This window comes from Lynx canadensis, chromosome D2, assembly GCF_007474595.2.
Source record: "Lynx canadensis isolate LIC74 chromosome D2, mLynCan4.pri.v2, whole genome shotgun sequence".
Classification (NCBI taxonomy): domain Eukaryota; kingdom Metazoa; phylum Chordata; class Mammalia; order Carnivora; family Felidae; genus Lynx; species Lynx canadensis.
Window position 1 is genome coordinate 39130643 of NC_044313.2, and position 64962 is coordinate 39195604.

Genomic DNA, 64962 nt, shown 5'->3' on the forward strand with positions numbered 1-64962 from the left:
CGTCTGCTGACGCTCTCTCTCTCTCTCTCTCTCTCTCTCTCTCTCAAAAATAAATAAACATTTAAAAAATTAAGTATAAAAAAAAACAGAGATCATTTTCTTTGATAATGTTCATACGTATCTCTAGAACTGTGCACAACTGATCATGTCTCCAGGAGATTGTGCACCCCATGTCCTCCTCGGAGAGTCTGTGCTGTTTTAATAGCCATTTCAAGAAGCTCTGTCCTGCCTGGGTTCTTTCTACAATAAAATATAGATGGATCCTTCACACTCTTCTTCCTTGCCTTGCAGTTTCGTGCCACCAGGGACTGCTACTGTGTCTTCCACATTCTTAAGATTTATCTCTTCCCATTCAGTGCCCAGTGCATTGCCCAAATAACCATGTCGATGGACTGATTACAATTGGAAGTGTTCTCTCTGCTGCATTACAATAAATCCAGGATTAACCAGAGAATCGTTACCTAGAACTTCCAGTTGTTGGAAATATCTCTCTAGTATACCTTCACTTTTAGAAGTAACCAGCTAAGGAGTGCCTGGGTGGCTCAGCCAGCTAAGCCTCTCACTTTGGCTCAGATCATGCGTTCATGAGTTCGAGCTCGGTATCATTGGGCTCTGTGCTGACAGCTCAGAGCCTAGAGCCTTCTTTGGATTCTGTGTCTCCTTTTTTCTCTGCCCCTCCCCTGCACGCTCACTCTCTCTCTCAAAAACTGAATAAATATTTTTTAAAAACTTTTTAAGTGACCAGCTAAAATAATAACTACCACTCATTCAATGCCTACTATAAACCTGACATAAATCAGCACTTTGGGTATGCTAGAAGCTTTATTAAAGCCGCAGAAGGAAAAAGTAACTTTCTTTCACTGATTGGGAAAACATGCCTTACTTGTGTTAAGTGACTTGCCTGAAGTCATTTAGTGAGTAAATAACAATGGGGATTCAAATTGAGATCCATCTGGTTTTAAACTGCTAACTGAAAGCTGGAATTTTTCTCAATAAAGAAGCTTCCAAGGAATGACCCAAATCAAATGGTTTCTGCCAAATCAGGTATACCTACAAAATTTTAAGCTCCTGGCTAATATTTTAATTCCTGGATAGCTATTAAGTTTCATGCTTGTACTAACTCCTGCCTACTGGAAGTAACTGTCTGCAGTCTTATACTGAGGAAGACTGTGCAACTGAGTTTGCGCTAAGAGACGAAGATTGCAAAGAATGAATCTAATGTTTGTATTAGTCAAGATTGTCCAGAGAAATAGAGCCAGTGGGATGGATAGATTAAGAGAGAAGAGGAGAAAGAAAGAGAAAGAGAGAGGCAGGCGGGGGGTGGCTGGCTGGCAGACAGGAAATTCTAGCAGGAGTTGATGTTGGGGTCTTGAGTGCAAGGCAATTTAAAGGCAGAATTTCTTCCTCCCCAGTGGACCTCAGTCTTTTCTCTTAAGCCCTTCAACTGATTGGATGAGGACCACCCATATTATGAAGGGTACTCTCTTTACCCAAAGTCTACTGATTTAAATCTAAAAACTACCTTCACAACAACATCTAAACACGTGTTTGACCAATCAACTCAGTACCATGGCCTAGGATAGTTGACACATAAAATTAACCATCACACAGTCACAGACCAGGAAGAGCATATTCTGGACAATAATGGATCTCAAATTTTAGCATGTATGGGAATCCCCTGGAAGGCTTACGAAAACACAGGTCTGGAGCCCCAGCCTCTGACTTTCCGATTCAGTAGAGGGGGGTTGTCTTATAATAAGTGCCTTGATGCTGATGATGCTGGCCCAGGGACCACACTGCGAACCCCTGCTGCATAGTGGCTACTTTGCTCTAAGTGATGACATTGAACCATCATGAACCATCATCACAGAAATGTATGCTTCTGATCTGTATTGTATAACAACAATTTCGAGTTTTTCCAACACTGAAAGTTTTCAACAAGAAGGACTTCCTTAACCCCCAGAAAAATGTCCATCCAGCCCTGAGCCCCCTCATACGATTATATAAAGAAAGTTAGGTGACTACTCACGTACCAGTAATCAGTTAATTTATAATTTAATTAACTTAAATTTAATTTATTGCGAAGCAATAGAGACACAACCCTGCGGGTCAGCCTGGACGTGGCTGACGTGCGTTGGAAGGGTACCACGAGTCAGGACACCTGGGTTGGGCAAGATCACGAGGCTCACAGTTCGTACCACTGCTCAAAGCCAGAACTCCCAGTTCCTAGTGCTTCCCTCCCTCAGGCCTCGGTTTTCACATCCATGAAATGAGTGGGTTGGCTCAGGTCTCTCCAGACCTAATTAGTCTTCCACCCAGGTCTTAACACATCTTGATTCAGTTCAATACAGACACTCAGAGAGTTCGTGGTGGCCAAGGAGGATGGGCTGCTCTGTAAGGTAGGTAAGAGGTTCCTGTGAGTGGAGGAATCCAAGAGGGAGGATACTTGGTGGGAACTTCATAGAGAGAATTCAGAGGGCAGACTGGACACGTCTGTCTCCTCTCACACTGTAAAGTTCTACGGATCCCTGAATTCCAGCCCAAATTCCTGGGATGGAGCTTAAAAGGAAGAAACAAACCTTAAAGAAATACAGGAAGGTGCCATTGTTGCTAGAATCATGACGGATGCCCATTATAAAAATATTCACGGTACTCATGCATCTTATGTGCAGAAATCCAAAATCATGTTGTTAAAGCGGTTTCGGGGTTTCAGAAAATAAATAAGTAAATAAATAAGTGTCGGATCTCTACACCTCCAGGAAAACTGTTCCGACTTGGATTAATCTGGAACTGAATGTCACATTTAATCCTGCCAAGGCTTGGCAGGGCCTCGGGCAGGGAATGGTTTGCATTCCATCCGGAAAAGCGGCTTGGGTGCTGAGGAACCAGTCGTCTGGGCAGGGCCCCGTCAGGGTGGCCAGACCACAGTGTTCCTCTGGGCAGACTCATGCAGCACAAGTAAACTGAGGGTCACCCAGTCTGAATCCCGAAGGCAGTTCCCCACCCCCACTCTCAACCTGGCCCCGCTCATCCCTCTGCCAGTGTTACTGCTGGAAACACCACCGTGCAGTAAAAAAGCTACATTTATTCCCGCTGGAAGCTATGATTCCCACCGAACCACACACAATGCTAAGACTCAGCGCCTGCGTTCTAAGACTCAATGGACACAGCCTCAAACTTGGAGCCAGAAGACCTCCAGAACACCAGGCTCCACCCTTCAAGGGCCCTGTGATTTAGACAAGTCAAATCACCCCTCTGAACTTTGGTTTCCTCGTAGGTAACCAGGGGTTATTAAGACGTTTGGCCAGGGGCACCTAGGTGCCTCAGTTGGTTAAGCATGTGACTTTGGCTCATAATCTCATGGTTCAAGGTTTCGAACCCCACGACAGGCTCTGTGCTGAGCTCAGAGCCTGGAGCCTGCTTCAGATTCTGTGTCTCCCTCTCTGTCTGCCCCTCCCCCACTTGTGCGCGCGCTGTCTCTCTCTCAAAAATAAATAAACATTAAAAAATAAAAAATAAAATAAAAAAAGATGTCTGACCAATCAACTCAATACCATGGCTTAAAGTTGACACATAATGCTGGATCTTCCCACCTACATGAGAAAAAGATAAAGTCTGACATCAGAGCCTGTGCTGTGGTCATGTCTGCATGGCGACATGGTCCCATATGGACACCAATGTACGTTTATCTTTGCACATAGATATACACACGCATACATTTCAATTAAGTAGATACAGCCCCATCTTGCTAGAGAGAGTGATTTTTGTCTCTTATAAGCTCCACTCTCCCAGTATGCAGGAACGATCGGTAAATGTCAATCAATGCATAGAATGGCACTGAGAAGAATGGTGGGCTTCTCCTGTGTTCCTGGAGTGTGAGATGAGGGGCTCCTGGATGGCTCAGTCGGTGAAACGGTGGACTTCGGCTCAGGTCATGATCTCACGCTTTGTGAGCTCCAACCCCGCTTCGGGCTCTGTGCTGACAGCTCAGAGCCTGGAGCCTGCTTCAGATTCTGCATCTCCCTCTCTTTCTGTCCCTTCCCTGCTCTCACTCTGTCTCTCTCTCTCTCTCAAAAGTAAATAAAGATTAAAGAAAAAAAATTTAGACTGTGAGATGAAACCAAAAGCCATCATCAGATTAGCTGTTATCTTCACAATGAGGTGGATGAGTTGGGGGAGGGACAGGGACCAGTGTTGCAGAAAACCAGACCTTTTATCCAGCTTTGCAGGCAAGACCTGATCCCACCCCGGTCCTCCGGGTCTGGGCCTCGATGACTGGACTCTGGCCACACCTGCCTCCCCACTCCCCAGGGAATGAAGGTCCTCTCATTACTTGGCCCTATTTTCCATCCCCAAACACACGTACTGATGATGTTCCCACATTCCAGCCCCACGCCAACCCAGTTTGTCTAGAAATTGCCCTTTGGTTTCTTCGTATGACTTGAGGAAGAGCAACAGCAGGAACCAGTGTTCACAAAGACAGTATATCATTACAGTAAGGGGAGGGAGGGAAAGATTTAGGGTGCGAGGGGTTGGAATCCAGCAACACCACTACGGGATGTGAGCGCTTAGAATGCAGAGGAACTCACGGTCCTGAGGACGGGCCAGGTAGGGGAGGACAGAAGCAGTGGCTGACCCACCAGGGCCCTGGCCTGGAAATGGAACCTAAAACTGCACCTGTGGGAAAGGTGGCCCAGCCTTCCCTCCAGGATGGTGCCTGAAAAACATCCATTGTTTGTGGCCAGTCCTTGTCACTCCCTTAAAGTACGGGGATTGTGAAACCAAAGCAGCAGAATCAATTGGGCAGATCTTCGTGCACACATTGGGCTGAACCGTGTACAAAATGTGGGTGAGTATAAAATACAAACAACCCCCACTGTGTCTAGGGAGATGCTGCCCCACCGTGGGCCGCTGGAACAAGCAATACTGTGAGGTCATGGCAAACCCCAGCTCCCCATGGGGACAGCGTGCTGTTTCCTGCTGCTCCCCTCCGTGTCCTGTAACTACCCCCCACGTTGGGGCACAGTGTTCCAGGGCCCAGTCCCAGCTCTTTGCACTGCAGCTCACAGCCATCTGTCAAGTGCAAAGTCTTCCGCTCCAAACTGCCACCCCCAGGGAGCCTGTGACTATGAGGTCCACTGCTCCTCACTCTCGTCCCCGGAGCTGCAGTACTCCTGCATGGCCGAGGGGCCCACAGGACAAGGGTCTCTGGCCAGCAGTGGGAGTGACAGTGCCGTGTGTCACAGGCATATAGAAAGTTGGCACTTCCCAGGATCCCCGCAAAAGGAAGGAAAAGCTAGCAACCGTCTCATTAACCACGGCAAGAGGCAAATCAGAGGAATTGGCCATAACGGCCAATGAAACAAAGTATCATTTGTGAGAGACCATGTTCTATCTGACTAGAGCAAAGCAACTGCATCATTTTCAAGTGTTTATGCGCAGGGCTGGGCCAAGATCTAGAAAATATCTAAATGAAAACAAACCCGTGAACTTGGCAGTTTCCGTTGATCTGATGGCTCATTTGCCTTTGATCCACTGACTCCTATTCAGGGAGATGAACAGAGAATTCCAAGTAACAGGGTCTCTTGTCCTTCAGCGTGGTTATAGGATTTCCAGATGGCATATTGGAAGGTATGACAAATGGAAGCAGGCCTGGAAATGAGATAAAACAAGGGGGCTTGAAGGCCAAAATTAGATGCCGCACAGCACGGTTTGACTTAATAGCAGTGGCGAAAACAAAACAACCCCTTGTGACCGAGCTGGGTTGAGAAAACAGCCAGGTCACAGGACCCATTCCTGCAGGCCCTGGAGCAATGCACAGCTGGGAATGTACTAGAAACCTGGGAGGGGCAGCCCAGTGACATTGAAAGGCCAGCTCGGAGGAGGCGGGGAGGCCCCCCCTCCCCATACCCCGGTCCCCTCGGTGCCCCGTGCTGCCCAGCCAGCGGCAGAGATGGGATGTCCGAAGCGGAGCACCCCTGGGCCTGGCGGAAAGGTCGCCTGGACGCAGCAGCACCACTGTCCGCTGCAAATGTCCCCTTGCCCCAGAAACCCAAGCCCTCAGCCTTTCCCAGGGGCTCCCTGAGCCTCAGGTCCTGGATCCGTAAGCAGAGAGGCCACAGGCAGTGTGGCTGTGACATTGATGAAGGCTCCCAATTCCTCCGAGTCTGACGTCCTCATCTGTGGGGGGAGACAGTGACATCCGCCTTACAGAGGACCCAGAACAACCTAGCGCTCAATAGGCTTGCCTACTTTGTGTCCTCTCCTATCTAGTTGCCTTCAAATCTCCTCTCCTGTCTCAGGAGAGGACAGGTCTGGGGCTCATTCCCTCTGGCTTCCCTTGTGCCCAGCATGGCTGAGATGAGTGTCCTGAGAAAATTTCTTCCTGCCCACACCGAGGCCTCAAATCCCCCACACAAAGCTCCAGAGGCCATTCCCTGCAGCTCAAGAATGTTCCTCCGGAGCCACCTCCTACTCTCTGTTTCAAACCCCTGACGTCAGTCTGGGTTTCCTACATTCTAGACCCATGTCAAATCTCATGTGGCTTCCTTCCTCCCCCCGACCCATCTTTCTTTCTTTATTTCTTTTTTAAATATAATTTATTGTCAAATTGGCTAATACACAGTGTGTAAAGTGTGCTCTTGGTTTCCGGAGTAGATTCCCGTGGTTCATCGCTTACATACGACACCCAGCGTTCATCCCAACAAGTGCCCTCCTCAATGCCCATCACCCATTTTCCTCTCTCCCCCATCCCCCTACCCACCCTCAGTTTGTTTATTGAAGAGTCTCTTATGGTTTGTCTCCCTCCCTCTCTGTAACTATTTTTTCCCCTTCCCTTCCCCCATGGTCTTCTGGGATATGTGGATCCTTCTTTCCTCCTTGTGCATTTATCTTCTTTCCTTCCTTCTTTTCTCCTTTCCCAGTCTCCACCCCCTTCTCTTTCTCCCTCTTCCTTCCTGCTTCCCTATCTCCCCTTGCCTTGCTTCTCCATTGATGACTGCCTTCCTGGCCTTCCAAGCTTTGATTTCATTTCACTCCCAAAGACACTGCCTCTTGTCTCACTCCGTTTCTCCCAAATCCTTCACTCAGGGCCCTGGGAAGTCATGCCCTCAGCTAGGCTCTGCTCCCTTACCTCCCAAACACTATCACACAGTTGACAACTGTAGTGAACATTCAGTTTACAAAAGTAAAGTGCGGGGAGGTGGGTTTATTCTCTCCAACGAGACTCTCAACACCTGTCTGTTCCAGGCCTGGCTTGCCAGCCCTCTCCTCAATCCAGTGGGCAAACTCGCATCCCTCCAATGCATTTTCTTCTAAGCTACTAGCACAGGGCCCTGTTGCTTCCAACCAAAGAACTCTCACTGTGTGAGCGAGAGAGGACGAGGTGCCCAGGACACCAGCTGCAGGGGAACCTTGTCTGAGTCTATTCCAATTGTAGCAGTGAGAATGATTAGCGCCCAAGCTGAGGCAGGAGCAGTGTGTGTGCAGAGAAGGGGGTAGATTAAAGAGCTATTAAGAAGACGAAGACACTGGAATCAGATGTGGAGGATGAGCTCACCTCCAGGCTCCTGGCCAGGGTTTTGGATAGAAGGTAGTGCCCTTGCAAAGGGAGAAGGTAAGGGGTGGGGCGGGGGGTGACATGACCTGCTTCAGACACAGAAGGACTGATCTATCTATAGAGGACCCAAGCAAGAGACCCCCAAGAGGCAATGGATTGTATGGTTCTGAAAATCATCCCAAGAACAGATTATTTGCCAAGGATGTTTAGGAGATGTTCCTGCCTGGGGTCCCAGTGCCAAGCAGGTGCCTAGTGGGGAACTTTGGTGCTAAGGTTGGACAAGGAGCCAGAGTGAGATGGCAGAAATCCTGGAGGAGAAGGGTGAGGGCCCAGCCCCAAGTCAGGCTCTCCACCGCTCTGTGGCCTCAAAGGCAAGCCACTTACTGCTTCCGAGCATCAGTCTGCCCATCTGTAGAGTGGGGAGAAAACAGCCCCCTTGCACTCCCAGCAAGGGGAATGATGAGTGTGGGAGGGCCTCTGGGCTACAGGAATAGAAATGGTCCTGTAGGCAAGTCAGGTCATGGACAAGGACCAACAACTTTAGATCAGGGCTGGGGCTGCAGGGAGGACGAGGAGGAAGCTGAGGGCCCTTAAACACAGAGTGCCATCACACCAATTTATTGAGTGTGGCCTACCTTGAGCAACCCAGCACAGACCACTTCTTCCTCTTCTCAACCAAATGTGAAAGCTCATCAAATTCTTGCCCTGGCCTCCAAGTCCTGGTGGATACACTGTTTTTCTCTCTAGATTTTTAGACTTGAATCCAAGCTGAGGAAAGTCTGGTTAAAGACAGGTTTTCTCTGATTCCTGAGACTGGGGACCAGAAGGGCTCCAGATAGTAGCAAAGTTTCACTGACAGCCGGGGATGTTCCCTTCTGAGACTGGCTGCCTGGGGCTGAAAGACTTCTCTGTGCTGGGGGACCACGCAGTCCCCGGGCCCACGTGTGGCACAAGACACTCTGTGGAAGACACGGAACAACACCCGTTCTTCAGCCACTGGAAGCTGTGGACACTGCAGGTGAATGAAAGGCATGACTGAATGCTGTCACCCTGGAACAGTAGTGTTCCACGTATGGCCTCTGCTTTTCAGAGCTGCAGTAAAGACCGAAGGAAATGGAGGCACATAATTGAGGACCAGCCTGAGTATCCCCCACAGGGACGAGGGGGAGCAGTCCTTGGGTGATTGGGGCCCAGCCTTAGAAAGAGCAGCTGATGTGTTCTAGAATACTGAGTCTGGAAAGGCCCCAAATCGTGTCATCGCTTGGACAATGATTAGTGAGAGGGCCCAAACCAGGGGGAGGGCAGCATTTACTACACTGGGCTGCTGCATAGTTGGAGCCTGTTCACATGGCAGAGGCCCACTCACTTGACCGTTGACCTTAGAGAACTCACTTCACCTTTCCCAGGGTCAGTGTCCTCTCCTTAAGCCTTGGTATCCATAAAGCATTAACAGAGCGCTGACACATGATAAGTCCTCAAAAGACTGCAGTTTTCATTTTCTTTGTTTTCTAACGTTTATTTATTTTTGAGAGAGAGAGACAGACAGAGCACCAGTGGGGGAGGAGCAGAGAGAGAGCGAGACACCGAATCTGAAGCAGGCTCCAGGCACTGAGTTGTCAGCACAGAGCCTGACACGGGGTTCGAACCCACGTACCATGAGATCATGACCCGAGCTCAAGTCAGACGCCCAGCTGACTGAGCCACCCAGGTACCCCAATGGCTTTCATTTCCTTAAGACATTACTCTTCTCTCCTTTGTCTTTCTCTCTAGCAGCAAAAGCCCAGGGAGAGCGGGCTCTTCCCCCACCGGTGACAAGCTAGACTTTCGTCAGTACTTTACCTCTCCAGGTCTAGCTTCTTGTCTGCCAATGAGTGGTGAAAACAGATAATGGATAGGGCCACTTGCTGCAAAAAATGTACAGAACTGTGAGTCCAACATTGTGTGGTTCTCTGGACTACATGCTCATGTACCTGGGGAGTCTCCACCTACCAGGAGTTCCCCTTGTACTTCTGTGGGCAGGGAACAGGAAGGGTTGCATTAGCAGCTTGGGGTCATTACCTACATATCCTGGTGATAAAGTCGGCTTCGGAGTCTAAACTGCAACAGACTCCAGGCTCCACAACTCAGTCTGAGAGACAAAGTTCTAGACGCTCTGGGAAAACATCATTTGTGAAAAAAAAAAAAAAAAAAAAAAAAAAAAAAAAAAACTAGCAAATAGTCCAAATAACATTAATGGATATTTTTAATGAGACAAAAGTTATGAGTGTCTCTCCTTTCCTGTTATTAGTACTTTATTTTTTTTTTTAATTTTTTTTTCAACGTTTATTTATTTTTGGGACAGAGAGAGACAGAGCATGAACGGGGGAGGGGCAGAGAGAGAGGGAGACACAGAATGGGAAACAGACTCCAGGCTCCGAGCCGTCAGCCCAGAGCCTGACGCGGGGCTCGAACTCCCGGACCGCGAGATCGTGACCTGGCTGAAGTCGGACGCTTAACCGACTGCGCCACCCAGGCGCCCCTATTAGTACTTTAAAATATGCAAAATATTAAAAAAAAGCTTGCAAAAACATCCCCAAGTACCACCCCATTGCTACTTAGTCTTGCTCATTGATGACATTTCCATTTCCACTAGAATATTCTTACAAGACGTCTTCACATCATCTTCCTCAACTCCTGCTGCCTGCTTCTCCTCCTTGGCTCTGTGACACATTCTGGAATTCGGCCCTTTTAAGACTCAGCCCTGAGAAGCCTGATAAATAGTATCTGGCAAATCCATGGAGATGTCCGCTTTCATCGCGAGAATGGTTTTAAAACAAGCATGAGTGCCTTTCACACGGCTCAAGGAGGGCTCTCTCATCACTCTTCAGTCTTAACATTGGCAGGTCCCACCCTTTAAAGGGCATCTTAGCATTACGTGCCCACAGAAAACAGAGGAACAGTCAGAGGAGTAGCTAAGGGTCAGCCTGTGGGGTCCTTACTCACGTAACGTACGTTTCAACACCACGTCTCAGATCCTCCACCCTTAGCTGGGGATCCAACAATTTAATTGAGTTCTGACACGAACTACCCAGAGCTAGGGCAGACCCCACAAGTTAAGAGATCGGTCCCACAACGTTGTCCTTGCCTCAGATGCCAGTGGCAAACGGAGTCCCCAGGCCACCTGCACTTCTGCCCTGCCATCTATAAATTCAGGGTTTCCACAACGCCTCTTCAGCCTTGGTAATTTGCTAGAATGATTCCCAAAACTCAGGAAGACTCTAGTTAGAGTTACGGTTTTATTATAAAGGATACAAAGCAACAGCAAAGGAAAGAGACGCACAGGGCAAGATATGTAGATGAGGTGCACGGAGCTCGCCTGCCTTCTTCAGATGTACCACCTTCCCTGCACTTGATGTGTTCACAGACACAGAAGCTCTGTTGGCCTCATTGTTCCAGAGTTTTTAATCCAAGTTGTTTTTTTTTTTTTTTCTTTCATGTAGGCATGATTTGATTACATCGTGGCCATTGGTGATTAAAATCAGTCTGCAGCTCCTCTCTCCTCTCTGGGGTGGGGCTGAAAATTCTAATCCTCCAATTCGCCTGGTTGGTTCCTCTGGCAACCAGCCCCCATCCTGAGGCTTTCTAGAGAACTGCCAAGATTCACCTCATTTAGCTAAACTCAGGTAAGTTCAAAAGCAGGGACTCATTGTGAATAATAAAAGACACTCCTACCACTCAGGAAACAACTCCAAGGATTTTAGGAGTTCCTTGCCAGGAACCAGGGACAAAGATCAAGAATCTAGTTTTTATTGTACCACACAGCTGTGGCTGGGCTTGAATGTCACCTGGCTGACAGGGCAAAGCATCAGGTTCCTGAGTGGTAAATATCCCAAGACAACCTCAAACCTTTCTAACAAGTAGGCCATGTGCATCCAGAAGGACTGTGTGAAAGGAGCCGAACCAGTGCAACAAACAAGTTGAAACTCTCCACAATGAAATGCTACCTCACAACGACTAGTGTTGCTAGAATCAGAACCATCCGGAGCTTGCCTGCACATGGATTGACACACCCACTAAAGAGACGCGTTTGTTAGTTTCTATAAAGTTAACACACACCTATGCTATGATTCAGCAATTCCACTCGTTGGCATTTACCACAAGGAATAAAAACCTGTGTCTACGAAGAGAACTGAACTTGAATGGTCATTATAGCTTTTTTCATAATAGTTGAAAAAACCTAGAAACAGCAGGTGAATGGATAAATGAAAAGTGGTATAACAGAAAGGAATGAACTACTGATAGAAAAGCCCAAATGGATGAATCTTAAAATGTTAAGAAGCTAAGGGTGTCTGGGTGGCTCAGTCGGTTAAGCATCCAACTCTTGATTTCAGTTCAGGTCATGATCTCAGAGATCAAGCCCTGTGTGAGGCTCTGCGCTGACAGCATGGAGCCTGCTTGGAATTCTCGCTCTCTCCTCTCCCCCTTCCCCGCTCATTCTCTCTCTCTCTCTCTTTCAAAGTAAACATTTTTTAAAAATTAAGAATCTAGACATGAAAGGGTACGTACTTCATGATCTGATTTATATTAAATCTAGAATACTGAAAACTAATCTAGAGAAACCAAGGTAAGGACATAGCCATTGGCAGTTGATTGGAAAGGGGTATGAGCTCTCCCTCAATGGAGATTGAAAGTGTTCTATATTTTGTTTTGAGTGGTAGTTACACAGGTATACATGATTATCAAAATTCTCCATACTGAAAGCTTAAATTCTTCCATTTTACTATTAGTTTGTACCTCAGTTAAAAAAAATAAAAAAGTTTAAAACCCTCTCAGTGAAGATCATGGTCTGAAGAACTGTATGGAGGTCTGTCTCTACATGGGAAGAAAGGACCCCGGGCCATACAGGAAAACTCCTGTCTAACCCTACAATCCCAACCCTGAATTCCAGAATTGCATTAGTTGCTGGAGACTTGCTAAGGAAAAGTTCCAGTGTCTACGTGGACCTTGCCTTTCCCTGAATCCTCCGGAGGCACTGTCTATGAAATGTGTTCTCCGAGTCATAATCCTTGCCTGCTTCCCCCAGCCTGAGCCCCCAAACTAGAAACTCCTGGGACACAATGGGGTGTGTCACCCACCTCTGTGTCCCTCATGCCTGGTGGGGGATAGCAGACCATAGGTGCTCTATAAATACTGAATTGCACTAAGTCGCTAAATATCACAGTTGGCTATGGACGACTCCGAAAACTCAATCTTAGATGCCAATATACCTAGTTTGTCAACATGCATTGACTATAGTAACCATGTAAGTATACAAGTTCTTGGTGGGAGCCAGATAGCTTTCTCCTCATGCCACACACCAAAGAGACAGCAAGTACAAACCACTCACTCAGAAATTGTGTTCTAAGGGGAGCAGACAAATGGGGAAGTCTCTCTCTCTCTCTCTCTCTCTCTGTCTCTCTCTTTGCCAGAAATTCCGTAATGTTGCCATGCTGATGAGAACAAGTACATGTGTATTTCATGAAGTGACTTATTAAGGCAAAAACGAAGTCCTTCTCTTTCATCCTTCTCACTTTCTTTTGCACTGAAGTGCAAGGAGGAGACAGAAGGGGGATTTATAACTCCCCTTTAAACCCCTTCACCCCAAGATAGACCCCCCCCAGATAAGTCCCTTAGGTGGGTCAGTTTGAAGTTACCAGCATCACCGTGGAAACGTCTCCACTGCTGGGAAATAATGATAATTGCCAGTATAGAGTGAACGGGATTTGAAAAACAAGGCAGAATTACATAGAGCCCTAAGAGGAGGAATAAAGAGATGATTTGGGTTAAAAAGTGGTCATACATGCACTTGGGTTATGGGGATGTACAGAAGCAACCACTTGCAAATCTAATATTGAAGTTTGACCTCAGCAGTTGGGATTACATAGTAATGACACTCACATGACATCTTTCTACAGGGTATACACACACCGTATTTGGATTATCCAAGTTTAATCCCTCAACTACATGAGAGAGACCCTAAGAGGGACACAGGAACAGCCAATGATGGGGCATGTTTCACAGCAGTGGGAACAAGATCAGTGTGACTGCAGGTCATTTGCAAGAAATAGCTTCTGATCCTAGCAAAGGACTCCTCCAATCTCAGCCCCAGAGGGAAGGAAGGAGAAGCGGGGCTGAGCTTGTGGACCTGAGGAAGTATCTTGTGGATGTATTACATTTATTACAAGAGAACATACCTCGAGAGAAAGACCTTCTTGCAAAAGACAAATGACTAAAGCCATTTTATTAGCATATTAAATAGAAATGAGGTTGATTTTGTAAAGGCCAAGGCTACAAATCATGTAAGGTCCTTTAACAAATGTTCATAGAGTACCTACTATAAATCCGCATTGTGTTAGCCACCGGACCAAGGGGACTAAGGTGTATTCAACACGATTCCTGCCTCCCAGGAGCTCAGAGAACAAGCAGTTGGGGGGGGGGGGGGCACAGACACAGAAACAACTCAGCCTGCCCAGCTCTGTGCTTGGTACCTTGCAAGTACTCACAACTCCTAGTGGCCATGGTGATGATGACGACAATGACATTACAGTGTGATGAAGGCAGCCATTGAGGTACAGATGAGGTTTTCTGGCCACACAGAAAAGGAATGGCCAAGTCTGCCAGGATGGTCAGGGAATGGGTGCTCAAGCTGGTGAGCAGAGGAACAGACTAGATGCAGGGGACCAGAAGAATGTCTGAGCCAACTGCAAAGGGCCTATGACGACTCCTGGGAGCCCAGAGTCCCTTATAGAGAACTGAAGGGATGACCCAAGAACCCAGAATCCTGGCCCAAGAATCAAGCCAGTTCACATTAGAGCTTTGCACTAGCACCATTGCTATGAGCAGGCCTCAGGGAAAACTACATTAGGGTTTTTTTTGCCCTTCCTTGAAAGGGGCTCCTTCCCATTTCAAATCCACATCTTTGAGATGAATATCAGAGACGAAGACTGGCCGACAACGAGGGAAAAATTCTTCTACAGCGATCTGTGCAATGCCAATCATAAATCTCACCGATGCCTGGGACTTCACGTAGTGAAAAGCCACAGAAGGACTTCAAATGGCATTTGATCAGACTCCAGGGGCTTTCCAACACCATCTGCACTTTGTTTTCCATAAATGAAAAGGATGCATGGATTACAGACTGAATATTGAGTATGTGATGCTTTATATCTCAATTCCACAGATAGCTTTCTCCATCCTGACATTTCAGGATGATCTGTCCTTCAGGGTTTCAGACTCTGAAGTATGCCTCTAGCACTTACTTCTGTCTGGATCCAAGTTACAGTACAGCTTTCCCAACTGTGCACAAGCCCCAGAGGAGGACAAGACCAACCAGGGAGAGCTCACTCAGCAGAAGCCAGGAAAAATCCAAGTGCAAGCTGATGAGGTTCAACCCCCAAGCCAATGGCCCTTGGTACAGCCCCAGTCAAGACAGACCGGCTGGGTCACAGGCAGGTGTGTTCTAAAGTTGACTTGTGTTGTCTAGTGAGAGCTAATGGTTAAATCTCCAGGTATTTAAAGGGCTAGTTGTTAAAGCCACCATTTAAAATAAAATTATACTCAAGTAAATATATAATGAAGCGCAACAAATATTCAAAACTGAGTATTAGCACCCCCTGGAGCTGCACAGACAAAATACTGGATAACAGTGTCCTACGGTGCTCCTTCCCAGCTCTAGCATCATGTTGGCAGCTTGAAGCCACCATGGTGGGAGTATTTGCACCACAGAAATGGGCAACTGCTACAAATAAGGGTCCTCCCCCCTCCCCAGATGACTGTTGTTGAGCATTTACTAGCCGGCACATTATTACCCCCCAGCCTGGTGAAGGACCACATACTTGCCCTGCGGAAACTGTTGAGATTTTACACTGGGGACTGACACGGTTCCTTCTGTGTCTCCGAACGACCCCCCTGGCTGTGGGGTGGCATCTGGAATGGCAAGAGGAGGTGTCAGAAGGGCCAGATCAGCTAGCAGCTGATGGCCCGCAGCAGAGGATAAACAGGCAGGCCCCCGGGGTTGGCACAGCCCCAGCGAGATAAGAAGGAGGCACGTGAAAGCGATCCCTGGGAAATGGGAACCACAGGGCTGAAGGAGGGCTAAAAGCAAAACTTGGCTCTGGGGTGTTAAGCCTGAGTGCTCGATAGGTGCTGATATCCTCAGCCAAGTTAGAAGTCTCAGAATGAGGTTTCGACTGAGGACCAGAATTGAGAAAAAATGAGTCCCTTTGAGCTATTTGAAAGCAGAAGTAATGGGTGTCGCCCTATGACCCTGAGCTCAGGTGTTGCCTAAGCAGAGATTGGAGGAAAGATGTCCGTGTCCTTGGCTAAAGATTATCCCCACCCTGCTCAGCAAGTTTTCACCTCGTTTTACAATCTCGGGATGTCAGAGCTGGAAGGATATTTGTGACCCTCAGACCCTGTCACCTCATCATACGGATGAGATCATCACAGCCAGGGGCTTAGGGGAGGTACACAGGCCCCAAGCCCATCACCCTCAGGTTGCCCCAGAACCGTGACATGCCCCCCCACCAGGGGTGGGACCAGGGTCTGTGAGCGGCTCACCTGCCATTCAGCGGGGGGAGGGGGGGTACCTGATTTGCAATCAACCTTGACGGTACCGGCATGCTGTGTTCAGCTGTGCTCAAGACGGGGTGGGAAGCCAAGTCTCTCTGGATGGCCGCCCCAGAGCTCCTGGGGAGGGAAGAGGGCTGCTGCAGGGGGGCTGAGGGCACCCCACAGAGGGAGGTGAAGGCCGCCCCAGCTGTGAGTGTTCCCCGGGGTGGATCAGGTAGGGCAGGCCAGGAGACTAGCAAGAATTCCAGCCAAGAAAATGACCCCAAGGGGGGAAGCCCCGCAGCCATCAAGAGAGTGCTGGTGTTCAGAGTACAGCTCTGTGGAGGCCATTTACGCAGGAGAGGCTTCAGGTTTATGGGGTCCCCACTCGCCCATCCAGGCGGGCTGAGATGATGCGAAGAACAGGGAGCCAGAGTGACAGGGTAGGGCGCATGCTCCCTGCCAGCCCGGGAACCAGCCTCAGGCAACTAGTATCATTTGCTTCTCCATTCACTATCAATGTCTGTCGTGTGCCAAGCACTGCCCCATACTGGGGTGAGCGGGCCCCACGTAGTCCCCGCCCTGAGAAATGCATATCCCCATGGAGGGGAGACGGACAGTAAGCGGGCACGCCAATGAGAACACGTGTGCACATGTCACGTAGAAACGAAAGGAGAATAAGAGACCCTGAGCAAATTCCCTGTGCCCTGTGCCTCTGTTTACCCATCTACAAAATGGGACTGATGTGGCCACTAACCTCCCCCATCAGGTGAAGTGCAAATGGGACCTGCGGACGTCCCCCAGAGGGCCGGGCGAAGGAGCCGAATGCAACCACAGGGGGCTTTCGCCCTCTTTTTTGAGTTTTTATTTATTTATTTATTTAATAGAGAGAGAACACATGCGAGCATGAGTGGGAAAGGGCAGAGAGAGAGGGAGAGAGAGAGAGAATCCCAAGCAGGCTCCAAGCTCTCAGTGCAGAGCCTGGCACGGGGCTCGGTCCCTGGGGCTCGATCCCATGAACCCTGAGATCATGACCTGAGCCAAAATCAAGTCAGACACTTAACTGACTAAGCCACCCAGGCACCCTTAACCTTTTTTTTTTTTTTTTTTTTACTCTGGGAAATTATGCACGAATTCACCATTTTAGCCATTTTTAAGGGGCTAAATGTTATGCAACCCTAACCACCATCCACCTCCAGGACTTTTTCATCATCCCAAACAGAAACCCTGCGCGCATTAAACCTCAGCTCCCTATTCTCCCGCCCCCGGATTCTGCTAACCCCTGTTTTAACTTTCTGTCTATGAATTTGCCTCTTCTAGGTACCTCACATAAATGGAATCACACACTATTTGTCTTGCGTCACACTTATTTCACTTAGCTTCGCCCAGAGGTGGAATTGCCGAATCATCACATGATAATTCGATGGTTAGCTTTTTGAAGGGCTGCCAGACTGTTCTCCAAAGTGCACCATTTTACCATTCCTACCGGCGATGCGCAGGGGTTCTCGTTTCTGCACATCCTCACCGACACCCATTATTTTCCACTTTTCGAGTAATAGCCAGCCTAACGGATGTGATCTTTGGCTCTCTTTTATGTACTAACAGATAGTGTTAGATTGCATCCTGCCTGTATGCCCATTACACACCTACATCGCTATCTACGCTATTTATTTACAGTACATGTTTTTATATAGGGTTGGATATACCAGCCTGTGTCTTCTGTGCCCTATGGACAATTTAAGGCATTGTCAAAGGTAATCTCAACAAATTTATAAGTGTCTCTGTTTCTTTCCATAGCACGAGTGGTTACGGGGACTGGCACCCTGTCTAGAAAGCTTGGTGATGTGTCCCTGTCAGACCTAGGGAATCTAAAAGTCAGTTCCAGTACTTTCCTCTCCCCTTCCACTCCGCCACCATTGTACATGCCACAGACTCGTGCCAGGGAGGATGGCAAGTCCAAGGGCAACTCATGCAGGCTTCACATTCATGTTTATGGGCCACTGCTCAGTTTCAAAATGACCGGAACCAATGTGAATGAGTAAACAGGGGTAAATAATACAAGGTCTATAAACTGCCCCTAGCCAGACTGACCTTGCTGCCCACATCTGATCTGCCACATACCTTAACCTCCAACAATAAATAACACGTGCCTGGAGCAGAAGATACAGCAGTAGTTTAAGGTTTTGTGGGTTTTTATTTTATTTTATTTTATTTTATTTTATTATTTATGAGAGAGAGAGAGAGAGAGAGAGAGAGAGAGAGAATAAGCAGGGAAAGGGCAGAGACAGAGGCAGGACAGAGGATCCAAAGCGGGCTCTGTGCTGACAGCAGACAGCCCGATGCGGGGCTTGAACCCACAAACTATGAGATCCTGGCCTGAGCAGAAGTCCATCCAGGCGCCCCAGTAGTTTGTATCTCAAAATCCAAACAAGCACCAAACTGCAGCCAGTACTATGAATATAAATCCTACCTCGTTCATATGCTGACTCTCCGTGGTCTGAAAAAGAACAATGAGCAAGAAGATGCCTTCCTGACTAAGAGTTCCACACGGTCAGGTCCTGAACTTGAGCACTTTTAGGGACTTCAGCAAGGGCTAGGCAGAGATTGGAGGAAAGAGGTCTGTGTCCTTGGCTGGAGATCATCCCTCCCTGCTCAGCAAGTTTTCACCTTGTTTTACAATCTCAGGGTGTCAGAGCTGGGAGGATGTTTGTGACCCTCAGACCTCGTCACATTATCATACAGATGAGATCATCACGGCCAGGATTTATGCGAGATAAGCAGGCCCCAAGCTTGTCCTCCCAGCCAGTTCTTGGGCCTGACTTGCCCTCCAAGGTCTATTAAGAACTTTACTGCCATTCTGGCCTAGGCTGAGAAGGAATTGGGGACCCTGTGGAGAGAACATAGGGAGGGACATAGCAAATATCTCCTGAGTCTGAGCATGAGTTGGACTTTTCATCAAATAACAGCAGCTATGTCTTGCTCTGTGCAGTCCCCGAGTGGGGTAGGCCACTCCACCAGGTCTGGCTAATAAACACCCTACAACTAAGTCACTTAAAACACAACCACTTATTATCTTACAATTCTGCGTGTTGGTGGTTGAACTGGGCTCAGCTACACGGTTTTCTCTTCTGTTGCTGGGTCAGCCTCGGGGGCTGGCTGGTCTGGGATGGCCTCGGCTGGGACAGCTCATCTCAGCTCCTGTCCTCCAGCAGACTGGCCTGGGTGTGTTCCAACAGCAACTGGGTGAGTTAGGAAAGAGGGGACGTGGAAGCATGCGAGACGCTGAGGCCCAGAGCTGGCCCACCTCTTTCCCACTGCATTCCGTTGGCCAAAGCGAGACCCAGGCCAGCCCCAATTTGGGGGGACCAGAAGGAGCTGCAAAGGCACATTGCAAAGAGCACGGGTACAGGAAGGAGAGCAGGATTCCGCCACCACCCCCGTGATGTGATACAGGTGATTCAGAACCACTTGCCTTGGAGAAACCTGCGGGTTTGAACAGAGAGAACTTCAGGGGTGATTAGTATAGAACGAATACCAGAGGGCCTCTTCTGAGGGTTTGGGCCATTTAAACCCCTGACACTCGTGCTCAGTCCTATGGACAATGAGGTCTTCCAACTGCACAGAATGCATCATCCCCCGGCTTAGTGGTTAGAAGCAGATGCAGGTTATCTGCTTGGGAGCAGTGTGACAGTTTTTATACTTGAGTGTTATGGACTAACATCTGTACTCACCAAAAAAAACTGAAGTGACAAAGGCCCAGAGAGACTAAGTAACTTGCTTAAGGTCACACAGCTAGTAAGTAGCTGGACCCTGAACAGCCCCCTAGCCTTGCTTTAATCAACCATACCACATGATACCCTGGGTGCCCGTGGCTGGAGGAAAATGGTCCACCGATTGGGGAAGTCATAGAATGAACCCTGGGGACTGACAGCTCCAGAGGAAAGCTTTGGGAGACGCCCAGCTGCCCGTCAGGAAGAAAGGGGCACTGGGAACTGGGCTTCCAGACACTGCAGCTTCCCCTCTTTCCCCAGACGGGGACCTGGAAGGTATGTGTGGCCTCTGTGTTGTCGTACCTGCAGTCCCGGAGGATTAGCCAACTTTTCTGTTCTTTCGTCTTATTGGTCTGTGCATTATATAGAATTGCCAGTTCTATATAATGCACAGAGCAGAAAGGCAGTGAAGGGCAAATGAGGGAAATCATTTTGCAGTCCATCAAAATATAAGTACCGGATCTTCATTTAAGAAAAAAAAAAGAGGGGCACCTGGGTGGCTCAGTCAGTTGAGCATCCGGCTTCAGCTCAGGTCATGATCCCAGGGTCTGTGGGTTCGAGCCCCACATCAGGCTCTGTGCTGACAGCTCAGAGCCTGAAGCCTGCTTCGTGTTCAGGGTCCCCCTCTCTCTCTGCCCCTCCCCTGCTTGTGCTCTGTTTCTCTCTCAAAAATAAATAAACATTAAAAAATATTTTTAAAAAAGAGCTTGGACTAAAACCAATCTCAGATTATATGGGTCACCTTGGGGTACATCCCAGGTCTCACATGTGGGACCCAGGCCTTTCTTCTGCTACACGTTTCCTTGCTGAACACAAGTAAGAGCCAGTCTAATACGGGACAAAGAGACCTTCACTGAACACTGCCATGTGCCAAGGCTGGACCCAGTGCTTCATGCTTGAAACTAAACGGTGAGGACCCCACCTCACCCCCGCCCTGCAGATGGGGTAGGGAGCTAAGCTGGACCCCACGTGACCAGCAAGAGATAGCACTGCTCCCATTAGACCAGGGGTTTCATTCTGGCTGCACCCTCCTGGAACCACCTGGAGAGTTCTAACACAAACAATGCCCAAGCCGGCCTCCCCAGAGACTGGTTTATGGCACTGAGTCTCCTGCTTTTTGTTTGTTTGTTTCCCAGTTGATTTTAATGTGCAGTCAGGATTTAGAGCCCCTGTGTTCGACATGCTCTCAACATCACCTGCACATGGAAAGTCACATCTGTGAAAAAGGTATGGAGCCTGGGTCCCACCTGCAGACATTCTGATTAAATTGGTCTGAGGTGTGACCTGGGCGTCAGGATTTTTTTAAACCTGATTCCTATGAGCAGTCAAGTTAAGACCCACTGTCTTAGGTGAACTTAGGGAAAGAGTGAGTCTGGATTTCTCCGAAAGGTCAAAAGACCCCATCACCTGGGTGCTTAACCCCCCAGGGAGCCATCCACCCCATTGTCTGGGGTCAGAGTCTCTGGTTTCCTCCCCCTCCTGGAATACCCCACACACAGAGCAGCCTGCAGCGACACCACAGGGCTCAGGCCCGCCTGTGGCCTGCACCGGAGACCGGAGCATCTCTGAGGCTCTTCCCCCGCAGTCCTGACTTCCTGCTTCACTGTTGGAGCCGTGAGCCCAGCTGTTTTCCCCGAAGACCCAGCCGGAGGCTTTTCAGTTCTTCCTGGTCGATTTTCTGGGTCATGTTACCTTTGCAAGGGCATTGGCAGCCTGACATCTGAGGAAATCGAGTTCCCATTTCTCCAAGGAGGCCCCTGAGTGGCTGGGGAGCCCTGGCAGCCTAAGAAGAAGCCGAGCAGAGAGGGCAGAGAGGAAGGTTCAGCCTCAGATCACCCCGGAGGACCAGCTCAGCGACCACAATGAGGGCAGGGAAAGATGACTGCTCCGGAACAGCGTTCTAAACCCCAGATTGCTGGACCACCCCGCCAAGAGTGCCTGCTTTGGTAGGACTGGGTGGGACCGCTGCATGCGCGTCTCTAACGAATTCCCAGCTGACACTAATGCTGCCCATCCAGAGAGCATCCTTTGCAAACCACGATCCAAAGGCTGCTGGTTTCTACCTTTCCCACAGTTGCAGCTTTTCCTCCCACAGGATTCTCTGCAAGGCTAAATCTGATACCCCAACTTCTTGTGCTTAGGCTCCCTGCCCCAATCTTCTGTAGAAAACAGGTTTGCAGAGGGAAGATGGCCAGTGCAGCAGGCAGAATGGCCCCCGATAATGTCCATATCCTAATCCCTGGGACCTGTGAGTGATGAGTTATATGGAAAAGGGAAGTAAGGCTATAGGTGGAATTAGGCTGCTAAGGAGCTGACCCTAAGATACTATCAGTTACCCAGGTGGGCCCAGTGCACAGTGCACAGCAGAGCCCCTTCCCCATCTGGGAAAGAGATGAGATGAAGGAAAACGTTTGAAGGTGAGACATGGGATGCAGCCACATTTGATGGCTTTGAAGGTGGAGAAAGGTGGCCACAAACTAAAGAATGTAAGTGCCCTCTAGCAGCTGACAGCCAGCAAGGAGACGGGACCCTCAGTCCTACAGCCACAAGGAACTGAACTCTGCCAATAACCTGAATGAGCAAGGAAATGGGTCCTCCCACGGAGGCTCCAGAAAGAGGCAACACCTTGATTTTAGCCCAGATACCAGATTTAGCCCCATTGCAGACCAGAGCTCTGTGGTTCTACATCCCTGTGTGCTGCCCTTGCCTCTGTCCTATATCTGTGCCCTGGTGTAATCCCCACCATCCCAGAGTTTCCAGAATCCCCTTCCAAGACAGTGTTTGGATCAGGTAAAACAGGTGGGAATTATACAGGCAGAAACTGTAGGTGGAAGGAACAGAGAGGTGAGGCATCACAGGAAAACAGGAAAAGTGAGACCTGTTTATTTTTTTTTAAGGTTTATTCATTTTTCAGAGACAGAGCGTGAGTGGGGGAGGGGAAGAGAGATGGGGAGACACAGAATCTGAACCAGGCTCCAGGCTCTGAGCTGTCAGCACAGAGCCAGATGCGGGGCCCGAACTCACGGACAGCAAGATCATGACCTGAGCTGAAGTCGGATGCTGAACCAACTGAGCCACCCAGGCGCCCTGAGACCAGTTTAAAACCTGAGAACATACACATGAGGAGCTGACCAAGGTGGCAGTCAGAGTGGGAGACTTCGTCCCAAGAGGGAGATTCTGCAGGCGTCCCCACTGCCCTAACACAGCCTCTCCCCGGAAACATCCTGTGATGGGAACTAACCAACCTCACCTCAGCTCAGCTCATCATTAGGTAGCTCACACAGTGGGAGAATTACTACACATGGTGAATATCATCGCTGAGATGGGGAAGGCCCCTGCCCCACTCACCCTCCTTCCCAGCTGGGGAGAGAGTCCCCTATAACCAAGCTGGGATCTCCATGTCCCTTGGCCTTTACACGGGCCACAGTCATGACTGATGTGGGCCCAGGCTTCCAGCAGGTCTTAGGGATCGGCTTCGGTGCCTGTGGATGGCATGGGCTGGCATGATGGTCCTGGGACACTGTGTCTTCTCCATCACTGAGGCCTCCACATCTGTGGCTTGGAGTGTTTCTAAACCATTTCCGCTAAGAAACCCCTGTGTTGTTTCTCGCCTGTGCCACTAAATTCGTGCAGCTTTTAAGGTTTTTAACTGTATACAGCTTTTCTCTTCTGCAGTACCAAATAGTAGTCCTTCCTTACATAAGCATTTTTGTTGGCGGGTGCATTATTCCAGGATACTTTCAAGTTAAAAAAATCAGTTATTTAGCAACATGCATGTTATCATGTTGTGGCAAGAAAATATGGGGTTTTTTTTTTTGTCTACGCATAATAGTATAGCTAAAAGAACACATTCTCATATATTAACATCCAGAAAAGGGGTACTTTCTTAACTTTTAACCCTGCTTCCTTTTTCAAAATGCATTTTATTTTTTTTCCAACTAATAAAAAAGTAGCCAAGCTTAGTATTTCAAGAGACAATAAGAGGCTTAAAGCAGCAAATCAACAAAAACAACAGTTACAAAAAGTTGTCCCCTATTTCTCTAATCCCTCTCCCCAGATCCACTCTCCAAAGATAAGCATTGCCATTTCTTCTAGCAAATTCTTCTGATATTCACTGTGCTATTTTTTGGTAATATATTCGTGTTGCAATTTTTCATTGATCAGCTGTAGGCATTAACCTTTGACCTCCCCATCACGGTCTCTCCTTTCATCTTCCTAAAATTTAATCATTCTGGAGACTTCTTTTCTTCAGTTCTCAGAAGTTTTCTTGTGTTGCATCTTCCATACTTCGTGCCCCCCACCCCCGTCAGCCTTTCTGGAAGTCCTGGAGATCAATAGACATACCCTTAGACTTTCTCCTCTATTTCCTTTTCTTTGTCTTTTTGTTGTACTGGATTTTAGCTTCTAACTGGTCTATTATTTTATTTTGTTTGGGTTTTGTTTATTTTTCATTTTGAGATTCTTTTGCTCTGGGGTTGCTATCGTGTGTTCAAAATACAGTGTATTCTGTCCTTGTTTCATAGATGTGATACCTTCTCATATGTCTCTCAAGATAGTAATTATAGGGTTTATTGTTTTTAAGCTTTCTATGTGTCCTCCATTGTCTGTACCTTCTCTCTGGGTCTTTCTTTTCTGTTTGTCTGGGACTCTTTCTGTGATGTTGGGGCCTTTCCTCAAATAAGGCCTAATACCTATGACAAGGTACTAAAAAACTGATTGGAAATGTGGAGACTGATGTGGAGACTTTGAGGACTTGGGGTTTTCACCAGAAGGCCATGAGACTTTTTGGTCTCCTAAAGTTAATTTTCAGGTATTCTGTGGGGCTATTCACACTTTCCAGGAAAGCTGTTCTCTAGGGTCCCAGGTCTGCCTCTGCTGTTCTAGAGTCAAGTCAGGGAAAGAGCTGGAGAGCCAACAGTTCAGCACAAGTCTGACTTTAACCCCTGTCTTCTGTCCTGTGCCTCGCCTAGCCTCCCAGAGCCTGACACATTGCCATTCAGTTCATCTGGACAATAAACTTCTGGTCTCCATTGGATGGAGGAACAGGAGATGAGCAGGGCAGAGAGAAGGGATGGGGGGGGTGGGGCCAGATGGCATGGGGGAGGTAAAGGACCTGAGAGTCCAACTGCTCAGTTTCCAGACTTTCAACTATTCGCCCATTTTTAGCTCCAAGCCTGACCCCGGCTCCCTGGTCCATGGTGTCCCTGAGTGCTGAGCCCCTCAGGGATTTGCAGGGCGAAACACTCACTGCTCACAGGAAATACCCACTGCCGGCCAGTAGCTCGAACCGTCCCATGTTCTGCAAAATCAGTTGCCACTTCTCCATCCACCTCCACTTGAATTCCGCTGTTTGCTCTTATCTTGTGTCCATAGAGTAATCGTTTTTAAATTGTCACACTCCATTTGAGTGGGGAGGAGCCAAACGCTTATCATTAAAAAAAAAAAAAAAAAAAAAGCCACATTCATCTGGAAGCCCCTGTGTTTTCAAAACTAAACCTTGGTGTTGTTGGTTTTTGGTTTTTGACTTTTTTTTTTTTTTTTAGTTGTATCAGAAAAAAAAAAATTAGCAATTGGGTGATGTGAGTGAATGAAGAGACTCAAATGAATAAAACATGGTTTCAGCACTTAGAGAAGTTATGAATGACCTTGCTTGACTTCTGAACAAAGTTCACCAACAGGACTCTCGTTTTTCCTGACAGAGCCTTAGACATCTTTTGAGAATTAATTTAAACCAAAAAATCAAAATTTTCAGAGACACTATCATGAAAAGCACGGACATGGAAGGGGAAATTGTAGCTTCCCCTCCTAACTTCACCCCTGCCCTCACATTTCATGGCGGGTGTGGTTTTTTGGGGAGAGCAGAGCCAGGGCCTTCACGAAGGAGCCTGTGTTCTTTCTCCTGAGCTCCCCTTGGGGTTCTGATTGATGTGGAAACCCCTTCCTCCCAGCAACAACAGAGGGGAACCTTGTCTGAGGCAACTTGGCGCCTTTGACTAAAATATTATTTCCTCCACATGTTGGAGTTCACTCCTGGGAGCGTTGGGGATTTAACCTCCTAAATGCTACAAACCTGGACAGGTATTTAGTCTCACTGTGCCCCCTGGGAGGACTGATGTCAGAGACCAATTTCCCAAACTCTGTGGTCATCAAGAAGGCCAAGCCCGTGAAATGTTTAAAACCTCTTGTGGCCTCGCACTGTAAATCTGTGTCTCGACAGACAGTCCCGGGAGACCTGGCTGCGACGGCAGGGCCGTCTGACCACGTCCGACGAAGCTTGCTCAGCAGAGCAGGTGGTCCCCGTGTGTCAGGCCCCCATCAGGCATGGCCATCCCTCACTCTGTCAGTCTACCCTTTCAGGACAGCTTAATTGAAATGGAGTCCAGGGTTATAAAGCCCACAACCTCAGTGACTTGGAAAGATCTGAAGGGACCACCTGTTTCACTATAAGCGTGGAAAAACCAATCCCCAAGAAGCATGACCTGTCCTAGTTCACACTGACCGTTAGAGGCAAGTTGGAATTCACCCCCAGGTAACCTGGCCTGAAGACCACCGCACCATCTCCTCTCCCAGAACCAGTGTGTTAAAATGGCAGCTGCCAAGCATGGCAGACCCGTGCCGCTCAGTAGCCGCCCCCCCCCCACCCCATTCCAGAGCAGGTCTCTCTTCCTGCCCTGCACAGACCAAAACATCGTGGACCCTGGGCAGCTCTGCCTCCCTGTGAACTCAGACTCACAGAGAAATTGTTAACACAACCCCATACAGTAGCACAGGCCTCGTGCAGATCGTTGGTAGCCCCTGCACTGTGAGGAAGCAGACACAGATGGCACCAAACTTAGAGAAAGAGGGAGAGGTGAAGGGCAAACGTGAGTTTGCCTGAAAATGCATCCACTGCACCCTTTACACTGTCGAGTACGTGGCTTTGCCTACTTCCTCTGCTTTGGCTAAATTGATCCTAAAGAACTAAAATATAAACGAAGGGTCCCCTTGGACAAGACGTCCTCATTCATTCAAGTATCTACTATCCCCGAGTCCATAAATCTCACCAGCCAGTGGAAGAGGCCAATGTTAACTCGGCAATCGCTAATACAATGCGACCGGCTGCTGGGGGGCTGCAGGTCTGAGGATCTCTGTTGTCTTCTGCAGATACTGAGATGAGGGCCTGAAGAGGTCAAAGGTTTAGATCCGCTCCAGGGATTTGTCTCCAGGCCCAGGCACTTCCTTTGAGTTATGCCCATGAGCTTCCTACTATTTTGTGTAAGCTTCCTCATCCCCCAACAGATGAAGATTAGCACACCCCCACATTTCATCCTTTCCTGACTTCTCATGCTCCCCAGAGTCATCCTGGGCATCTAGAAGTTTCGTGCTGCTTTTAATGGCACACAATTTATGGCCATCCCATATGGCAGAGTATATCTGTAAAGCATCCATATGTAGCAACGCACAGAAGCTCTAGACAAGGCCAGAGGCAGCTGCAACCCAGCCTCGGGGGGCACTCATTCCCATGAACCATCGTGGGAAGACAGTGGAGAGCTTCAGCAAATCCACCATCGCCTCCTCCAATCTGAGAGCAGTTTCCTTTAGAAGCCCTCCTGGATGAACTGCCCTAGGGTTACCGGAATGGTCTCTTCTCACTGGGCAGCTTTATGATAAAAGGCACCTGTAAAACCAGAGGGCACAGCAGAGGGAGCCAAGCAGAGACCACTGGGCTCATTGTCTCCTCATTTCTGTTTTGTGTGATCTTGAGTAAATGCACTTAATCTAACATGACTGCTTCCTCATCTATAAAATGTGAATAAAAGAATAGGGTTGTATATACAGCATGTAGCACAGCACCTGGAATGCAGTTAATGTTGAACAAACACTAGTTATTATAATTGTCACTGACGTTATCACTAGTTTTCACAGCCCTGGAGACAGGACATTTATTACCAAGCAGCTTGAATTATTGTAAGCTGATTGAGTCTGACTGCCTTCCTATGGTTACAACACACAGGGACTCTGGTTAGTGTGCCGTGAAATGAAACAATATAGTAAACAAAGCTCTGAGTGAGCCCTGTCATCCCAAAGAACAGCTTTTCCCTCTATTTCCCTGAGGTCAGGGCCGGGCCGTGCCCCTAATTGGGAGTGTCGTTGGTTCACTGGGTGGAATCCTATTGTTACAAAAGCTACAAAAGGTTGACCACAGTGCAGAAAGTTTTCTTGGTTCACTCCTAATAGTAGATCCCGTTTCCCGGCATCTGCTGTAGACAGGTACTTTTGACACAATACTTCTATCCCAGTGAGACACCTTGTAGACTCATTTGATAGATAAGAAAGTTAGGACTGAGAGAGGATAAAGAATGTCTCAGGCCACACAGCTGTTAACTGCGGAACTGAACTGGGCACCCCTCCTCTCCCTCTCTGCCCTGGCCCGGCTGTGGACAGATGCACAGAAGAGGAACCAGGCAAGGTAGGAAATTCTGGCTCTCTTCCTTTGCATTCTAGGTGCATCCCTGGCACTTCTCAGGGCAATTGTCTGGATTCCTTTAAGAATGACAGTCATCTGGAATCACAGACTCAGGGGTCCAAATCGTCTGATCAGAGCTTGAGAATTGCCCTCAGTGTCAGCAATGTAAACGTGCGCGCGCGCACACACACACACACACACACACATACACACATGGTATTCTTGGGGGCTCCAGGGAGCTCATGACCTCCCACACCAGCCCATCCTATGAGTGGGGAACAACTGAGAGAACACCTTCCCCTACTGTGAACTGAAAGTTTCTCCCCATAACGCCCACCCATTAGGGCAAGTTTAAATTCTTCCCAACGCAGCCGGAGTGGAAAGTGTGCTTTCTCTGTGCCGTACCCACGCCACACCGTTGTCAGGAGCAGTGGGGCCCCTCGCTCTCTGGTCCCTATACTGCTGTAGTCTGAGGCTCCCTTCGTGCTGCGCAGGGTACTTTTCTGCACTCTTTATACAGGTCCCTCACAGCCGTGCTCAGTCCTGGGACCTTCCCTCCACCCTTTCACAAGCCTCTTGGAAGCCCCCTGATCTCTCAGGGAAGTGCCCCCTTCTTCTTGCTCTGAGCCCATGAAGGACTACAAAGTCAGACCTGAAGGTCTGGGAGCTTCCCCCACCTTCACAGTTAGCTTCTATTTCAGGGCCTCTGGCCCTCGGTTCCTGGAAATCTTTTCTCTGAATTCTGAGATGTCTGAGGACCTTGTCTGCCAGCCAGATTTCTCCTTTCCCCACGGAGCTCCACAAATCGGCTTAGTGACAGCAAGGCCAGAAACTCTGCCAGGGTCCTCTTTGCAGTTTCCTCAAGCCAGCACACAAGGGGTCTCGTCCACTGCATGCTTTCACAACGGGCCATACCCTCCTTCCTCCACCAACCCGACCTGCACTGGGCTCTTGAGCTGACAGTGTGAAGCCTGCTTGGGATTCTCTCTTTCTCCCCGTCTCTCTGCACCCCCCAACTTGTGCGCACACACCCTCTCAAAATAAATAAGTAAACGTCTTTTAAAATGTAAGTAAGTAAGTAAGTAAATAGATAAATAAATAAATAAGGAACAGGTAAGTTTAGCAGCTCCCTAAGGACATCCAGTGCCCAGTGTTGTTGCCATAGCACTGGACAGACTCACGTGCTTGTTTCGCCCTTTGCCTTGACCCCCCTCATCACCAAGGAGCTGCCCGTCCTGATACAGGTGCACTCACGGAGGGGGAGCCCAGCCCATCCTCAGGCCCCTTGTTAAAAGCGAGGGACACTTTCCCAGAAGTACATCAGCACATACCCCTTCCAGGCTGTTTGGCCAGAATCGGGTCACACGCTCGCTCCTAAAACAAAGGCACCAGGAAGGGAAGGCTATAATCGGGCCTGCGGAGTTCAACAGACCGTGGCAAGCAAGGCCTGGAAGGAATCTATGTCTTCTGAGCAGGCAGATGTCAGACACCCAACAAAACCAGCTGCTGTTAGCAAGGAGGAAGCAAAGCGAGCTGCAGGGCTGGCCAGAGCTTCCCGAGGAGCTGAGAGCACAGGCCCCCATGGGGCACAGAGCCACAGGACTGCAGACCCCCCCGGCCACCCGCAACAACATCTGTGCGGTTCATTGTGTGCTACAGATACCCAGGTACCAGCATGTGGGAGAGGGGATGTGGAGCGCCAAGACCTGTGAAAAACTGGGAACTTTGTGGGGCGCCTGGATGGCTCAGTCAGTTGAGCGTCCGACTTCGGCTCAGGTAATGATCTCACAGTTCATGGGTTCGAGCTCCTTGTCGGGCTCTGTGCTGACAGCTCAGAGCCCGGAGCCTGCTTCCGATTCTGTGTCTCCCTCTCTCTCTGCCCCTCCCCCACTCACACTCTGTCTCTCTCTCTCCTTCAAAAATAAATAAACATTAAAAAAAAATTTAAAAAAAGAAAAACTGGGAACTTTGGAGTTGATAAACACAGCTGACCCAAGAAGTAAATATGTCAAACCATACATTTTCAATCTTTTAAAAATTGTTTTCTTTCTTTCTGAGAGAAAGAAAGAGAGCACATGTGCATGCATGAGCTGGCAGGCGGCAGGGGAGGGGAGGTGCTGGGCGGGGAGGAGAGCGGGGGGGGGGGGGGGGTGGAGGGTACAGAGGATCTGAAGCAAGCCCTGCTTCATAGCAGACAGCAGAGAGCTCCATAGGAGCTTGAACTCACAAACCATGAGATCGTGACCTGAGCTGAAGTCCGACGCTCAGCTCACTGAGCCACCCAGGCGTCCCCAAACCATACATTTTTAAACTTGATCTCAAAGGTCACATGAACAACAGCGATTCTTAAACTGATTCAAATGGGGGAGATTAAAAAAAAACTTGGTAATCTTTATGGAATGTTACGAAATCTTGACCAAATTAATCAATCATATTAGAATAACTTTGTTATTTTTATTTTTTTCATCATAATAAGTCTTTAATCCTCATCCCCTATATCCCCCATGCCCCCACCCACCTCCACTCTGGTAACCATCAATTTGTTCTCTATGATTAAGAGTCTGTTTTTTGGTTTGTGTCTCTCTCTTTTTTCTTTGCATGTTTGTTTTGTTTTTTAAATTCCACGTTTGAGTGAGATCATATGGTACTTGTCTTTCTCTGACTATTTCACTTAACATGATACTCTCTGGCTTCGACCATGTCATTGCAAATGGCGAGATTTCATTCTTTTTATGGCTGAATAATGTTCCAATGTGTACATACACCACATCTTATTATCCGCTCATCAATTGATGGACACTTGGGCTGCATCAGCAATTTGGCTATTGTAAGTAATGCTGCAATAAACATAGGGATGCATGTATCCCTCTGATTTTGTGTTTTTGTATTTTGGAGTAAAATAACCAGTAGTGTGACTCTTGAATGATAGGGTAATTCTACTTTTACTTTTTTTTGAGCAACCTTCATTCTGTTTTCCAGAGTGGCTGCCCCAGTTTGCTTTCCCACCAACAGTGCAAGAGGGTTCTTGTTTCTCCACACCCTCATCAACACTTGTTTCTTGTGTTTTTTATTTTAACCATTCTGACAGGTGTGATGTGATATCTCCTTGTAGCTTTGATTTTAATTTCCCTGATGGTAAGCGATGATGATGAACATCTTTTCAGGTGTCTTCTGCCCATTTTTTAAATGGATTATTTGTTTTGGGGTGTTGAGTTGTATCAGTTCTTTACGTATTTTGGATACTAACCCTGTATCAGACATATCATTTGCAAATGTCTTCTCCCATCCTGTAGGTTGCCTTTTAGTTCTGTTGATTGTTTTCTTCACTGGAAACTTACAATAAATTTACTAGAGGGGCGCCTGGGTGGCTCAGTCGGTTAGGCCTCTGACTTTGGCTCAGGTCTGATCTCACCATTCATGAGTTCGAGCCCCGCATTAGGCACTGTGCTGATAGCTCGGAGCCTGGAGCCTGCTTTGGATTCTGTGTCTCCCTCTCTCTCTGACCCTCTCCCTCTCACACTCCTTCTCTCTCTCTCTCTCAAAAATAAGTAAACATTAAAAAAATTTTTTTTAATTTACTAGAGAAAAATATGTATTCGTTATATGAAGGCGTATGATCCTCACCAAAGCAATAAGCAAAACAGACTATGCCTGAGCTTTTCGTTATTATTAGAATTTAGTTTGGGGATTTTTTTTTTCCTAATTTGGTTGTTCGGCTGTTTATTCCACTTGAGCAAAGGGATAAAAGATTTCAGAAAAATGCCTGGGAGGAATGCTAAAAGTTTTCATCAATGAGTAAATTGTGAATTAGTAAAAGCCCACGATTGTCAGCTTTTAGAGGCTGGGCTTCCTGGAGCAGCTCTCAGAACATACCCTGAGAATCACCGATCCAGCCAAACCCTCTCATTTATCGTCTGCAAAAGTCACTAAGGCTCACAAACATCTTTGGGTTTCCCCAAGGTCATCCAGTTAATTATTGACACAGAAAGTCCCCTCCCAAAGAATCATAGTGTTTCCCACATCACACTCAGGGATGCCTGTCGGGGATAAAGGAGGGTCCATGTGTGCTATGGGCCTGAGCTAAGTATAACTGGTCGGAGTCCAAATCTAGCGTGGCTGCAAAGCTTTCTAATCCACCTATATGCAGAAGAATAGAAGCTTGGAGCTCATTTCATGAGTTGTTTCTGCTAGTGATTTAAAGACACAGCTTTCTCTTCCACACAAAACGGTCACCTCTAGACAATGACTTCCCCGGACCCCGTGGGCCTGAGGTCCAGGTGTGACTTTCTCAGAGCTGACCAGTAAGGAAGGGCCTGGGCTGGCTCCTCGGCTCTCCCCTCCCACCCAGAAATGGTTAATTGCCAGCTCCAGGCTGCCTCCAGCCCAGCCCTAATTGGCCCGATCTCAAGCGGCCGTGCTGGAGCCGCAGCAACTCTGGGCCAGGCCGGAGCTGCGCGGAGCGGCAGGGGCACTCTTCCAAGGTAATGATTAAGCTGAGCGTCTGGCAAGGGCACAGGCAGCAGAGCCGGGAAGGTGAGCCCTGTTCACACCTCGGCCAGGCTGTGGTGGCCAGGACTGGTTTGGAAGGCAGGGCCCCGGGGCACGGGGGCCCAGAGCCGACAGCCACAGCCTCCCCCTGCACACGGGCATCCAGGAGCATCTCAGGCCGGAGCTTCTGCTGCCTGCCCTACTAGGACCCTGCCCTCGACCCTGGCACCATGAAGCTACAGATGTTCTGGACTGGGCTGGAATACACCTGCCGGCTCCTGGGCATCACCACTGCTGCAGGTAAGACCCCGCCTCCCTGCTACAGTCCCCTGCGCCCTGGACACAGCAGACATGGCTGCTCAAGGGGTGGGCGCCAGCAGGCTGGGGACAGATGGACACATCGGGCCACATCTGCTCTCACTTTTCTTCCCAATGCCTCCAGAAACACTGTTTCGCAGGGCAGCGGCAGGTGCAGTGGGGTGAGCCTGAGTGAGGGAGCCTGATGCCAAATCTCCACTTGGTAACCCACCACCCATGTGACCCTGGGAGCCCTCAGTGTCCTCATCTGGGAACTGAGTAGAGAGGGTCTGCTTTACCTCCTGGAGGGCTATTGTGAGGTGGAGGTGGGGTCTGAAGGTGAAGGTATAAAAAACCAGGCCAATGTGAGAATCAGACGCCTCCCCGTATAGTTATAAAGATGATCAACAGAGCTCAAACCACAGCCCTATTTCACAGAGAGAGAATTCCCAGCACTTGGGGCAGGCTGAGCTCTAGGACTAAACATGGAGATCCCCGGCTTCCCTTGGCCCACTCCCACCTCATTAACAGAAAGTCCTGTAGAAACCCAAGCCCCCTCCCTGTGGCCTGACTACAAGAACACAGTGTGGGTCTGGAGAAGAAATGGTTCCCTACCCTGGGCTCCTCTCCCTTACCCGGCCTGATCACAGGCTGCTTGACTTTCTGGAAGCACAGACAGAGCAGAACCAGAGCACCCACGATCCTGAGTTCTGCCTGCTCACTTCCCCAGTGCAGACCCCAACCTTTAGTCCCATAGGCCCCACATGGCCAGAGTCTGTGTGGGGGAAGTGAGAAGGCAGCGTTCTGAGCTCTTAGCTCTGGTCCCACTGACCCTTAGGAAAAAGAAGAGACACACATTGATCACCAGGTCCTTCCTTGCCACTGGACAAAATCCAGGATGGGTCTTGGCAAATAGGGAATGTCCCCCAGCTCAGACTCCAACAGTGCTGGTTCCAGCCCCCCACCCTGTCATCTGCTGATGTGTGACCTTGGGAGAGCCACCCAGACCCCCTCGGATAGCACTTTCTGATCTGGACCTCCTGGCCAGGTATTTTGAAAGATCAAGGATGCATAAGCTGAGCCGAGTTAAGTGGAACTGAGAGCATAAACCTCTTGGGAGAAACCTCTATGACATGGTTCAGAGCTTGTTGGGGAGGCTGGCCAGTGGGCTCTTCTAGCATCCAGGTCCTCAGCACAGGAAGTCAGCTGTTGGGGAAGCTCTAATGCCACCCTTCTTATTGCAAGATGGAACACCTGAGCCCAAATAGGGGCAGTGACCTTGCCCAAGGTCACACTGCAGATCACAGGGACAGCAAGTCTGGAGCTCAGGTGCCTCAACTTTTGTAAAGGCCAGGACTCTGGCCAAAAAAAACCCCTGCTTCTCAGAGTAGGAAACCCCGCCCAGCAGACACCAGGAAGGGTCTGGAATTGCTCTGCTGAGGGTCCTGAGTAAATGGGCTGGCAGGGTAGCCATCTCCCACCTCCAACAGAACCACCTTGTTACCTACATATAAGGGAATGAATGCCGACGCCCACAACTTCACATCCCGGGGAGAGAAAGGTAAACCTATAGAGTGTTTCTGTGTCTGGGGTTCGAGTCCTGATCTACCCCTGTTGATCTTGAGCCCACCCTGCCCTCCTCCAGGCCTTGGTTTTCAGATAACTATAATGTATCCTTTTTAGCTATCAGATATCTTGGTGATATTCTGCCCAGAGCTGCCTCCTGTCAGGAAGCCGTTTTAAGACATATCTATTTTTCTAATAGCCTAGCAAAAGACAGTTTAAAAGTCTGATTTATCTCAGTCAGTGGAAGGGTCTGCAGCCACACACACACACACACACACACACACACACACACACACCTCCTCTTAAGCACACTCTTATCTCTGTGCAGAGGGCTGCTGTTAACGCTGAAGATGGGTCTTCCTCTTGGTTTTGATAAGATCCAGGCTAAAAATAGGCCACAAGTTGCCTTTTAATGGCCAGGCTTTCCAATAATCTTGTTGGAGCTTTTTAGAGTGCTGGGAGCACGTGGGAAGCTAGAGAGAGGGGCTTTGGTGCTTTTGGGCAAATCTCAAGTTTCTTCCAACGTCACTAAACTCCTGGCCCGTTTCCAGTGTGTAAGATTTGCAAATTCTTTATTCCCTTAAGCCTCTTGTTGTTGAAATCTCCGTTGAGAAATCTGGGCCTCATTTACAGGGGCATTGCTACCAGAGAGGAAATAAGACTTGAGACAGAGGCTGTCACTTTACAAAAACCCCAGGAGACCTAACGCAGCCCCTGGTCCTTTGGTCAGAAGGAACGTGGCATCTCCAGAAATGAGGAGAAGCATGTGGCCCAAGGTTGCCCAGTGTCACCTGCAGGTGACACCTGCCAATCCACCTGCCAATCCCCTCTGCAGATGGGATCTGGGACTATTAGAGGTTCTAAGGGTACCAGACCAGGAGACTCCACCACGACGGCAAAGCCCAGTGGCTAAGGCCTGGTTAGCTGAGCTCATCTCTTCTTCTCCTCCCAGGCCCTTTGGATGAAGCTTCTTCAGGATGTCCAGTAGTCCCACGGGCCATTGCTGCCCCACCCCCATGCCCAGCTCCACAACACCAGTGGGCACAGACAGAGCATTGCCACTGCTGAACAGGGGCAGACAGGCCACGAGCAGACAGCACCCAGCTGGAAGTGTTTCTAAAATTAGAAAATTCTCTCCCATGAGATTTTTTATGACTTTGAACCAGTCATAAAGTTTCCAAGTCATCACAGAGCTGCCCCCCCCCCAAAACGTTTGTCTTACCCTTGGCCGGCTTCACTCATTTGCATTACCTCCTTGGCATGGAAGGAAATATGTGTGTGAGTGTGTGTGTGTGTGTGTGTGTGTGTGCATGCACATGTGATGTCTGGTGCCTCTGCTGCTGAGATGTGGCTCTTGGAGTCACTCAAAGAAGCAGGCACAACTGGGGAACTGCACACAGACTGTGAGCGCTCCTCACCTCCCCTCGCAGATGCCCACTTGTCCAACCCTCAAAGCGGGTTCTCATTGTGTCCGCATAAAGGCAGGGACGTGCCATCCTGAGTTAGAGACTCGGGCCCCAGGGGATGTTCAACCCTGGGCTTTATTCTCACTACAAACCCACCATCAGAAAAGGGAACCTGGGAAGTGGGTTGTAACTGAGATGGGAGCCCAGAGGTACAGGGAGCCCCTTCTCTGTCCCGCAGGACTGGTCCCCATCCCTGTTCTTGGAAAGCAGGATTGGCTTCCCTTTGAACTTTGGCAGTCCTCTTAGTCCCTGAGAGAGAATCTCCATGCACTTCCTCACCACTCCTCAGCCCCAGCCCCGAGTCTTTGGGGAAGAGAATGGAAAGAGCCCACTGTGTTGGCCCTTTGGTGAGACCCCTGCAACTTTCCTCAGAGCAATGGCGGCTCGGGGTTGAGGCTTCTCACTGTCAGCGCTTGAGGGCTTTCATCGTTCTTCCAGCCCCCTCGGGTGTGAGAGCCGATAATGAACATTATTACTTGAGTATTTACTGCGAGCCAAGCTCTGCACTGCCTGTTTCAGTAGTGTTGCATGTAGTGTTGCATTTTGTCCTCATAATGACTCTTTGAACCATCATCATACTCTTCCCCATCCCCACTGTATGTGGGGGAAACTGAGGTTTGGTGGAGTGAAACACCTCATTCAGAGTCTCACAAACAGGAAGCAAAGAGGCAAGATTCTGATTGATGATGGTCTATTCCTGAGACCCGACTCTTCCACCTAACTCCGGCTAAAGAACACGTCTTTCTATGTCTTGGCTACCCCAAGATGTGGGAGGTAAAACACACAGAGGGTCCCAAAGAGGCCGGACCGAAGCCACGCCATACACAGGCTCAGGCATGTGGGGTCACAGCTAGTTGGGCACAGCTACACTGAAGCCTGGTAAGCATGACCAAACACTTCCTGAATCTAAAGACACTGACATTTCATCACTTCCTGTCTCTGAACATGCATACTTTGCCTGGCACTACCAAATCCACTCCTGGACCTCCTCTGAGGACAGACAAATCTGCTCACCTTTCCGGAGGGAACTGTCACAGCAGGACCTCCCATTTATGGGTCCAGAGATGCACAACTGATAACAAGAGTAGAGTCATGATCTTGCTAAAGCCCCACCAGTGTCTATGAGGGCCAAGTGCTGACCTTAGTCCTAGTTTGCAAATGAGAAAACCGAAGCTCAGAATGTTCGGGTAGCTTGGCAGAAGTCGCACAGCCAGTAGACAGCGGGTGTGGTATTGGGGGTCCAGTCTGCCCACTCGCAGGGATGCAGTGGAACATCCAGGGACCGTCAGTACACTGCTCCAAAGAGAGGGGTGCCACACAGCCAACTGGGAAATGGGCCGGCACTGAGACAGGGCCGTTTTGAATGAGCCCTGCTTGTCAGGCCAATGTGCTCTTTCTCACAAATCAACTATCTTAGATCAACCTGGAACCACTTAAGGGTTTGTTTTGTTCCAGGTTTTTGACCTATTAACCTCTTCTGTCCTCTAAAGGACAGAGCCGCATTCCCCAAAGCCCCATTCCTTGCCAATATTCGGTTCAAACTGGAGACTTGGCTTATTAATATAGCCTAAGACAAAAGAAGCATTTAAACCCAGATGTTCTCATTATTTTTTAAAGAGTACAGCAAATGCATAGTTTGACCTTAGCCCTGACAAAGCCTTCAAAAAAAACAACAACAACAACAACAACAACTAATGCTTCTGAGGCAACCATCTTGGGCCCTCCATGCTAATTTCCATCCTTCTTAAATGTGTATCCCCGTGACCATTTCCTGCCATCTACGGAAGCTTTGTGCACTTCAACATGTCCACACGTGAATTTATTACCCAAGCAAGACCACATTGTTTTCAGATCCTCCAAATGGATGTTGACTGTTTTTCTTTTCTGATCTGATTGTTCCAATGAGTAAATGAGATATCCCTACTTCTGTTCCGCTCCCTTAGCACTGAAAGATCATATGACTTGGGTCAAGCATTTTTTTTTACCTCTTTGTGCCTGTGTCCTCCTTAGATTTAGAATCAAGGAATCTGTAACGCCATTTAGGATTCATTTATTCAGCAAACATGTGCTGAGTTCCCATTTTGTGTCGCGTAGACACATAGATTAGGATGGTCTGACCCTTACCCTCGAGAAGCACGTGGTCTGACCAGGGAGACAAGCCAATAAATACACATCCCAGCACCAAGTGCTGCGGTGTAGAGTTGGAGGGGTGAATTTGTGTTCTTCTCTACCACTTACTAGGTGTGTGACTTTAGGCATGTTACCTAACCACTTTACACATCAGTTTTTTCACCTAGGAAATGGGAATAATGACTGTATTTACCCTCTAGGGCTGTGAACATTCAACAAAACAATGACTGAAGCATGAAAATGCCTGGCACATATATTCTCAATCAGGGCTGGTTAATTTTTAAAGGGATGTGTTGAACACAGGGATGATAGAGCATAAGTGATGGGCTCTTCCTGAAGGATGGAAAAAGAAGAAAGACCAGAGGAAAGGAATAAGGCAATCTATGACCCTTGAAGCTGCAAAGGGAGGAGAAAGAGTCCTTAGAATGTGAAGAGTCTTTTACTGAATAACATTTTCCTTCACAGAGTCCTTAGAATGTGAAGAGTCTTTTACTGAATAACATTTTCCTTCACAGTTTGAGGTTGGGTCATTAGGATCAGCCCACAGAAAAACTGATCATTTCTAAACCACACGTAGTGATCAAATCAGAAGAAAGACGGTAGCCTCGTTTTGTTTTTTACCAGCTGGCAATTCTCTTAAAATTGTCCTTAGTTCTGAACAACCATCTGAAGAGGGCTATTATCAAAAGAGATTGTCGTTAGATATAAGTGGCAGGTGCTGAGGAGGGAGAGCCTTCTGCGGATTTCCCCCCAAGACTTCCTAGATCACCAGAGGCCAGGTGAAGTCAGATGAAGAAACATGGCTTGTGTGGCATGGATAGAGTATCTGGAGGGGTGGCCATTGTTTTCCGGCACCAGGAAACTGCCATATGGAAGGGTGAGCAAATGTCTTCTTTTTGAATGCAAGAATAAGAAGCAAATACCTTGGGCAAATACCTTGACTTGAAATCAAGACCTAGAAGAAATTCCCCCTGTAGGTCCTTACAAGAATGCTATTCTGTGCTAGAGGTGATATCCTCAATAGTATCAGTGATCCCTGCAGAGCCATCAACAATGTCATCCCCCAAAAGTGGCATATCAGCCTAGATGGCTTCACAAGTGAATTCTACAACATTGAAAAAATAATATCATCTATTCTACACAACCTTTCCAGAAGTCTGAAAAGGAAGGAATACTTTTCAACTCTTCCATAAACTAGCATTGCTCTAATACCAAAACCAGACAAAAACATCATGAGGAAACTACAAATAGCCCTCAAAACATAGATGTAAAAGTCCAAACAGTGGTTTAGCAAATCAAAAAATATATATGTCAAGAGGATAGTATATCATACACAAGTGGAGTTTATCCCAGGAATAGTAAGATTGCGTTAACATTTGAAAATCAGTTAATATAATCGACCATATTAACAAACTGAAAAAGAAAAGCTTATATTATACAAAGCATTTGACAGAATTTAACATTCTTTCATGAGGAACCCTATCATCAAACTGGGTATAGAAGAAAACTGTCTCAGCCTAAAAAGAGCATCCACCAAAAACCTTACAGCTACTTACAAGTAAAAGATCAAATGACCTTCTCCTAAGATTAGTAACAAGACAAGAATGTCCACACTCACCACCTGAGCCAACATTGTACTAAAGATTATAACCAGTATAATAAGGCAAGAAAAAGAAATAAAGTATATACAGGTTGGCAAGGAAGAAGAAAACTTGTTATTCACAGATGACATGATCATCTATGCAAAATCTGATGGAATCTATCAGAAAAGCTACTAGAACTAATAAAAGGTTTAGTAAGGTTGCATAAGACAAAATCAATATACAATAACCAACCATATTTCTCTATACCAGCAACAAAAAAATAGAAAATGAAAATTTTTATTTTTTTATTTTTTTTGTTGTTTTTTTTAATGAAAAATTTTAAATACAATTTACATAACGTCAAAAATATGAAGTACTTCGGAATAAATCTGACCCAAAAATAAACTAAAAAAAAAAAAATGCTAGAGGTAGCAAAGAAGACCTAAATAAATAAAGAAATCTATCCTGCTCATGGGTCAGAAAACAACATTACTCAGATGTCAATTCTTCCCAAAATTGTCATACAGTTTAAAAGCAAATTCAGTCAAAATCCCAACAGTTTTTTCCAAAACCTGAAAGCTGCTTCTAAAATTCACATGCAAATACAAAGGTCCTAATATAGCCCAACAATGTTGTAATCAAAGAACAAAGTTAGAACATTAACACTACCTGGGGTGCCTGGGTGGCTCAGTTGGTTGAGCGTCTGACTTTGGCTCAGGTCATGATCTCTTGGTCCGTGAGTTTGAGCCCCGCGTCGGGCTCTGTGCTGACAGCTCAGAGCCTGGAACCTGTTTTAGATTCTGTGTCTCCCTCTCTCTGACCCTCCCCCGTTCATGCTCTGTCTCTCTCTGTCTGAAAAATAAATAAACGTTAGAACATTAACACTACCTGATTTTAAGACTTATTGTAAGTCTGCAGAAGTCAAGACAATCCACTATTGACATAAAGAAAGACAAATAGGTTAATGGAACAGAATAGTGTCCAGAAACGGACCCATACATTTATAAACAACAGAGTTTTGACAAAAGTACAGAGGCAATTTAGTGTAGAAAGTGTAACTTTTTCAACAAATGGTACTGAACAATTGAAAATCCATTTACCAAAAAATGAATGTCTATCTATAGCTTGTACCATACACAAAAAAAGACTAAAGTGGATTATAGACTTAAATGTGAAACCTAACACTACAAAACTTTTATTTTTTTAATGTTTATTTATTTTTGAGAGTGTGTGTGTGTGTGTGTGTGAGTGGGGGAGAGGCAGAGAGAGGGAGAGAGAGAGAATCCCAAGCAGGCTCCGCATTGTCAGCACAGAACCAGATGCAAGGCTGGAACCCGGCAACGGCGAGACCATGACCTGAGCCAGAGTCAGAGCTTAACTAACTGAGTCACCCGGGAACGCCTAAAACTAAAAAACTTTTATACTACGGGATAAACTCTAGGTAATGAGTTAAGCCAACGTTTCTTATTTATAATATCAAAAGTTCAATCCGTAAAAGAACAAACTGATAAATCGCATGCCATCAAAATTAAAAACTTCACTTTTCAAAATATAATGTTAAGAGAATGAAAAATCAAGTTGACAAAAATACATGATGGCCAATAAGCCCATGCAAAGATGTTCCACATCATCAGTCATTAAGGAAATGCAAATCAAAACTACAATAAGATACTACTACGTAGTATTAGAATGGCTTTCTACCAAGTACTGAGTGTTGGCAAGGATGTGGAACTGTAATACAGTACTCATGGGATGTAAAATGGTACACTCACTTTGGGAACGATTTGGCAATTTCTTTAAAAAGTAAACATATAACTACCATATGATCCACCATTCCATTCCTAGCTATTGATACCCAAGAGAAAAAAAAAAGCAATGTCCACAAAAAGATTGTACATGGATGTTCATAGCATCTTTGTTTTTATTTATTTATTTATTTATTTATTTATTTATTTTTTAACGTTTATTTATTTTTGAGACAAAGAGAGACACAGCATGAAGGGGGGAGGGGCAGAGAGAGAAGGAGACACAGAATCGGAAGCAGGCTCCAGGCTCTGAGCCATCAGCCCAGAGCCTGACGCGGGGCTCGAACCCACGGACCGCAAGATCGTGACCTGAGCTGAAGTCGGACGCTTAACCGACTGTGCCACCCAGGCACCCCATAGCATCTTTATTTGTAACAGCCAGAAGCTAGAGACAACCCAAATGCCCGTCAACAGATGAGTTATAAACCAGCCCAAGTATATCCATACTGCTTAGCAATAGAAAGGCGTAGGGGCACCTGGGCTCAGTCAGTTAAGTGTCTGACTCTTGATTTTGGCTCAGGTCATGATCTCATGGTTTGTTGGATTGAGTCCTATATCAGGCTCTGAGCTGACAACACAGAGCCTGCTTGGGATCCTCTCTCTCCCTCTCTCTCTACCCCTCCCCCCACTCACATGCACTCTCTCTCTCTCTCTCTCTCTCTCTCTCTCTCTCTCTCAAAATAAATAAACTTAAAAAAAATAAACAATAGAAAGGCATAAGTCCTGATATGTGCTACCACATGGATAAATCTCAAAGTAATTATACCGAATGAAAGTAGACAGCCAAAATAGAGTATATATTGTATGAGTCCATTTTTATAAACTTCTAAAAAATGCACACTAATCTCCAATGACAGAAAGCAGGTCAGTGGTTGTCTGGGGGTGGATGGAAGGGTGGGAGTGTAGTATTACAAGGATACAAGGGCCACTCTGGTTTCTGCGTGCCTCATGCTCCAGCAGGTTGGCTCAGGTAGCTGTGCATGATGATGGTAGAGGCAGGAGAGAGCAGACCAAGTTCACAAACTCATTTCACATCATTGCTTGCATGATTCCTGATAACATCCTCTTGCACGAAGCAAGTCACATTTCTGAGCTCAGATTTGAGGGCTTGGGGAATCAACCTTCGCTTTAATGCGGGGGACTGCAAAGTCACAAAACAAGGGGTGTGGACACAGAGAGGGGCATTACTTACTGCAATCTACCCCAGGACTTCTACAAGGCCAGATGAAGTAGACCTCCTGGATGGTCAACTTTGGTCTATAGCTCATGTTAAAAGAATCTAGTCTAGAAAATTGAACAGGTGCAAAATCTTGCCTTTGGGAAATTCTTCCCTAACAAGCTTGTGAGAGGTATTAAGGGTACTCACTGCCACACTATACTCTAAAATCTCTTCTAATTGAATATTTAGAATTTTCTACTATAAAATCTTGGCCTTTTCTCCCAGTGTCTCTGAACCCTGGCCCATATGTGTCAGCTGAACGTCTCTCAACATACAGGTAAACCTCCCTGCCAAGCTCAGACTCTGCCAAAGCTTCTCCTGGGTTAAGAAGTCTACAGCTACTACCTCATTATCTCAGTGGATCCTTAGCAACTGGCTCCAACATCTTCATGTTCTTAGAAATGGTGCAAGTGTAGCTGTTACCTCTACAACGAGCTGTGACCTTTTCAGAACCTAAACCATCCCCAGCCATTGTCATCAGCTGGTACATCCTTACCCGAGATGTCCTTGTGTATCCTACGACCAGTAGGAGATACACCATAATTGAGGAAGAAGAGGAGAGACAACCATGGCGTGGTGAGTTATGAGGCTGCCCTCAGCAGCAGTGAATATGACATTCTCATCTTGCTCCCCACGCAGCCAGAGCCAATATCACTGCCAGGTAATGTGACCTCTAGTGACCTCTGTTGCCATCAGGGCACCGCACTGAATGTAAGACAGATATCAAGACTCCACCCAGTGATGGAGTCGGAACAGACAACCCCCAGCCAACCATGAGGTCAGTACTGAGACAAAAGCAGCACGAGGCCAGAGGCCCCCAGGATAGCCCCTCAGCAGTCAGCACCACGGACAGGCCACGTCCTCATGAGCACACTGGTCCTAAGCCCTTGGCATCCCTAGCAAGTCACACAGAGGACGTGACACAAGAGATGTTGAAATGGATGGGGATTTGGACTACTGATATCCCAATCAGGCCTGCAGAAGGGACCTCAGGCAGAAAAATCAATGAACAACATCAGTGTGCAGAGAAGAGCTCTTTAGCCACAATAACACTGTGTATTAATGGAAGGAAAGGATGAGAATAAACCCTCTCCTCCCCCTTGAGAGTACTTGCCTCTCTCGGGCAGGAACAACCTGCCTCTCCTGATAATTCTATGAGCCATCGTCTACATTTGCACAGCACTCTGTAATGTACTAAGATTGAGCATTCAGAGCCATTTGTGTATGCTTTTATTACCCTCATTTTCCGGAAGAGGAAGCAGACGAGAGGGTTATGGTTTGCTTGAGAAGCCGGGGCTCCGCTTTCCTGATCAGGCCTCACGTTCTCTCTGCCACAGCCGAGTACCCGCACAGCTCCCATCCGCCCCTGCTCTGAGACCAGCACATCAAGACACCTAGAAGGATGCCCAGAAAGCGGTGCACCACAGAGTCTCGGGCCAGAACCTCTGATCCCTGCTAACTGAACTAGAACAAGCCACTCAGGAAGGCAACTCAGAAGAGAGCCCTGGCCTCTGGGAGAAGAAAATACCATGCCTCGGCCCAGACAGGAAGGACAGAGGCTAGAGGGCAGGGGACAAGGTGAGGAGGCCAGGCCTGTCCACAAATGCTTGTGGAGGAAGAAGTGGCTCTAATGGGCACCAAGTAGGATGCCTCCCCCAGGGGACGGTGCAGGAGGGGGGAGACAGAAAGGTGGGGCAGACTGTACGGGGGGTGGGGGGCTCCTAATGTGGCGCTGTGGGTCTGGGAAGAGAGGTAACAGGGCCCTGAGGGACAGATAACAGGGAGTGTTGGAAGGAGTCAATGGGTCACTTGATGGCGGTATAAAAGTAGTTACATGGCAGTTCTGCCCAGCACCACCCTCCCACCTGCAGCACGACAACAGCAACGACAATGACAACAACACATCTAGGGATCAAGGCTGTTCTTAGGGGCAAGTTTTTCTTACAGAGAATTTATCGTAATGAAGCCCTGATTCTGGGGACATGTATGGTGTTTGTTTCCATGGTCGAACTGTCCGCTCCTCTGTCTCCACGCCCAGCTCTGGGAAAAGGCCTCAGGGCCATTTGTCGGAGTGAATTGCTGACACAGATTGTCCATTTCACACTGAACTAGAGCCCCGTGAAGCCAGCGTTGCAGAGACACCAGCCAGGCTGCCTTGTCAGGAGGAAAGGGGACCAGGAGTACAGGCCAGATTCCAGGAGTAGCTAGAGGCTCCCTAACCCTGGGCCATGTGCGTCTCTGGATGCCAGGGCTGGAGACACCCGTTGCCATGGTCACAAAAGGGCCAATGCCGCCTCCGCATCACCGTGGGAGTGAGCACCTCTTTATATTTAGGTCTTAAATTTAGAGCGAGCGCCTCTTTAAATTTTGTGCTCACCTCACATCGGTCCTGGCTTCGCCGGATGCCAAAACTTCTCTGTGTCTTATAGACAGCCCTGCCTAAATTTGGAAACCTGTTCCTAGGTCCGATTCCACCAAGCAAGGACTATACCCATTCTCATCCACGGGGCTGACAAGAGGCCTCGGAGAGAGCAGGTGGCCCATGCCCGCACGGTCCTGGGAAGACAAACGCACAGGAGACAAGATGGCCAAACCACTTCTCACACACCCGTCCCATTTTTCACCTAACACCCCTCCTTCCAATCGAAGGCCACACATCATGCTCATTTCTTGGCTTCTGAAATACCCCAGTTCTGGAAACTAGTCCCCTGGAAAAACATTTGGGAAGCTCCAGACCCTCAGTCAAAACGGCCTTGGAGTCCTGTATCTGTATCACATGGCACTGTGGGGCCTCCCAAAGACAGTGCGTTCCCAGCACAGTTCAGTGAGAACAGCAGGCGGGGAGCTGCCATGGCAAAGGCTGATGTGGCTGTCTGGGGTGAGTGCTAGATACGAGTCACAGCGTTCTCCCGCAGTAGACGGGCCTCAGTGTTTGCTTTCCTCACTTTTTCCACTGGGAACCTTTGTAAAATGAATCTGCAGAAGGGAACCGCTTTGGATGAGGCAGAGCCTCACCGATCCTGCATGAAATCCTAAGCTATTATACCAGCGAATAGGATCCTAGAGACCCCACCCCCACTCCTAATGAGCTGCCTCTCCCGGCCCGTGCCCAAAGTTGAGCAGGGGGAGAGTTGCTACAGGACCTGGGAGCCCACAAGTTGGCTTTCTGACAACCAAGCTGAGGACCGGTGAGAAGGGCCAGAGGCCCAAGGGGCTTTGGGCGCACGCTCAACATTGAGAGTCAGAATATAGACCAGACCAGACCCAGGGACTTCCGGGCCAAAAACCTCAGGTAGTTAAGAAGATAGGATAAGCTGCTTTTCCAGTTCTGTGGCTACCTAATAAAACCACTCCAAAACTTAGTCGCTTGAGGCTACAACAATTTTATTACGCTCAAAATGTTGTGGCTCGGGAATTCAGGCAGAGACAGTGGAGACGGCTCATCTTTGCCGCATGATGATGGGGTGGCTGGAATGACTCCTCAAGGGCTGAATGTCTGGAGCTTTGGTTCTGACTGTTGGGTTGGCTCGTCCATTTTTCTCCACTTGGTACCTGCTGGGGCTGGGACGTCCACGGAACTTCCTCACGGAAACTTGCCTGGTGGAGAGGGCTGAACCAGCTGGGGCTGGCTGTGTATCTGTCCGTCTCTCTCTTTCTCTGGCGTTCCCTCTACATGGCTTCCTCACACACAATGGTCCCGGGAGCATCAGATTTCTTACGTGGTGGGTGGGTGGCCCCAGAACAGGCATTTTAAGAGGCCTGCGTGGAAGCTCTTTGTGAATTAGCAGTGTAAGTCCTTGAACTGTCTACATCATTCTACTGAACTGAGTCACTAAGGCCAGACCATACTCAAAGGGAGGGGAGTTAGACTCCACCTCTTGATGGGAGGCATTGCAAAGAATTTGTGGGCAGCTTCCATTAACACATCCTACTGTAACAAAGAAACCCCAAATCACGTTGCTAAAGTTAGAGGTATCTCTCTCACCTAACTGTGTAGAGTACATGGGCATCCACTCTCCTTTTCTGCCATAGAGCCCAGCAATTAGTTTATCAGGTGTCTGGGAGTGTGGCTGCCCCAGGGATCCGTGGGAACATCTTCACAAGACCATCCCTGGCTCACTTACCTTAGTCATGGCAACTAGTGTGACCTTCAGAGGCCCGGGAGACCTTTGGGGAGATAAGTGCTAGGGAGAAGAGCAAGTTCTCGTAGAAACAAGTCCAACCCCCAGGGTACGTGTCTGCACCCAGGCCGCAGGGACAAGGGTTTTCCCAGCACCACGAGGCACAGCTTTCTCAATGGACTTGGCTCCCTTGGAGGAACAGGAGGAAGTTGCAAAGTACAAGAGGACTTGAGGGTGTGGGCCCAGGAAGCCACACTGTCACTGCCCTAGTGTGGAACCCGTGACCTTACCTGGTCCCAGGAACTGCACAGAGAAGCCCAGAGACGAGGCCCTGGCCCTTTTCAGCCACGGCGGTTCCAGGTTCTTATTCATGCTGCTCCACGCTTCTGGCATCACCTTGCCTTCCTTCCCTGCAGAACCGTCCTCGGCTTCCAGACAGAATGGAGCCAGCACTCGTCCTGTTCCCGGGGTGCCGTGGCCTCTTCCCACCCTCCCCCGCTCTTCATTTCCTGGGTCCGCGACAGTCTGCCCAAGCCCCAGGGTATATTTCCTTTGCACCGCTGTGCTTTACCCAGGCCTGGCACAGAGGATGTGCCATAAATGAGGGTGCAGGCTGACCGCTGGGGACTTTGGACCCTGGCCTATTAGGACAACTCTTGGGTCTCTGGGGGGCACTGCCCTGGGCAAGGAGATTCAGCCGCGGCTACTTCTGACATTCAGAAGACGACTCTGCTCAGACTGATGGCCCCTTTCTAGAGGCCTGGGGTGAGGGTCAGATGGGTTACTACCACAATGAGCCAGAGTTTAGACATTCGGCAGATCATCGAGGCAGTGAGGCAGGAGTTTCCTGACTCGTTCTGTGGCAGACATTAGAGAAATCCATTCACAGCTGGGTTTGGGGGACACAGTGGTCCACTGCCCATGGCAACGAGGGTGTCATCCATGTAACACCCCCATCACCCCATGTGAGGGCCCCCAGGAAATGTCCTCCCCACCAGCACCATTGTCACCAGAGTCCTTCCTCTGCTGGGGGTTCTTGGGGCCCCTGGGAATCAGTCCTGATTCTGGCTACCCTCTGCCCTTTACAACAGCATGCCCCGGGCAAGGTGCCGCTCCTCCAGGATGCGTGCTGGGATTTTTCCATAAGTTACATGAGGGACGTTGTGCAGCCTAAACAAGATGTACGTAGGGACCTACTGGAATGTGCCGGCACGTGCCGGGACCTCCCTGAGAGGCAGTTGGGTGGTCACGTCCAGGGAGGCTCCAAACCCAGACGCCTTCTGGTCCCACCCTTCCGCCTTCCACTACCCAGATGAAAACCAGGATGAAATGGCAAGGCACGCCCTTCTCTGTGCCTGGTCTGAGCCCCCAGACAGAACCAGCCCTCCCCTCCTGGGGTCCTGTGCCTACTGGCACCCTAGTATTAAACAGGGGAGCAAGGGCACCTGGGCACGCCAGCAGGAGCCAAAACCAGAGCTCGTGGCTACCAGTGTGCTAGGAGATGGGGGGGCCAGGAGCAGCCAGACCACGGTCCTGTCTCTCGGTCACCACCTCACGTCTGCTGCTTGATCTCGGCCAATCACCAAAGCCTCTTGCCCTGTCTGCCCGAGGTCAGGATGCTTTCTGAAATGCCAATCTGAACATGTTGCTCAACTTCTCCAAAACACTCAAGGCCCTCCTTGCCCATCCTGTGGGGGCTGATATTTAAAGACCCACCCGCCAGCCTCAGTCCACATGGACTGCCCAAGGCCCCCTCTGAGAAAAGAGAGAGCTCTCTCTTTTCTCTGCTGTTCCATTGATTTGTTTTTTTTAATCGCAGACCAGTGCTGCCTCTACAGCATTCCTAGAATGCCCCTCTGACTATTGACCTTCTGTTTCCATCAAAAGGCATCAAAATACCTCTCCACAGGCCTAACAAACCAGGGCAAAGGGCTGTTTCCAAGACCCTTTCCTGCCACCTGCTGGCCACTGGCCACAAAGCATGCGAATCTACAAATGTGAACGAAGCCACCCGCCGAAAGTTAACAAGCGACTGAGCAACTGTGGTGTGCCTGGCATCAGTTAGCTTACTGAATCCTTATAATCATTCTGTGCAAGAGGGATGACGAGGAAACTGAGGCTCAAAGAGATTGCGTGCCTCAGCTATTAACTGGCGGATGTGAGGTTGAAATGCAGGAATGACCTTGGTTGGTAGGTTGGTTTTGCTTACACTCTCTGTGCCTCAGTTTCCTTTCTGTAAAAGGACGGTAACACTAGTACCTTCACAGAGCACTGTTGTGATGACTTGGAAAGTTAACAAACGCTAAGTGCTGAGGACAGGGCAAGATACATACATTGAGTGAAAACTGAATAGACAGATGGGCATTTGCCTGCAGTATATACCACATCACACACACACACACACACACACACACACACACACACACATCGACAGTGGAAACCAGGAAACCATCCATCACCTGGAGCCAGAGTCTCAAGTTTGGTCTGCAGATCGTTTACCTTCTGACATGTGTCCTTGGGAGAACTACCCAAGATGACAGACTGGGTAGGAAGTATATACCTCCCTGTGTCTCGGGCTGCTGTTGAGGAGCCAGGACGAGCTTGACCACCGTGCAGAAAGCATTAAGCTCTCTGTAGGTTACGCCGGCCCGCTGGATGTGTGTGGCCGACCAGCATCCCTGGCCCCTCACGGGGTACAAGCCAGTGAACATCTAGAACCTGGAGAGGGCACGGGGCCCTCCACAGCTCCAGACCAAGTCCAGGGGAACACCGGAGCCTTCCATCACTACAAATCCTCAGGCACCGCCCCTCTCTTCCTGGACGGAAGCACTCTGTGCCCTGCTCCCCAAAGCACTTCCACATCCAGTCCCCCCAAGGGGGAGCGAGAGGTGCCCATGGCCTAAGTGAGGGGCTCTGCACTGCTCTTCAGCAGACAAAAGTCTCAGGACATGGGGATGAAAGTTTACAATGTCTCTGCCAGGGAGGAGAGGACTCATCAAAGGAAGCAGCCTCCCAACCAGCAGAGGTGAAGGGCCACACATGGACAGGCTACCAAACACAACAGCCTAGCCCTGCCATCTGTGATTTTCTGGGAGGGAGACAAGGTGAAGCCACAATTCGGCCAATAGCAGAGGGGGTCATCCGAGCCCAGAGAAGAAATAGAGGGTGCAGTGTAATCAATTAGGACCAGAAAGAACTCTGGTTACTGGGCCATGAGGCCCTGGAGGAAGTTTTCAGGACACCTCCGTGCTGTCTGTGGAATGTTTCCATAAGCGAGCGGATGGGGTCTGAGCCACGGCTCATTGAGTGAAGCGGTAAGAGCAAGGGAATCCCCGTGAGGAGACAGCCCGGAGCCAGCAAGTCTAGAAAGGAGAATCCGAGAAGAAATTCACGCTGGACAAATGGAAGGTCAGGTGCTTGAGCACAAACACCAACCGCCAAGTAAGAGCAGGAGGACGGACGAGGCTAATCAGCTTCCTGTGTCCGAGCAAACCCTCAGGGGCTTAACCAGCACTGGGGCCAAAGCAAGGAGCCAGGACTGTGTGATACAGGAGGCATGAAACCAGCGAGTGGAAACGAGGTCACAGAAATAGCTACAACAGTGAGCTAGGCAAGGGGACAGGGGTTGGGGAGGTCCCACGGCCAAGCACGGACCCAGACACATGGCATACACGGGTATGGCTTGCAGGACAGTGAGGGCCCTTAAGGCCATGCCACATGGAAGACAGCTGTGGAGCAGAGGGGCTGGTGGCCCGTCAGTGTGAACTGTCTCTGGGGACACTAAGGGACGACCCATGTGGGCAGAAGACAGGCATCTGTGCCCCGGGGGCACTTCTGGGGTTCTGCCTGAAACCCCTCTGGCTTCCAGAGACCATTCCAGAAGGCTCCCTGCTCTCCTGCATCTTCCCAGCCACCAATCCCTGTGCCATGTGGAGAAGAGCCCACCCTGGCTCCCGTTCCCCAGGGAGAAGCCTCACTCCACAGCCAAGGAACCTTCCACAGGGCCACGCTCTGGCTAGAGCACGTGGGCCCACTCTCCCCTCTCTTCTTCCCCTCTTAGTGTTGATCGGCGTGGGCACTGAGACCTTCCTCCAGGGACGATTCAAAAGCCTGGCTTTCTATTTGCTGTGAGTATGCGTGCATGTGCTTTCCCTGCCCACATGTTCTGCTCGGCACATCCCAAGTCTGTCTCTTCAGACTAACACAGAGCAGCCCCCACCCCTTTCCCATGCTAACTCCATCACATCCCACAGGTAGAAGAAGTAGAGAGGGCTTCTAGGATATTCTCTGCTTTGGGCAGGGCTTTGGTTGGACTATCCCATAAATCAAACAATTCTCCTTCCATTCATCTACCTACACACCCATCCTCCCATCCATCCATCCATCCATCCACCCATCCGTCCAACAACCCATCCATCTATCCATCCATTCAGCCAGCGAGCCAGCCAGCCGCCCTCTACCCACCCATCTATGTTTCCAATCATTTCTTTATTCAGCAACCACTAACTGAGCTCTTGTTTTAAAGAGAGAGGAATCAACTCAAGAGACTATATATGTGAGCCCTTCTACATGCCATGCACACACACACAAAAGGTTTTATTTACATCCTGTTCTTTAACTCTGACCGCATCATGGAAGTGCACACTGTCCTAGTTTCTCAGGTTAAAAGGTTCAGAGGGAGTAAGCAGCTCAGCCACGTCACCAAACTTAAGAGCAACAGGGCGCACACTCAGGCCTGGGCCCATGTAGCTCCTCCCCAGCATCCTTCCCAGCCAGCTGCCTCTGCAAATGCCTCCTGGCAGGAAGGAGATCTCTGTGCAGTGGTGACCCAGGGAGGGAGGAAAGCCTTGGGTCCCTGCCGGCTCTGACCAATCAGCTTCTCGGCATCCCCACCCTGAGGGACACAGGGAGCCTGGGCTTGGCCTGCAGGGTGGCCAGGCTGCCTCTGCAGCTCCTCCCTCTCCTCCCCATCTACATCCACCCTCATCACTGCCCAGGGCAGGTCTTCAACCTGCTAGACGGGTCACACCCACCATCTCCCCCATCTTCCACCCTTCCAGCCCACGTCCACACCACCACGCAATTAGCCACCTATAAACACAGGGCTCTTCCAGAACCTTCAGCAGCTGCCAGGGTCTCCCGGCCATACTCTCTGCCATTTCCTGGCTTCCATTTTAGTTCTTGTCACTCAGCTTCCACCCCCGGAGCTTCTGACTCTTTCTCAAACTCACCTGCACCACCTCACCTCCTAGCCCGTTGTTCATCCCGGTGAGCACCCAAGGTGATTTTCCACCCACCTCGACATTCCCAAAGCCTGATATTCCTTCCTGGCGTTCTGCCCTGGGAAGCTTGCCCGGAGCCTGAAGCCCCCACTGCCTGAAAGTGACTTCTCTTCGCTCTGAACACCTTCCATGTCCCACTGAGCCTGTCCCCGCCGCTCTGCGCTGTCTCTCCGGAATCCAGAAGCGGGCCCGGCCTTCCCCCTCTCCGCACGGTTGTGCAGCTCACCCACACGGTCACTTCAAGTAAGAGGTAGGGTTTTCATCCTGCTGTAACAGGTCAGGTCCGTAGCTGCTTAATGCAAACTGCTTTCTGCCCAGAACCCTGCCCCTTCCTGACCGCTCTGTCCCTTTCCTGAGAGGACGCGGTGCCCATCTGGTCACTCTGCGGCCCGTCCTCGAAGACATTATTTCCAGCCTCCGGTCCCCCTGCCCCTCGCGGTGAACTGGCTTAGGTTCTGCACCCTGCACTGCTCTATAACCCCACGGGACGGGCAGCCACCACCCTCCTGAGCTCACAGCCACCCACACCTCAAGGGCCATCTAAACGCCAGCCTCCCTCTTCCTTCTTCCTCTGCCGTCCTCCTTTGCACTCACTCAGGCTCCCCTGCAGATCTCAGACTCCTGCCTCTGCATTCCCTCAGAGCGGTCTTCGGTCCTCGATGGCAGCGCATCGAGGCAGTGGCAGTGCATCGATGGCAGTGGCTGTAGGACGGCCACTCCCTCCTCTGTGTCCCCTGGACCCTCGCACTCTCCAGGAGGAACTGAGCTGTTGTTGGCTTTCGCTTGTCCTTCACTTCTCTCTGCCCTGGCTTCCTCTCCCATCTTCCTCCTCCCTGTGAGGCCCCTCACTGTCTTCCTCACACGCACCCACAAACAGCAGCCACACCATTAGCTGAAGGGTCTGCGTGGCTTGTGTGGCACCCTGGGCAGAGGCCTTGGTTTGGAGGATGTTGCTGCCACTGCAGGGCTCTGGCCTTGGATTCATTGCCCCACTTGAGTAAGCAGACTTCCCTGGCCTCAAGAGGCACAGCCTCTATAGTACCAGACAGGACGTCTGGTGAGTCACTTTATTGCCCAAGCCTCAGTTTCCTCTTTGCCCCCTCCCCCCCCCCATCCCAGGCAATGACGCTTGTTTTACAAAGCATGCACCTTGGTGTGCTTGTTAGGAACACAGGCTCTGGAGTCTGAGTGCTGGGTTCAAATTTTGCCCCTGCTACTGATCTGCTGTGTGACCACAGCAAGGATCTTGACCTCTCTGTGCCTCGAGGCCCCTAGCTGTAAGCTGAGGGTAATTACAGTGCCTCAACAGTAATATGGTTACAAGGACTGAATGAATTGATATTTGAAAGCCCTTAGGACATAGCTGGCGCATCGTTGTCATTATATAAATGTTAGTTACCCAATTTAAAAGCTAAGGAGTAAGAGGGAGATACTGGGAGACATAAAGAGAATAGGAGAGAATGGGGATTAATGACTAAATGGTCACAGAGAGAGAAAGAAAAAAGATAATAACTAACATGTATATAATGAGCATTATGTGCCACATTTGAAAGGCTTTGCAAATATCAATTCATTCAGTTGTTATAAGCAATGTTATTGAAGCAGTGTAATTACCCTCAGTTTACAGATGAGGATACTGACACACAGAAAGGTCAAGCCTCTTGCCTATAGGCACACAGCTGGTCAGTAGCAGGGGCAACGCCCAGGAACCTGAGGAAACCACGGCCCCCAGCCGCAGTGGGCCTGGGCTACATGGAAGAATTAGAGAGGGAACTGCCAAAGGGCGTTCACAGAGGCTCAGGTCACACAGGAAAACCAGGAGAAGCAAGAGGTCACCAGACAGACAAAAGGAGGAAAGGGGAGTCTTTCCATGAGGGACCAGCCTATGCAAAGGCCCTGTGGCACTAGTAGCGTCCCGTGTGGTCAGAGGACTATAGAAGTTCATGTAAGACTTTAAAGGCATGCTAAGAAATTTCCATGTTGTGGGCCAGTAGGACCCTCCAACAAAACATTCAAGTTCCATTCCCAAAGATTCTAATATGTAAAGTCTGAGGCTCACCCAGGAATCTATGATTTTACATATTTCCCAGAAGATTCTGACTGGAAGGCCCCTGGACCATACTTGGAGCACAGGGAACTTTTGAAGCATTCTGGATTGGGAGGAATACTGTCACATTCAGGTGTCAGAAGGAGCCCTGGGGGCAGCCCAGTAGTGGCAGAGTGGAGAGGCAGGAAGGGGAGAGGGGAAGCAGGGAATCAGGGAGGCAGAGAAGGGGAGACTAGTGCAGGGGTTGAGGGGGCAGTGCCCAAACTCAGGTCAGACAGGTGAGGCCAGAGAGAATGGGAGTGACTCTAAATCGTGGAAGGAGTACAACCAGCCCCTCCTGGAGACGGTTTGGACAGTGGGAAAAGAGGAAGAAGGGAAGGAGTCTGGAACAGATCCAGCCTTCAGGTTTCTACAGCCAAGCAGTGAATGTCCCCCTAGTGACAGTAAGTAGAAGTATGTGCCTGCCAGTGTCCACACAGGGGCCTGGATCAAGGCGGCCTCCCCTGCTGGCCCATACTCCCTCACCCATGTCTGGGCCCTGGCCCCCACCCCTCCACTGAGGCCCAGGTCCTGGCATGAAGGCAGCTCCTGGCAGATGTTGGCTTAGTGGCAGCATCAGATCGGGAGACCCCTGGTCAGTCTGCTGGCTGTGCCTGGCCAGGGGCCCCGGATGCTGTGAGAAAAAAGGCTATGGGAGAGCGAAGGGCGGACCAGATGGCACCACACCTCCCTTACCTGTCTCCTCCACAGGTTTATAGGAGCTGTCATCTCTGTGTGTGAAGGGGCCTACTTTGTGGCTCAGCTGCTGACCATCTGCTTCCAGTAAGTTCCCTCCAGAGCAGCCCCTCCACCACCTCCCAGCCCCAGACGCTCCCAGATACCCCCACCTGTGAGGCCACAGCCCAGGTGACGTTCTGCTTCTGCAGTCGCTGCGGATGGCTTCCCTCCCCACAGTGCGGCCAGCCCCCGCCTAGACATGGGATCAGGCCCGCAGGGCTCAGTGGTCTCCTTTCCCCGCTCCCAACCAGGGGAGCAGAGTGAAGCATTCACTGAGGGCCTGTTCCCACCCAGAACTCCCCGCGGAGTCTGTCCCCACCACCAAGAACAGGTCATACCTGCACCTGCCATCCAAGGCACCCACAGAGGGGTGAGGACCCTGCAGAAGGCCGGACAGGTTTGGAGTAAGCAGAACTAGATTTGAGAACTGGTTCTTTTTCCTGCTGGGACCCAGGGACAAGTCAGGGGCTGCAAGGATCTTGGGAAGCCTCAGTTTGTAGAAGCTGTCATCAATGTGGCCAAGGGCTGTCCCTGGACCACAGCTCTCAGAACCTAAACACTTGGGTTTCTAGGTAGTCAGGGAAAGAGCCAGGCCTCAAATCCAGCCGTCCTGGTACCTTGCAAGGCTATCAGCTGCCTCCCAAGGTCACCAGCCCTGAGGCCACGGGCTTCCTCCTTTCTGATGCATGTTACTGCCAAGGGATCTTTTGCAACTTCTCTGGAAGGAGGAGGGGCAGGGAAGAGGGGGCAGGGAAGAGCCCTGAAGCTGAAGGGGCATTTCTCCCTGCTCTGGACTCCCTTCTCCCAGCCCGGGTTTGGTCGCAAAAGAATGTCCACCAGAGGGCACCAATGAGCCATGGCCATGGCCGTGGTGCTCTGGACCAGCACAGCATCCTCCAGGCCCCTCCACTGCCCCCAAACTTGCCTGGCCAGAATTCAGCTGTGCAGAGCCCTGCTCCAGACCAATTCAGAGGATGAAGGAGATAGACCTAAAGGCAAGACCTTTCCTCCTTTGAAACCTGGAAGCAACACCCCTGAGGAAAACTGCTCAGCATCAGGCCTCTGCCAGGCCCATGTGTGGTCCTTGTGTGACAGTTTTTAAAAAAGCCCCTCCGGGCTGATGCCATCTTATGCCTAGGTGACATTCCGTGAGCAAGGTATAACTGGATTCCAGCCTGTTCATACAGGTGGCCAGGCAGCTTGTGCAGTGCACAGTCAACACAACTGTCCCAGCAGGCTATCTCCCCTACTGTGTGCCTTCTCCACTCCACGGGGGACCTCCCAATGGGGCCCTGGTTTCCTTCCCAGTCTTGGCTGAGTCCTGATATCATTTGGCTCCTTTCCCCCTTGACCTAAAGGCAGGGCTAGACAGCACTTCAGAAAAATTGTGGACCCTCTGGAGGGACTCAGACAAGACCCCTAACTGTGGAACCCATGGTGAGAACACCAGCCCCTGGGGAGTGTTCAGCCAGAGGTCACTAAAGAGAACATGGACACAGAAAGACCCAGTCCCAGCCTCCAACAGCTTCACTTGTTGCTGGGGCTTGTCTGGGTTGTTTGCTGTCTCCTACTAATCCTGGACTCCCTCCCGCCAGGTGTCGGCCAGCGTCCCTGGCCTACAAAGCAAGGGAGAAAGCCCGCTGGTTGGGCTGCTTCCAGAAGTTCCTGGCATACATGCTGTTGTCTGTGGCCTGCTTTCTCCACCCGGTCCTGGTCTGGCACGTGACCATCCCAGGTAGGACCTCCAGGAGTTAGTGGAGGCCAGCAACCCCCACCACAGACGGGCTCTGAGCAGGAAGGGCTGAATCCCCTTCTCACAGGCCTCACGGACACTGGCTCCCGGGGCCCCCACTGACGCCATTGACTTCTCCGGCCTAGATCTTGGGGATGAGGAAGTGTCAGACATCCTTCATGCTGTCAAGGGGCAAGAATGTCCCTTCATGCAGGTATTCAGAGGCTGCACCCACAGAGACTTGTCCTCCAATGCCTCTGTGTGGTCAGAGCTTTCGGAGGGCGTGAGATGGTCATTTCTCTGTACAAACCCATCCCTGTCTCCCCAGTGCCTACCCACTCAGGGGCAAACTCCTCAGCCTGGTTTGGAAGGTATGCCATGATGGGACCCAGGGCAGACCCTCAAAGCCTCCTCATCTTCTCCCACTCCAACTTCACAGAGCCTGCTAGTCAGCCTGGTGTCTGATCGTAGAAGCCAGGACTCCGTGCTCCCGCCCCTCGGTGTTGTCCGTGACCTCTTCGGCTAATACCCTCCTCTCCCCTCCTCCCTAGCTGTGAAAACTCTGTCCCTTCTCGTGACCCACCTAAAATGCCAGGAAGCCAGCTGCCCGGGGAAACAAAGTCGAAAGGCAGAGCTTCCTCTTTCTCCCTGTGGTTTCTTTTCATGCACCTGTCATAGCTTCTCAAGGCCACTCTGCACAGCCCTCAGTGGACTCCAGAGAAGGATTCAGCATTGCCGAGGCCAGAGCGAGCCACAGCCTCCCGCTCCTTGGAGACGCCCGGAGGCTTCCTCTGGCCAGAGCAGCAATCTCTGCCTGAGACAGAGGGACCTCTGGCCTGGAAGCTGGGGGTGGGGGGCCCCCAGGAGGAGGGCCCGTGCTAGGCCAGCCCCACCCCATAGGATGTGCTCTTTCTTCTGCGTTCACTGGGGAGGCTGAGGAAGGAGCATGTCCCCGCTGCTGGGAGCGGAAGGAAGCCCAGATCAGTCGCTGGAGCCCAGCATTCAGAAGAGAGTGCAGACCCGTTGAAGGTCCAGCCTGACACGCTGTCTTAGCAGGGAGGCCAAGCACGGTGATGAGAGGCCAGGCGGGCTGCACCAGAGTCGGCTGTCACTAGGCGGGGGACCTCAGGCATGGGGCCCCCTGGGTAACGAGGAGGGTGAGGACCCCAGCATAGCGCTGGCCCTGCTGACGTCCCTCAGCCGGGCATCAGGCCTGTCCCCTGAATGTGAAGTGGGTGCGTGAGGACAAGTCACATGTGCAGGCTGGAGCGCAGGAGGGCCTGAGGGTGCCGCGATGGCCTTTTGGGACAGCGGGCTTGGACAGCCTCTGGCCCTTCTCCAGCACTCACCCAGCATGCTGACCTCCCACATCCCTTCCAGGCTCCATGCTCATCATCACTGGCCTGGCCTACTTCCTGCTGAGCAAGCGGAAGAAGAGCAAGGCCAAGCCCGAGGCGCCCGCTCCCCCAGAGCAGTACACGGACCCCTCCGGCAGTGCCGTGAGCACCACTGGCTCTGGGGACACCGAGCAAACGTACACCTTCCACGGGGCCTTCAAGGAGGGGACCGGCTCCCTCTTCATCCACATGAAGAGCATCCTGAAGGGGACCAAGAGGCCCGGTGCCCTCCAGTGCCCGGACACCCTGACCGAGCTGACCCTGGAGCCAGCCGACTCGCTGGTCAAGAAGAAGCAGGTGCACTTCGAAGACAGTATGGTCAGAATCATCCCGTCTCTCACCGAAGACCTGGACGCGGGGGACAGCGAGCCAGAGGAGACCACCTCTGACACCACCCCCATCATCCCTCCCCCGCAGGCCCCTACCTTCCTGTCCTCTCTCACAGACGCCAGCCTGTTCTGAGCCGCAGGCTCCAGCCTAGGGGACACTCAGCAAGGGGTCTGCATAGATCGATGGCCCTGCCTGGAGTTTCCTGACATCTGAGGGCCCCCCTCCCAGGGGGCTTGGGGTCTTCACAGGTTAGTGCTTCAAGGGGTGACCAGACATCCCCGTGGTAGCTGGGCTTCTGGGACCATCACGTGGCATGGCAGATCCTGGAGACGCCTCTGGCAAGGCACAGATGAAGCTCGTGCTGTCTCAAGCCAATAGAAGCTCCTCCTTCCTGGCCAGGGGGTGGGGAAGTCCCCGTGCTTTCCCCAAGAGAGACCATCGGCCCCATTTCACACAAGGCTGCTCCAGCCCCAAGAGCCAATGAGCTTCTCTTGCTCCTGACACGGGGCCCAGCAAGGCCTCTTTGTCCATCTCGCGTCAGATGCCGCAATCCAGCTCTGAAGGCCCAAGGATGCGTGGGCTATTTAAGCATCTCAAAGGCAGGTGTGAAGGCAGCCATAGACCCCAAGCCCCAGCCGAGCTGGCTCAGGATGTGCAGGGAAGGCACGGCTGCAGGCCTTCAGGAGGGGGGCAGCTCGAGCAGTGGGCCGCATTCTCTGCGTGCTCTGGGGCTGGCCCTGTGCCGCCGGAGCTGCACAGCCGCTCGGGGACACAATGCCACACTGTGCTCCCTGCAGGGGAAACCAGGCCGGATGAGTGAGGCTCATTCCAGAAGCATCACTGAGGACTCCCTGCCTCCCCACCACATAAACTTTCCGGAGATTCCAAGGAGATGAGGTAAACTGAAAGGTCCTGAAAGCCGACGACAATCCGGCGGTGGAGCCTGCAGCACAGGACACAGTACCTCCGGCAGGCAGGGACCACGGGGGTGGTGCCCTGGAGACACTCAGCACAGAGAGGTGGCCCCGCCACGCGTGGGTGCGGGTGCGTGGTGGCAGAATAGGTGACAAATGCACATTTGTTTAAAATGTAAGGGGGGGAAGAGGAAGGAAAGAGGGGGGAGATAGGAGAGGGGGCGGGCAGGCTAGCCCTCTGCCCCTGGGCTGTGGAAGTGACAGTCCGCTTAGAATGAAGGAAGAAATTCGAATCAGACCTTCCCTAAAGGAATTTCACCGTGGTATTTGTTTCTAAAGAGCGTCCTCTGGTCTGTGGGATTGTGGCAAGGAGGAGCAGACCCGTTACTCTTGGGAAGCAAGCTCGATGAATGGGCAAGCTCAAAAAAATAGTTACACCGTTGACCAGTTTGTGCCACAGCAACTCCTCCAGCACGCACTCTAGGTTCTGGGTAAGAAACACGTGTTCCTTCCACATCCCCTGGGAGTTACACGGCAAATGTGTGGGAATACAGCCGGTCCGGTCATCACTTTGGTGCCAGAATCCCATAGGTGTCGCAAACGAGCAGCCCTCTTCCTGCACGAACCCGGGTCTCCTGTAAAACCAAGTGAGAAAAAAACAAAGAAATATGTTCCCATGAACCCTCGATGCCGGAAGCAGCAGAGCTGTTTAGCTGCCACCAAAGAAGAGCTTCGGGGTCCCAGGGTCCACGGGGGAGAGTGAAGAACATTGGTAGACGGGGACGGCCCCCAGCTCCTACCCGGCCAGGTGTCCCAGGCAGGACCCCGGTGCACAGAAGGAGCCCACGCGGAGAGGGGGCAGGGCTCTTGCATCCGTCACACGTGGAGGGGGACGTGATGGGCACAGACACCCTCACAGCATAGGCGTGGCGGGCTTCTGGGGAACCCCAAAACTTCTGCTCTGTTCTCAGAACCCAAGCCAGTAGAGTGGAATGGATGCCCAGGTCGCAAGAAGCCAACCCCGAAGTGTGATGTCAGAGTGTCAGATTTCTAATAAACTTCTGTAAACCCAAGGGCTAGAGCATTGCTTGGTATGGTCCCTAGAGGGAGCTGCACGTTGGGGGTTCCAGGTGGCACGGTGTGCATACCATCCTGTGACATCTGGGCTTCCTGGTGCCCGTCCTCAGTTAAGGGAGAGTCTGCAGGGCTCTGGAGCAAGAGGTTCGGACAGTTACGGTCTCGCCTCGCTCAGCAAAGTAAAGCTCTCACTCTTACTGCCGCCCAAAACCACAACAAAGCTGGGATGAGGTCGTTAAATAGGCTGCAGCCCGTGCCTCTGTCAGTAGACCAGACGAGAAAGTGGCACCTCGTGAGAAGCAGATGAATACCACATGTCGCCATTTGACTCTCGGCCGAGACACTCTCCACCCACATCCTCATCCCCTGCTATCCCTGTGAAGATGGTATAATGACCCTTATCCCTGACAGGGACAAAGACCAGAGGGACTGACCCTAGCCTGTCCCGTTCCCTTTCTCAGCAGAAAGTGGAGCAGACATTCCGTAGATGTGGACCAGGGCAATTGGAAGTAGAACAGCGTTGGGCTGGGATCATTGGCTCTGCCTCTAACATGCTGATTGACCTTGGCCAGCCTTCCTCAGGTCTCTGGTCTCGGGTTCTCCCCGTAGTGTGTGGGAAGAACAGCTTTCTCTCAGGGTTGGTGCAATGACTCAACTGAGGAAAGTGGGGAAAATGATGTTCAGATTACACACCACCCATCTCCAACGTCCCCATCGCTGTGGGGGCCTCACGCTGTGTGCGAGTGCTCTTCAAGGAGGCCCCAAAGTAAGGAAGCACTGAGGAAACACCACCGGCATATGTCTCAGTGGCAAGGCCACTCCAGAGTCCAATGCTTGAGCCTCGGAAGGGTGTAGCCACCATCCTCCGGCTTCGACAGAGAGCCACAGCGGACCCTCAATCAGGAGGACCCATGCCCTGGGGACCATCCAGGATGTCCTCTCTGACTCCCATCAGTACTAAGGGTTGTTTTCCTTTTTTTTTTTTTTTTTTCCATTTTTTAGTTTTTAAGATGTATTTATTGAGATATAATTCACACACCATAAAATTCACCAACTTAAAGTACACAATTAAATGGTTTTTGGTTTTTGTATAGTCATCATCAGATTCATCACAATCTAAGTTCCCAAAATTTTCATCATCCCCCCCAAAAAAACCTGGTACCCATTAGCAATTACCACCCCAGCCTCACCGAAAGCAACCACTAATCTACTTTCTGTCTTTATAGATACTCCTATTCTGAACATTTCATATAAATGGACTCATATAATATGTGAACTTTTTTACTTGCTTTGTTGACTTAACCTAATGTTTTCAACGTTCCTCCATGTTGTAACATGTATCCTCATGTTACCCCTTTTTTGTAGCTGAATACTATTCCATTATATGGATATGTCACACACACACTGTGTGTCACTGCTCATCTGTTGATGGACATCTGGGTTGTTTACACTTTGTGCCTATCATGAACAATGCTGCTATGAGCATTCATCTACAAGTTTTGAGGTAGATATATATTTTCATTTCTCTTAGATGTATGCCTAGGGGCAGAATTGCTGGGTCAAACAGTCACTCAACGTTTAACTTCTTGTGAAACTGCCAATCTGTTTTCCAAAGGTGCTGCACCATTTTACATTCCAACCGTGTATGAGGGTTCTGGTATCTCCACATCCTCACCAACATTTGTTACTGTTTGTCTTTTTTATTACAATCATCCATTCGTTATGGTTTTGATGTGCATTTCCCTGATGACTCACGGTATTGAGCATCTTTTCATGTGATTATTGACCATTTTTGTATCTTCTCTGAGAAATGTCTATTCAAATGCTTTGCCTTTTTTAAACTGAGTTGTCTTTTACTTGTGAGTTGTAAAGGTTTCTTACCTATTCCAGACACTTGACCCTTATCAGATGTATGATTTGCAAATATTTTCTCCCTTTCTGTGGGTTGCCTTTTCACTCTCTCGGGGGTGTCCATGAAGCACAAAAGATTTAATTTGGGGGGAAGTCCAATTTACCTATTTCTTTTCTTTTGTTGCTTATTCCTTTGTGGTCAAATCTAAGGGGCCATTGCCTAACCAAAGGTCATGAAGATCTATTCCTATATTTTCTTCTAAGAGTTTTGTAGTTTGGATTCTTAAGTTTAAAAATATCAGCTTGGGAGTAATTTTGAGCATGTTGTGATGTGGAATCTAACTTAATTCTTTTACTTATGGATATCCAGTTGTCCCAGTACCGTTTGTCAAACTAAATTGTTAACGGCACCTTTGTTGAAAATTCATAGACCATATATTTCTGCACTGGTAACTCTATGCCATTGATCTGTGCATCTGCCCTTATATTGCCACAATTTTGACCACTGTAACTTTGTAGTAAGTGTGTTTTGAAACTAGGAAGTGTGAGACCACAATTCTGACCACTGTAACTTTGTAGTAAGTATACTTTGAAACTCAGAAGATTGAACCCCCCAACTTTGTTCTTTTTTAAGATGGTTTGCCGATTCAAAGTCCCTCATGTTTCCATATGAATTTTAGGATCAACTTGTCAACTTTTGCAAAAAAGCTAGCTGGGGTTTTGATAGGGATTTCATGGACTCTGTAGACCAATTTTGAGAGCATTTCTATCTTTGCAATGTTGTCTTTCCACCCAAGAATACATGGTGCCCTCCATATATTTAGATCATCTTCAATTTCTTTCAACGTTACGTGCAAGTTTTGCCTCTCTTTGTTAAAATTATTCCTAAATATTGTATTCTTTTTTTCATGCTTTTGTAAACGGACTGGTTTTCCTTTCTTCTCCAGCTTTATTGAGGTACAATTGACAAAATTATGTATATTTAAGTGTACAAAGTAATGATTTAATATACATATACATTGTAAAATGACTTCCACAGTCAATTAACACATCTATCATCTTTTTCGGAATGTGTCCCTTTCACCCAAGTTATCAACTTTGTTGGCGTAATATTGTTCATAGTATTACATGATAGTCCCTTTCATTTCTGTAATTTGAGTCTTCTCCTTGTTCTTCTTGGTCCTTCTAACTATAGGACTGTCAATTTTGTTGATTTTTTCATTACGGCTTTTATATTCTCTATTTCATGTATTTGTGCTCTAATCTTTCATTTTCTTTCCTCATGCCTACTTTGCATTTGGTTTGCTCTTCTGGTTTCTTCAGGTAGAAGTTAGGTTGTGGATAGGAGATATTTCTTATTTTTCAATGTAGGCATTCACAGCTATACATCTGTCTCTGGGCACTGCTCTAGCTGCATCCATCCCATATGATTTAACATGTGGAGTTTTGTTTTGATTCATCTGAAGGTATTTTCTAGCTTCCTTTGACTTCTTCTTTGGCCTGCTTGCCATTTAACAATGTGTTATTTAATTTACACATATTCTTTTTTTTTTTTTTATGTTCATTTATTTCTGAGACAGAGCATGAACAGGGGAGGGGCAGAGAGAGAGGGAGACACAGAATCTGAAACAGGCTCCAGGCTCTGAGCTGTCAGCACAGAGACCGATGAGGGGCTCAAACCCACGGACCGCAAGATCATGACCTGAGCCGAAGTCGGTCACTCAACCGACTGAGCCACCCAGGCGCCCCAGATTTATACATATTCTAATTCAACTCCACCGTGTTTGGAAAACACACTTGGCATGACTTCAATTTTTTTAGTTTTCCTTTGAACGTATTTACAATATCTGCCTTGAAGTCTTTGTCACCAAGTCCTACTTCCGGACCCCCTCAAACACTGTGTCTATTGCCTGTGTATCACATGTTCTTTCATTGTATATCTCAAAGATTTGGGTCACAACTGGACATTTTCAATAATATATGATTACCTTGGATACTCGTTCTCCCCCTCCCCAGCCTGTCATCATTTGTCTACTAACTTGGCTGGACCAATTCTGTGAAGTTGATCCGTTTCTCCCATTTGGCCTCTTATGTCCTGCTCAGATGTTTTTCCTGTGTTTAACCTTTTTTTTTTTTAATTTTTTAAACATTTATTTATTACTGAGAGACAGAGAGAGACAGAGCATGAGCAGGGGAGGGGCAGAGAGAGAGGGAGACACAGAATCTGAAGCAGGTTCCAGGCTCTGAGCCAGCAGCACAGAGCCCAACGCGGGGCTTGAACTCACAAACTGCAAGATCATGACCTGAGCCGAAGTCAGACATTTAACTGACTGAGCCACCCAGGCGCCCCTCGTTGTGTTTTATCTTTTAGCCTGTTTCTCTAGAAGCCTCCCCTGGGGGAGCATAAGCCCTTTATCAGTTGAAAGTTATGATTAAGTGCCTTTGACCAGTTAGATACTTACCCTTCACTGCTGTGTGTGTGTGTGTGTGTGTGTGTGTGTGTGTGTGTGTGAAACTTGGAGACTTCTATCACAGTTC

General features: G+C 49.4%; 1 protein-coding gene across 3 annotated transcripts; it reads left to right on the forward strand.

Annotated features, from left to right (window-relative positions):
* The first annotated feature begins 32764 nt into the window (after positions 1–32764).
* Positions 32765–60569, forward strand: TMEM72 (transmembrane protein 72). 3 transcript variants are annotated; one of them, XR_003972927.1, is made up of 6 exons: positions 32765–33130; positions 51078–51144; positions 55097–55168; positions 56719–56858; positions 58236–59987; positions 60468–60569. XR_003972927.1 is itself a non-coding variant. In XM_030335018.1 (5 exons), exons 1-5 carry the CDS (start codon positions 33061–33063, stop codon positions 58712–58714), a joined length of 828 nt encoding a protein of 275 aa, XP_030190878.1. In that variant the 5' UTR covers positions 32765–33060; the 3' UTR covers positions 58715–60569. The 3 variants fall into 3 exon arrangements, 1 of the variants encoding a protein (XP_030190878.1); XR_003972926.1 differs by having other exon boundaries at positions 58236–59479; positions 59836–60569; XM_030335018.1 differs by having other exon boundaries at positions 58236–60569.
* The last annotated feature ends 4393 nt before the right edge of the window (positions 60570–64962 follow it).

Coding starts and splice junctions, on each gene's coding strand:
- TMEM72 (XM_030335018.1), top strand. CDS start 33,061: ATGAAGCTACAGATGTTCTGGACTGGGCTGGAATACACCTGCCGGCTC. Junction 51,145..55,096: donor AGCCTGGCTTTCTATTTGCT/GTGAGTATGCGT, acceptor TCTCCTCCACAG/GTTTATAGGAGCTGTCATCT. Junction 55,169..56,718: donor CTGCTGACCATCTGCTTCCA/GTAAGTTCCCTC, acceptor CCCTCCCGCCAG/GTGTCGGCCAGCGTCCCTGG.